Genomic DNA, 72,089 nt, shown 5'->3' on the forward strand with positions numbered 1-72,089 from the left:
AGAGTTAGGCTAAACATTACAACTTAATCATGCCAAGGGCGGTTGGCTGTTCTCTAGGTCGGTGATTTCTTTCCTTGTGCCGCTTGTGTTTTGGTCTGTTCTCCCCATCTGTTCTCCTTTTACGTTCATGGCATCGACCTCACAGGGCCCCTCTGCAGCGTACTCAGCGTCCAGAGAGTCCACCGAAAGGGCTTGGTTTGTCCTGGCTGCCAATCCTCATAGAGCAGGCATGCCCCCCCCCCGCCCCCCGTAACTTCTCTGTCCTGAATTCCTCGGGGAGCAGCATTTACAGCCTGAATCTGCTCACAGTGAGTGGGGAGGTGTAGCTGCTGGGTGGCCTGGTGCCCTTAAACATTATGCAGTGGAGTCTGGAGCGAATGGAGTGCCAGTTCCTGCTTAAAGAGAGCACGCGTGAGGCTTCAGGCACTCTGCTCCCTGCTGATGGGTATTAGTATTTACAAGGAACACATTCAGGAAGGCAGGTGATAGTGCAGGCAGGCACACTTAGACTTGAATTGTGGCTCTAGTTACCAGTGATGGGACCGGACCGTGCACAGATCACTCCCAGGGTTCAGACCTCACGCGCAAAGTGGCAATTATGCTAACTGCCTTAGAGGGGAATTGGGAAGATACCGCATGTGAAGTGTAAGCCAGATTAAAAAAAAGTGAAAATTTTTTTCTGTCTTTAAAGTTCTTTTTTTTTAATAATTTACAAGATACTAACAATTTCTTTTTTTTAAATTTTATTTGTTTATTTTTAGAGAGGGAAGGGAGGGAGAAAGAGAGAGAGAGAAACATCAATGTGCGGTTGCTGGGGGCCTTGGCCTGAAACCCAGGCATGTGCCCTGACTGGGAATCGAACCTGTGACACTTTGGTTTGCAGCCCGTGCTCAATCCACTGAGCTACGCCAGCCAGGGCTGTCTTTAAAGTTCTGTTGAATAATTTCTGCAGGTGTTTGACCTTCCCCAAACTGTCTTATCTTTGGATACTTTTGTCTCCCCTTTTCTCCCCTTTTCACCCTAAGGGCACCCCCACATTTCCCCTTCTCCTCTCTGCCCCCAGCTCATCGCTTGCAGACTGCTGGGACAGTCACTAAGTCCACCTGCCTCCTGTGGCTGTGCTGCTCACGTTTGCTCCTGGACGGTCTGTTTCCTTTAGCAAAGCCCCTTTAGGGCGAAAAAGCACTGACTTCCCAGTCCTCCCAGGAAGTGTTCCCAGGAAGACCCAGCCCTCCACCCTCCAATTTTGTAATTCTAGTGTTTAGGTCTTTATCCACTTTTTTGAAGTTTAATGTTTGCTTATACAGAAGATAAAGGTCTTGGGTTTTTAAAATTCTGTTATTCCTCATGAATTATTCCAAGCACCCTTTGTGAAAAAGACTACTCTTCACCATTGAATTGCCTTGGGGAAGTTGTTAAAAAATTATTTGACCTTCAGTATGAGGTTCATTTTTGGCCTCTCTTAGTATCTAAGTCATTCTTTCTGTCATTGTCACACTGTCTTGATTTACAGTAAGTTTTGAAATTGGGGAGTGTGGCACAATGGTCGTGTTGATGGGGATAACCTTTCATTTTAGCTGAGGAATGTAATAGAGAGGAAGAGATAAACTGGAAGTTAATACACTTGGCAAGCCCTTGATATACTCTGGGTGATCAGCCATAAATCTCTCCGAGAGCTGGCTTACAAAGGGTGTTTAGTGCAGACTATTGACTATTGTCTAATCACTAGGACGGTATGAGCAGATGCCTGACCTCATCATATTTTCAAAACTGCCTAATAGTTTCCAAAAAGCTGTGTGCTGGGTGTTGGAACAACCATTTCAAAGAGAAGCAATAAACCTCAAGCTGGTTTTCAATATCTCAGGAGAAGCACGCTGGACCTTAAGTTCACATAAAATTAACACCTCTGTTGTCTTTCACAGCCAGACCAGAGGGAGGTTACTGTTCAGGTTTGCTTTGTAGCTGCGTTCATCAAGCAGGGAGAAGACCCTCCTTAGCAGCAGGAAAAAGCCGGTCTGTAATGGCATTCAGGTTTTCAGAGCTTTACATCAAATAAAACTTGTTTTCTCTTTATTGCTGCTCCTACTTTACAACTCCATAAAATAATCTAGCAGAACATTCTCAAACATCGGTGACCTATGAAATTCCCTAGGTGCCCACAGCACGCTCTCAAGGGTCACAGGCCACTGGGATATGATGGAAAATTCCTGAGAGGGTGCAGTGCCTGGACCCATTTCTGGGGACTTCCTGTCCATGCCTGCCTGTGACTCCGTTTCCTCCTCTCTCAAAAGGGTACGAGCCTATTAGCCATTATTATTAACATGACTAATAGATGGTACATCTGTTATCTTTGTATATTTTTCAGAGCTCAATAAAATGGAATAAAATAAATCATAAGTAAACCAAATAAAGTTACATTCTTTGGTCAAATGCTCATTCCACTCCCCATCCCCCCCCCCCCCCAAAAAAAAACCCCACCTGAATCCTAAGGAAGTAAACCAAGGATCCAGAACTGAAAAAGGCCAGTCCTGCCTGCCAGCCTTGCCCCTTGCAGAAATGTTTTAAAGCACAGGCAACTTCTGTCCACTTGAGCTGTAGTTCGGAAATGGGAAAGGGAAAACAGGCCAAGTCATTCCAATCCTCAGCTGCCGAAGCCAGTGGCTGCCTTTGCCAGGCGTCTTCTGGCCTTGGTGGTTGCTCCAGCTGGAGCTGAGATGTTCCCATCCGAACAACTGCAGGTGGTTATATAATCAGCCACACACATTTGTAGCACTGTAAAGAGAAGTCTAGTAACAAAGCCATCTTTGCTGCGTCTCTGTTAGATGCTATAATGGACTGGAAAAGGGTCTGTCCTTAAAATAAAGGGATCAAAATGCTTTTGTCTCTTAAATCTTCTGGAGTTGCTTATTTAGGGAGAGTCACTGCTGGATGCTAAATGATTGGAACAGCAGAAACAAGTGGGCTTGCAGTTCATCCGCACCCTCTGCTGTCCACTGAGCCTTCCCCGAGCCCTCCGGAAGCCTCGCCAGCCCCGGGCCCACTCCGGAGGGGCCGCTTTTCAGGAGAACCTCGTGCCCTTCTGCCTTGAACTGAGGATCATGGTCTGACTGACTTCTCATCCCTCCAGGCCACGTGGATACACATTTGTATCTTTCACTCTTACCAACAATGGAAATAACTTCCATCACATGCCACTCCCATAAAAGACATGCACACTATTTTAAAAGTAAATATATGTTTGTTTCGAAAGGAGTGCCAAACACATCTGGGAAGATAGGGTCTCAGCTCAGCAGACAATGAGGTCCTGATAAACCCCCTGCTAAGTTTTCTACACAGGTGTTAAGTTTTACTGTGCGGACCAGAGAGAGAACTTGGAAGCCAGACCTCGATGAGCAGGTGACTTGTCAGGTGTTAGGGTGGGGAAGGTGATCATTGGACCCTCCATCTGCTGTTCACGACCTTACTTTTTATTTTGTTCAGAGTCAGTCGAGGAAGGGAGGTGTCGGGTGCTCACTGAGAATTTCCAGTAATGCTGATCTCATTTCCCTGATACCAGTGACTTCTACTGTTTCAGTTTAGGTCATTTTAAAAGTTTTGGCTCACCTGGAAAACTGCCATTCAAAAGGATTCTTAGTCTTTATTTGATAGTCACGTTCTTCTCACAATAAATGGCTCTTCCAGTCCCTAGCTAGCCAAACACTGGCTGGGCTGGCCTCAGTAATGGAAGGGCAGTGCTGACCGCTGGCTGGGGCCCTGGGAATGGCACCGGGAGGTGTGCACACGGGATTTCACATGAGGCTTCCACTGAAAGTTTTAAAAGAGTAACACAGTGCAGTCCTCAGGTTGTTGTGATGTCTTCCTATTGGCTCTTAGGACTGAGAACCACACTCCTTACTCAGACAGAGGGCGGGTCTGACGTGCCACTCAGGGCACTGGTGGATTCAGACCTCAGGCCCCTGAGCGCTTCGCCTGTGTGTTAGCTGCAAGCACACTCTGGGAACCACTGTCCCCGCGACGGTTTTGCAACTCAGCTGGCAGGGCGAGATCATGGGTTTCTCTATTTAGCATCGGGGCTCTCCAGGCACCAGGACTTGGATTTCTTTTAGTTTGACTTAAAAAAACCTTACCATTATAAAAATGGTGGTGAGGGTGAGACACTTTCTTTTTTTATTAAAGGCTTTATTATTTATTTTTAGAGAGGGGAGGAGAGGGGAGGGAGAGAGAGAGTGAGAGGCACTGATGTGTGAGAGAAACGTGGACTGATAGCCTCTCACACACACACCTCGGTTGGGGATCACATCAGCAGCCCAGGCATGTGCCCTGACCGGGAATCCAATGGCGACCAACATAATTGGTCCAATTATCCAAAATAATTGGTTTTATTTTGTAATGGTTGCTCTAGGGTTTACAATATGCAGCTTTCCCTTACCATGGTCTATCTTCATGTAACACAATACATTTCACAGACACTGTATAGGAATTATAACGACACTTCAGTTTCATTCTCCCATCTTTTGTAACATTACCACACATTTTACTTGTACATATACTTTGAGCCCCACACTAACTTGTTATTGCTTTTGTGTGAATCCACCAATTATATCTTAAATATGTTGAAAACTGAGAAATTATCTTTTATTTTTATTTATTTTAATTTTTATTTATTTATTTTTAGAGAGAGAAGGGAGGGAGATAGAGAGAGAGAGAGAGAGAGAGAGAGAGAGAGAGAGAGAGAGAAACATCAATGTGCAGTTGCTGGGGGTCATGGCCTGCAACCCAGGCATGTACCCTGACTGGGAATCGAACCTGTGACACTTTGGTTTGCAGCCCGCGCTCAATCCACTGAGCTACACCAGCCAGGGCGAGAAATTATCTTTTATATTTATTTATGAGCTCCTATTTCTTTGTGTGAATCCAAATTCACATCCAATGTCATTTCTCTTCTGCGTAAAGCATTTACCATGACCATGTCTTGAAACGTAAGTCTGTTGGTGATGCAAGCCATCATCTTTTGTTCATCTGACAAGTGTACTTTTTTGCTTTCCTTTTCAAAAGATATTTTCAATGGATATTGAAGTTGAGGCGGAAGAAGAGATGTTTTGCTGACCCTCAGTTGACATGCAGTGTGAGTAGAGATATTGTTTTAAACCACTAGTATTTTGCAGTTATTTGTAACTGGGGCATAACCTAGCCTACACGGTTGACCTATTTGCTGGTAGAAGAGAAAACTCCTGCTATAGACCCCTTACTCATTTTTTTTTGTCTTTGTGCTCAAAGCCTTCCTTAATGGAAAACATACAAACTATCTTTCTGGTGTCTGTTTCCTGAATTCATTCGGAAATACTGAACAAAGGCCCAGAGTTTAAAGCTGACATTGGCAGCGCTCTTGGGTTTTCCCCCATCCTTTCTTCTTAGGTGTTTCTTCTCGTTTATGTGGAAAGACTAAAACTCCAGCCACGCCAGGCTAATCTCTGTTTGTCATCCACACTGTGCATTTTCTTCCATTTGTGTGCAGCACAGCAATTCAGAGCAAGCTCTTGAATTAGACAAATCGGGCTCGAATTCTAGTTTCAGCTGCCACTAACTGTACGACCTCAGGCAAGTCACTTACTCTTTCAGAGACGGTTTCTTGTTCTGGGAACAGGAGATACACTATCTTCCTTGCAGTATTGGGGGGAAGATTAGTGAGAAAATGTTTGAAAAGTGTTTCGTACAACACTTGACTTATTATAGGCCCTCAAAACTTGGAAGTTTAGCTATGTCTTTATGCATTTCTTCTAGATGGAACCACCTATCAGGGACCCTAGCTCAGTCCTTTTGTCAGGCTACCTGTGTGTTTCTTCTTCCAGCCCATCATTCCTTCTTCATCTGTAGCAGCTACATACCATTTCTTATTTTCTGAAATCCTGAAGTAATTACTGGTACATCTTCTAGACCACATATTATGATCTGACATATACCTTAATGTTTTAAATGTATTAGCATGTAGTACTTTTAGCATGTATTAGCTTTTAGCTTCTTGAAGGTAGAATCCATGTCTGTTTTTTAAATTTCGTATATCTCACAACAACCCATACCGAGATGTACAGCTGAGTGAGGTATCTACTATCGAGGTGAACTCAATAAAGATATTTTTGAATGAGTGATGAATGGAAATTTACCACATTTGCCCTGATTCACACCACAGCCATAGCTCCATTCTCTAGGCCCCGAGTTTCTGCTGATATTTCATTTATGGAAAGAGAGACAATGAGAAGGAGGAAAACTGTGGAGCCCCTACTGAGCTAGGGACATTGCCAACATTGTCTACCTGATTTTCATTTTCGCTATTTGAGACGGGTGTTTGCTAGGCCGTGCATCCAGGTAGCTGACAGAGCTGGGTGTGTTGACTTCTTGGAGACATGCTGTTTTCATGACCTGACAGTTGTTTTTGAGTCAGGCGTTGTGACAATGTTCACAACTTTTTCGCAAGCCAACTCATTTCTTGTTCTGACTCTATTAAGTAGGACGGGGGCATTTTAAAATACGTTGTTCTTGGACTGATTTCTTCTTTCAGACCCCGGCAGAGCTTTGGAGTTTGAGACAGAGACACTCAGAGCAAGGGCTCATGGCAGATCAATACTAAATTGGAATAAAGCGGTCCTGAAATGGCCTTGAGAATTGATTGAAAAGTCAGTTTTCATCTAGACAAACTCCACTCTGGAACCCCAGGAAGAAGCCCAACAGAGTGGTGGTGTATCTAAGGAAGAGAATTTCTTCTGGAGTCCCTGAGAGTAAAGAACAGCTACATTTGAGGGGACTGGAGACAGTGTCATTGTATGTGTGTGGAGCAGGGGACAGAGGGCTCCTCCAGAGGTGTCACCACCTTCCCCGTCAATTCATCTCTAGATCGCTAATGGCTGCATTTGGAATTTGCTGAGCAAATGGGGTGAGGAAGGGCGGTGGGAGGTTCTGAGAGGTGGAGCTGTGGGAAAGGGCATTGCTAACTTATTATCCATGGCCTGAAAATGTTGTTCATTTATTTTAATACCTGGCCACCTTTCGGGCTTGTCCCAGCCAAAAGTAGCTCTACCCAGGATGCTCATTGGAGAGGAATGTGTGATTTTCTTTGGATCTAATTCAACCTGAACCTTGCACACAAGGCCCTGTGATGCTCGGGTCAGGATTCACAAACTGCCTTTGCCATTTCTCGTTTGCCTCTCACCCTTGCTTCGTGCTGTGAATGGGCTCATGTTAATGCGGATTTGACCTCAGTTCCTGTACAAACAGGCAAACTTCTTTCACATTTGACATTACTGAGCCATATATGAATAAGCTCCTTATTTCTCTTATCCTTATTTCTCATCACCTTGTGGGTACTTTTATGTAGCAATTAAAAAAATCAAACCTCTTGGGCTAGTTAATTATGCAATTATCTTCCTCACCTGATTTCTTGACTATTCCTAATCATATCCCATAAGGTCATACTAGATAGTTAGGTAGACAGACACACACACATACAGACTAATATGTCTCTAGTATGTATCTAGATACATACTAAATAGGTAGATAGACAGATATGTATACACATACACTATATATCTGTGATATGTATGTATACATATCTGTGATGTACATATCTCAATAAATATTTGTTGAATTACTTTGAATTCATGCAAAAACCCCCCACTTATCCAGTCTAATGATAATAACCAATTCTTATCCAGCACTTCCTATGCCATAAAGCCTCTAAGAGATTTTCATACATTAACTCTTAATCCTCACACCAATCCTCTAGGGTTAATACTATTATTTCCATCTCCATTCTCTAGATGATGCACCAGAGGCACCAAGGAGTCGAGTAAACTGTCCAGGGTCACACTAATCTCACCCAAGAAGTCTGTCTCTGGAGTCCATGCTCTTTATTCTATGTTTCTTTCCCACTTACACTAATGCAAGGGCCAGCAAGTTAGTCACATGCAGCCAAACCCTTTCTTTAGAATCTGGTAAAACTGCTGCCTATAGGAACTCACATCTACACAAACATTCACATTTCATTCATTCATTCATTTGTTTTTGCATTGAGTGAATATTTGTTGAGTGTTTACCAACGTGTTTGAGTATGCTAAGTAGTTGGGATAGGTAGTGTGTGTGCGCATACGTGTGGGCTCGTGTGTCAGGGGAAGCATATGTACTTTCTTTGTCCCTGAGTCATTAACTTATAGTTTATTTAGGGAAATTACAAATCTTGTTTTGGGCCTATCCCTGATTGTTCCTCTGGTATTTTAGGAAAAGGAAAAGTTGAGGCAAGAGGGGAGGAGGGAACCATGAATGACAGGTGTCAGAAAATCCACTTATATTGTTGCCTCGAGGGTGGCAATCTGTTGCCATGACAACTTCTCTTCTCGTGTAATTGGTTAATAACCCCTGGAGTTGTTTGCCACGTGTGTTTCATAACCTATCCCCAGCCATCGCTGATTAGACCAGAGAAAGTCACGTGATCCGAGGTAAATCATTGTACCAGTGCATAGACACAGAGGTGTCAGTGTATTAAATTCTTACCTGGGAGTCACGTGGAGCTGAGCCTTGGGTATGGGGCCATGTCCCAATCAGAGAAGATAGCTGGTTCCAGGGGAGGCAGAATTCAAAGAGACCACCTGTCGATTGAGAGACAGAAAGAAGAGCTGAAATTTTCAGCTTCCCAGCTCCAGCCCTGTGAGATCTGTCTGTGTTCACGTGTTAGGCTTTCTGTGAGTGTCCACGTTACATCCTCCCGAGAAAGACCCCAGGCACTTTTGAAACAGCCTCAGTGTATTTCTTTTATCTACCACATAGTGACCCTTGGCTTGAACACACAGTGACTCCTCTCCCCTTCAGGGAGGACACTTGGAAGACAAGTCTTTGTAGCCCAAGAATATTATGGTGATGGTTCTGTATTGTCATTGGCTGCAGGGGTCACCAGGTCTCCACTTCTCTGCTGTAAAGATACAGATGATCCCACAATCTTTGCTTCCTTTTTACTCCTGAGCTCTGCATGGTGATATTTGAAAATGTCCCTGAACAATGGAAGTGGTGCTGGGAAGGGCCAAGCCTTGATGCTGAGCTCTAACGAGTGTGGTTTCAGCTAAGGGATGGGACATGCCAATTTTGCTCCCTGGCTATCGGGATGCTGCTGGTTGGGATGTGTCTCAGTTCTGCCCAGAACAATGTGTTGAGTAGTTCCCAGAATCAATGTAAACAATGGGTAAATCAACATAAACAACTAAAATAGGTTCTAATAGAGGGTGAAATAGAAAACATAAAAATAATGGAAGATGGATTATGGGAATTTCTCTACCCCTTTAAGTACCCGTGGATGCACAGGAACGTGGAGTGGTTGTTGGGTTGCTTATCTGCCAGGCTGCCCCCAATTTTCTCATGTCTAAAGTAAGGGAATAGAAAACAGATTAGATGATCTATAATGGCCCTCCCAGCTCTGTGATGACTATGAGTGGAGTGACAGCCAACATAGCAAAGTCCACAGTTTATTCAAAGCGATGGTATGCAACCAATCTTCTGGGGAATATTTACATGGTATCTGCTCAAGGGGGCCAGTCCATCACAGTGCATACATTTTTTGTTATGGGTTAAGTGATAGAGAGTTTAGTTCGTGTTCTTAAAAAAATAAAAAAAACTCTTACTCTGTCATTCCTTGGATGAATTTTTTAGGAAAATGAAATTTCCACTGTAAGTGCAGGCAAAGGTGGGGACCTGCCAAGAGAAATTAAGATCAAAGTCTGCAGGGGCGGAGGGGTGTGAAGGTTTAAATTGATGAAGAAATAAGTCTAAAGTTCTTAGCCTAGTGCTTTTCATGTTGAAGGTGCTTGGTACAGGCAAGATCTTTTCCTTCTGTTTGCACCCTCTATCCCTGCTCTTTCATCTTTAGTTTTCCAAGACTCCTTGCACCATAAGATCCATATAATCACACGTGGGTGGTCTAAACTGCCTCCCTAGGAAACTAGTAAAACTCATTCCTAGCTGACTTAAAGTCATTCCTAGTGCCAAAGGAAGACAGTGGAAGAGGGTAAAGAGACACCTTGGGTTGAAATAATTCAACCACTCTCAGAAGAAGGATTCATTATGGATAAATGCTTGTGGACTGACTACAAAAATGCAATGCACATACAGATATTTTGAGGACAAGAGGGAACACTGGCTGGGTGAAATGAAGGTGAAAGCCAGTCCAAAGTCCACACTAAGATGAAGCGATGACACTACTCAGTTAATTAAGGGCTCTCCTTACAGTAGAGTCAACCTCATGTTGTATGTTTAGAAATCCAGTAACTAGTACAACAATGAGTTGTCTAGGACCAGATAACTAAAAATTGCTTCATGAGAACTATGTGTTTAGCATATCATTCAAAAAATGCAGAAAGATAACTTCTGCTTTTCAGAGAATAATCTGGTTTCAGCAGGGGGTGGGGAGAAGGTAGAGAGGCGCCTATCTTAGGAGCCAATGGACACTGAGGAATGAAGAGAGAATGTTTGTGTGGCTCTAACCTACTTTCCCTCCGTGGCAACAATTAGCTTGATATCCTGCAGCCATCACTTTTCTCTCTCAATAAAATTAAACAGGAAACGGGCTCTCAGGACACTGACAACTCAACTTGTCAAGACCTCATCTTGGTCATGGACTAGAGTTTGATGTTTCCAGAGAGCGGAGGTTGTACTGGTGGTGCTGCGTGAACGGGAAGTCACAAAAGCGAACACCACACCGAAGGCACATTGCTTTTCTATGCAGAGAGTTTTACCTTCTCCCCATTTCCACCCTCTCAATCCTATTTAATGCTTAAAAAACCTTGCAAGGCAGGAATTCGTTTCATCATTTTTATTTTATTCTATTTTTTTGCCTTATAGCACTAGTTTATTTTTTCTTTACTTTTATCACTGACACTATTACAGATGTCCCCCTTTCTCCCCACTTTGCTCACCTCCACCCAACCCCCGCCCCCTTTTCCCTCTGGCCGTCACCACACTGTTGTCTGTGTCCATGGGTTCTGCGTATATGTTCTTTGGCTAATAATGCCTTCCTCTTCTTTCATTCAGTCCTTCCCACCCTCTCCCCATCTGACAGCTGTCAGTCTGTTCCATGTTTCCATGCCTCTGTTTCTATTTTGAGAGGAAGCAACTGAGGCTTGGAATTTAAATGATTTTCCCAAGTGATCTGACAAGGTAGGGACTTAAAATTTCCACAGCCAAATTTAGTTTTCTTTTCCCCCCACACCTGCCTCTATTGATTACAACTTCTCCAAGGGCTCTAAATCTTACTTACTGTGAAAATCATTATATTAAGAAAACTTAGTTGGTCCTGCACTCAGCTGCTATTTTCGTGTTCCGTTACCAGGTGAAATAGTTCTGCAATGTCCTATTTCAGTAGTTTTCTAACTTTAGGATACTAAAGGGTCACTGCATAGCTTTTTAAAATGCAAAGTACTGGATCCCATCTCCAGAAATTTTGACACACTAGGTCTGGGGAAGAGTCAGGGATTCTGCATTTTAAACCTTTGAAATATCTTGAACACTTAAGATGGTGTAAGCTTGAAGTGCACGACATGTTTATTTGGGATATTCATAGAGTACAATGTGAGTGTCCCTGTAGCATTAGCTAGCACCTCCGTCACATCACATAATTATCCTCTTTTTTTGAGGTGGGAATAATGAACATCCTGTCTCTTAGCAAGTTTGATCTTTATAATACTTGCAAGTCTGTCCCCTTAAATAAGCTCTCTCCATATGATCCAGCAATTCCACTTCTGGGCCTATATCCAAAGAAAATAAAAACAAGTTCTCAAAGAGATATCTGTACTCTCATGTTTATAGGGAAGCATTATTCACAATAGCCAAGATACGGAAACAACCTAAATGTCCTCAATGGATGAATGGATAAAGAAGACACACAATGGAATGTTATTCAACCTTGAGAATGAAAGTCTGCCAGGTGTGACAACATGGGTGGACCCCGAGCACATTATGCTAAGTGAGATTAAGTCAGACCGAGAAAGATAAATACTTATGATATCACTCATATATGGGAGCTCAAAAAAGAGAGTCAAATTCATAAAGACAGAGAGTACAATGGTAATTACCAGGGCCTCAGGCCTGGGGGGAGAGGAGGAAAACTTTTAAGGAAATCTGCATTTTTAAAAAAGATTTTATTTATTTATTTTTAGAGAAGGAAGAGAGAAAGAGAGAGAGAGAGAGATGGACATCAATGTGCGGTTGCTGGGAGCCATGGCCAGCAACCTAGGCATGTGCCCTGACTGGGAATCGAACCTGTGATGAGTGGTTCGCAGCCCGAGCTCAATCCACTGAGCTATGCCAGCCAGGGCCAGAAATCTGCATTTTAATCAGCAGCCTAAGTGATTCTGCAGAGGAGCCTCAGGGTGGAGGACCACACTGTGAAAACAGCTCCAGTGACTTTTCTAGTTCATGCTACAGTAACAAAAGGAGACTAGATAATTTGGTTTTCATTTGTTTTTGTCTCTGAATTTATGTTTTATTATCTCTCAGTATTTCCAGAAGGCTCCTCCTGGCATTATGACTCTGTCATTGATTTCTGCAGCCTTTTCATCAGCATGAGTGATCAAAGTTTGCCTTGTCTTGTTTGCCCTGCGTCATCCTATCACGTCCGGTTCGGATTTCCTGGGGTGTGGTGAGACAGACCAGGGCAACTTTTATCCTAGCTTGAGCAGTTTTGAGCCTGGTATATTGTGCCTAACATTTTAGGGTTATAAAATATAATTTATTATTGCTCTTCCATCAACCTTAGCTGTGTGGCTCTAGTAATTCTGGTAACCCTCATCTCCAGGCCTTGGTTTCCAAGCCATTTGTGTCATAGACTTGTCATGGAAATTAAATAAGATCAAGTATGTTGATTTCGTGAGCAGCAAACACTATGGAAATGCCTGTTGATTTCAGTGGTATTGGCTCCCTACCATCACCGGTGACTTTTTCAGAAGGTGGGTGTGGCTGAAACAAAAGGGGGTTGCAGAAACTGGCTTTGTCCTCAGCCCCAAGCCCAGTTTCCATGTGCACAAGTCCTGGAAGTGGATGATTTTAAGACAGATGAGAGGAGAGATACTGGAACCCAGCGTGGCATCCATTCCCTAAACCTGCCATGCTGATTTATGCCTGGTCCTTAAGTAGAGGGCAGGCAGCATGTTCCAGAGGAAAAGAGTGTCTGTCCAGAGTTTCCAAGGGGGACAGTCTCATCCGGGCATCCACGTTAGTGTGGGTGCATCGGCACAGGGGAGGCTGTGGAGAGCACAGCACACTTGGCTCCTTCGTGGTCTGTGACTCTGGGCACGACAGAACCACCCTGGCAAGAGAAGCAGCAGTTGGCTCCAGAAGCTGGAACCAGAGGAAGTAGCAGCAGAGCTGCCTCCCTGAAAAGACTCGTGGGCAGAGGAAGATTGTGGGAGGGGCTGAAGGGAAAGGGTGGTCAGCACGTGTGAGTCGCTGCTCCGGACCCTGAGACGTAACTGGGGAGGTGGGGGAGAGATGCAGAGGGTTTGGTTGCTCGACTCGTGTAGATGGCGACTCTTCAGGCTCAGTCCTCGATTCCACTTTTTCCTTGCTCTAAACTCTTTTCCAAGTAGATCTCCTATATACTGAGGGGACTCCAAAATACATACCTGTACCTGCAGCCTGTCATCCAGGCTCCTAAGAGCTTCCCTTGATGCATTTGGGCACTTTGAGCTCAGTATGTGCCCCAAAGCACCGTTAGTCAACTCTGCAGCCGATTTACTCTTGTAATTCCTCAGGTCAGTTTATGGCTGCAGGACCATTCAGCTGCACCAGTGAGCTCCCCCTCTCCCTATTCTTAGTCACTCCATCATCACAAACTGCCAAGTTTACTTACTCCTAAGTGTTCACGGCTCAGTCTGCATCTCGCCGTCCCTCAGCCGCTGCTATGGTCACTGCTCCCGTAACCTTCAACCTGCTATTGGGGTCTCACATCCTCTTTCGCCTTCTCACATCCTAGCTTGAATAGTTGCCATGAAGGCTCTTTTAAAAGAGGCAAATCTAATTGCCTCATTGCTGAACTCAGAACACTGCGATGCTTCTGTATTGTTCTTAACATGGAGACTATACTCCTGAACGCGGCTGGTGCAGCCGGGCTGGAAGGGGCCACACCACCTCCTTACTCTTTCCCCCGCCCTGTCCGCTCCTGCCTGCAAGGTCTTTCTTCAGTTCCTTGGAGGAGCCCCAGCTCACTCGCACCTCAGGGGCTTTGCATCTGTGGTCTTGTTGGTGAGGGAGACTCTTTTCTCTCCTTTTCATCTAGTTAACACCTTCATGTGCCAATCAGAGAATTCTGGTGAGATATTAAAACCAAAACCAAACCCCTTCTCTAGGCTATATTCCATTAAGACCTTATACTTCCCTCTCATTGCTACATACCACATTTATCTAGATATTTCTCTATGGTGGTGAACACACAATACAATATACAGATGATGTGCCATAGAATTGTGCATGTGAAACCTATATAACTGTATTAGCCAATGTCACCCCAATTAATTCAGTAAAAACAAAAATATATAAATAAATAGATAAAGTGAGGGAGGGCCTGTGCTTACAGCATTTACTTTTACGTCACCAATGCCTAGCACAGGTGACACAATACCTAGCAGGTACCCGATATTTATGCACTCAGTGACTGAATAACTATGGAATCCAGAGACAACCTCATTCCCAGTGTGTCACAGAATTGTCACTCCCAGAGGGATTCTGCCCAGTGGCTGTCAAACCTCCATGTTCATGGCCAGACTGACACGTGCCAGGCATCTGGGATTGTTAACTCGACAGCCACATTTCTCTCTTTCCTCTAAATGTAATTACTGGTTGCTAAATATTCAAACGTGCATTCAAAAAGCAGCTCATTGCATGATGTTAAGGAAGAAATGACTATTTCTAATTGCTTCTAGTAGTTAATTACTTTTAATTATTAGTCTAAATAAAAATTACTGCTTCTGAGTAGGTTACGGGCACAGTTGGAGCGTTCAAAAATGCAATTTTCACAGTTGTTTACACCAGAACACATTTACTGAATGGAGCACCATAATTGCCCCCACATAGCTGGTAGCAAGACATTTTTTTTGATAAATTCAATCAAAATATATCATTTGTTTGTCAGCTTATTTCAGAGATCAAGCATTGAAAGGAAACAACCATGCTTGACTTTTTCAGTTTCTTCAGGGGGTAACAATATGTTAAAATTAGGATTTTTGTTTTGCTTGGTTGAATAAGAACCAAATTAGAATTTCTTTTGTTATTTAAAACAATAAGAAAAATAATCAGGCCTCTAACAGTGTTAAAAATTGGTTATACAACCAGCATACTACTCATGGGAAGAAGAAATTGTGCCTACTTAATTGGAAATTGTAAGAAATAGTGAAAACTCCAGAACTATTTTATTGAGTTATAACATATCAAAAGTACACAAATCTTAAGTGTAGAAATTTAAGTCTTCCAAACCCTGGGCTTGAATCTGTCACCTCACTAACCAGTTTGTTGGGTCAGTGACAGAAGTGGATAACCTATGGCAAGCTGTAGGCTGACATTTTAACATCTCCTAGTATTTGCTACAACCCCATATCATCCCTCCTTTGTTCCCATGGTGACCTGTGACCCTCCCCTGTGTGCTGGCCAGACTTTTCCGATGTCTCCAAGATCCTTATCTTCTGGGATGCCCTTTTGTAATCTGCCCCCCTTGAGTGTGGGTGGGACCTGTGTCTTGCTTCTAACCAACCACACAGTCTGACATGATGGGATATCCATGATGACACGGATGTGATTATGTGACTAATAACAATAAGATTGCGCAGCCCACCTTGCTGGAGCCTCTGTCTCCCTCGCTGGTGTTGAAGAAGCAAGCTGCCATGTTGGGAACTCCCAGGTGGAGAGAAGCTACAAACAGCTTTAGGAGTTGAGGGTGGTCCTCAGGTGACAGTCAGCGAGTCACTGAAGTTCTCAGTCCTGTAGCTACAAGGAACTCAGTTGGACCAACAGCCTACCTACTCTTGGAAATAGATCCTTCCCAGTCGGGCCTCAGGTGAGACAGCAGCATCCGTGGCTGCATCCTTGAGGGCACCTACGCAGGTCCCCCAGCAGAGCTGGGCTTGGGCGCCTGGCCTGCAGACACTGTGAGGTAGCAAACGTGTGTTGCTCTAGGCTGACACTCTGTGGTGGGATTTAGAAGTGCCTCCATTCCCTCTTCCCACTGACAGGGATCAGTAGAGGATCCTAAAAGACCGATCTCTATACCCAAATTACTAAAAGCTGCCAGCCCTATGGCTCTTAAATGCTCATCTAAGGTACAGTCCAGTACACAGAACATAGAACTTGGGACAGAGGACCTATCAGGCCGAATCGTGTGAAATGGCCATTTCAGTAAATGACGTGGAATGTCAAAATGTTCGCACATTCAAGCTCTTCTTGAGTCTTCCACTAATAGCAATTTAGCATAAACTCACTTCATTTCATTTTCCCTCCGTTTCTCACCTATCAGATCAGAAATAATGATAAGTAAGAAGTGTTAGCATTTTACCTACTTTGTTTCACTCCGTCCTCACGATTGCCCGTGGCAGGTATTAACGGCTCCATTTTTCAGATGAGGAAGCTGAAGCTTGGAGAGGCAGCGTGACTCACATACAGTCATGCAGTGCTGCGGCTGGGATTCAGGGGTGGCTAAGTCAGCTCGAGAGTTTGTTGCTTTTGCATTCACTGTGCTACAATTCTTCCCTTGCAGCAACACTATAAGGAGATAAAAAGAGGAAGGATTTACAGTCAGACAGATCCAAGTTTGGATTCTAGTTTTAGTCTTGCACATCTTTAGAAAAGTTACTTTACCTTTCTGGCCTCAACCTGCTTGTCTGAAATATATGGACAATAGTAGCTACCTCATAAGCTCCTTTTGATAATCAATTGAGATAACACTGCAAGCAAAGACCGTAGTAAACATTCAAAAAATCATCCTAGCTGTACTTCAATCAATATTGTGAGGCCCAAAATGGGTTTAAATAAATGAAAGCACTTTTGAACTAGAAAGCTTGATTTAGTTTGTAACATTTACTGCAAGTGTGTAGTCCTGAGATATTTAGACAATGAAGACCTACTTCTTGTAAAATTAGTTTGAGTCACAATAATGACCAACAAATCATGTAATCAGTCCAAGAGAATTGGCCAAAGAAAGACAAAGGATAGAGCATTGGGCTGTAATCAGAGCAGGTGAACACTGTAAGCAAAAATAAGTTTTTGTTCTGGTTAAGTCCCAGACGGGAACAAACATCCTGGGACTTCCTAATGGCCATGAACACAGGGACCCTCCATTTCTTTTCCCCTCTCACTTTGTAGTTAGTTGGTAGACAAAGCTTGTCAGACAAATAATCTGGAGGGAGAAGGGCTATGACTAGAGGGGTGACATTACCTGACTTCAGTTTTAAAATAACACTCTGCATTTCAGGCTGAGAATAGACTGCAGGGGCCAAAGTCGGGAACAAAGAGCAGAGGGTTAGTATAACTGTCTAGGAAAGCAAGGGGCTAATGTGGCAAAGCAGAGGCAGTGAGAATTGTTGGGATTCAGATTTACTTTAAAGGTAGAACCAGAGGATTTCCTGGTTGGTTGGATAGGGGGAGGAAGAGGGAGAGAGAGAAAGAGAGAGCAAGACACACACACACACACAGATTAGTTTTGGTCTGAGCCACTGGAAGGACCACGTTCCTACATACTGAATAGGGAAAACTACTGGAAAGCTGAGTCAAAGAGGAAGACAAGGAGTTCAAGTTTATGCATGTTAAATTGTAGATGTCTGGTAGGGCTCAGGTAGAGGCATTGAACAGTAGAAAAGGTGAGTATGGATCTCAGGGGAAGAAGGCCCCGGCTGGAGGTATCCACTTGGAAGTTGTCACGCATAGACAGAGGGTGTGTGACGTCAGGAGACAGGATGAGGTCTCTGAGAGATGTGATACGGGAGTGGTGGCGCTGGCTTGGAGTAGGGAGGTGGAGAGGAATGGAGGTGATGGGAGGAAGGGCTGGTGTGGGGGCGTTAATCAGGAATTTGATTTTTGATCCATGCCATTGAGACGGCAGCAGTAAAAGTCAACAGAGCAGGGCAGGTATGAGGGAGCAGAAATGAATGGTCGGAGGCTCCATAAAGCAGTTCAACGGTCACAGTGCACTCTCCTTTCGGTTTGGAGGGAAGTTCAAGGTTTCCCTCTCTTTGCCAAGTCTGCACGTGCCTCCACGTAGCCTGTGGCAAAGCACATCCTTTCCCTCTGACCCCCCCAGCAAGTTTACAATGTTCCAACTTGAGACTCAGGTAAGTGAAGCTCAAAGAAAGCCAGGAGAGCCCTTCCCTGCTTGGTTTCAGGGTTCCTTTCCCGTTTCATTTTCTTGCACTCGGAGGATTGACGAGGGAATCTCTGTCTGCAGCTGACCCAGCTCTGGGCCAACTCTGCTGTGTTCTCAAGGGCTACAGCATTTAAGGGGTCAACCAGGGGGTCAGAAACTACGGTCCTGGGGCTGAAGCTGGCTCACGGCTTGCTTTTATAAATGAAGTTTTCTTGGAACGCAGTCATATCCATTCATTTCTGGCTGCTTTCATGCTGTAACAGCAGAGTTGAGTACTTGCAACAGAGAACATAGTGACCCACAACCTAAAATATTTATTATCTAGCCCTTTACAGAAGGAGTTTGCCAGCCTCTAAACTAAACATCACTAGTACAACTGAATTGAAGCTGTTACCCTAAAATATTTCCCTGAGTTGTATACATATACATACAGAAGCAAAATGGTTATTTGATTTCACATTCAAACTCCAAACTCAAGGGCAACAGAAGAGATAAGTCACAGGGGTAAAAATTCACTGAGTTCCAAGTATTTTCGAGGGAAGGAAAGTTGCAGCAGTACTTTTTGGGAATGAGATTTATTTGTGCGGGTGCTTCTTTTGAAAACCTGCCCCCGCCCCACCTTAATGTGTATGCCTGTGTTCCTATAAAAGTCCCGGTCTTCTACAGTTTGTTGGCATGATCAAGCAAGGACACTTCTTGGGAATATCCATGTTGGAGATGCGGTGCATTTGTGCTAGGTGGCTAGGTATTGGAAGTGCTACGGAACCTTAATAAGAGCTGAAATAACATATTGGACTCCGTACGTGTGTGTACGTGTGTGTTGTGAGTGTTTGTGTGGCAGAGCACAGAGAAAAACTGGGGAACAGTTGGGTTAAGGCGAAACCCAGCTGGCTCAACTATTTTGGGATTTGGAGGCATCTAATACATGCAAACTTTGGAAAACATTATATGACAATTTGTTGGAACACGAATCAAAAGGAAAAGTCATAGTGGGGTGTCATCTTCAAAATATAGAATTACTGTCATCATCACAGATGACTCCAGTGTGGGTGACCCCTATAGCAAATCTAGCCTGCGGGTCATCCTGCGTCCTCTGTAGTTGTGCACAAGCGCAGACACACCCTGGCACTTGTCATTACTTGGAACTGCTTGATATGTGCATTATCGATAGTAATTAGTCCCCGCTGTTTTTGCCTTGGGGCCGGTGAACTCCCTGACTTGGGAAGTATTCAAACAGAAGTTGGGAAGTTCTTTATCAAAGATGCCATAGAGGTCACTCAACCATTGCCTGGCATCTAGTTGGTGCTAAAAAAATACTGGCTCAATGATAAAATATGGAAAGTTAGATTAGATAACTTTTTTTATAAGATTAGATAACTTTTAAATTTGTTCACACCAACCCTCCAATCCTAAGCCTGGTGAACTCTTTTATAGCATTTTGAATGTGACAAAGACCATGGCAATTCAGCAACTTCCTTTCCTTTTTTGGGCACCAGGAGGCATTTCTCAGCCTCCCCTGCACTCTAAGAGACTTCTGGTTCTAGCTTTTTTCCCTGGCTGTCAGGAGTCCACTGTTAAAGTTCTCTGTGTCGCAAGATGGAAAGAGCCCAGATCCCTGAGTTGCTTCTTGGAGGGGAGCAGCCCAGCAGGGCGGCCCACTTGCTCTGGACTTTGACATGAGTACAAAATAAACCTTTTCGTTTGTTAATAACACTCCGATCAGGGATTGTTGGTTGCAGCGATTCGTGTTTGTTTTCCCAGCTGATGCATTTGTATGACATGGCCAAATTCGACAAAAATGACTGAATTCAGGAAAAGTAACACTGTAGGCTGAAAAATTACTTCCTACAGCCACACGCACAGACACAGAAACATAATGCTGGGCAAAACCACATTTACATAATGTAAATCACATGAGTACATAGCATACGATGCCATTTATATAAAGCTTAAGTACAAGCAAAACTAAGCAACGTATTGTTTAGTAGTGCAAACGTGGTAAAGTTGGAAAAACAAAGCACAATGCAGGATGGTGTTGAGCTGGGGTAGGGCGGATGGAGGAATGCTGGTAGGGAGGGCAACATAGGATACAAAATTTTGGCATGTTCTAGTTCTTAAACCTGGTTGGAAGCACATTGGTGTTTATTTAATTATCTTTTATAATCTAAATATTAATGTGCATCATTTTGTATATATGAAAACTACTATGACGGAGTCACATCTTATGCACTTCTAATATTTAATTCAATCATACATGCATCTGAATATTCAATTATACATAATTACTTAACACAATCTCCAGTTGTGGTTGACACAAATATACTTGATGATGTGCTGTGCATTATTGCACACACTGCACACTTACAGACACTTATTCCTACGGAAGACCGCATACACAAAACCTTGTGTCTGGGTGATTTAATGCATTTTCAAAGACAATTTTGACTAAATGTACGTGTTTAATTGCTCGCATTGGAACCGAAAGCTTTCATAAGATGCCACTTTGTTGTATGATATTGATCACACTAGGTGAGCGTTTCCCAAACTGGGCTCCCCAGGGGCCGACGGGTTCATAAGTCGGTTTTCGAATTTGCACTCTTAGGAGTAATGAATTGTTCGTTGGCTCGCAGTAAGGGCACTTAAGCCAACAGGTTATTTGTAAACACCTCAGGTTAGTTACAGAGCTTACATATTTCATGCTGATTAGAAGTACTGGTTAGCAATTTGTCTGTCTTTGATTAATTAAACATGGGAGAAACCAATTTGTTACTAGTCTCAGCTTGGAAGACAACATTTATCAAAGCACAAGGCTCATGGGAAGAAATTAGTAAAATGAATTCCTGCTGGTGAAAAGGTTTAGAATGAGTGCTCTATATTAATGCAAGTTTATTTTGTGTTCATCTGTGAACTCATTCATTTATTCTGCCAGTATTTTCCGAGTGTCAGTTCAGTGTCAGACAGCACTGAGATAGAGGATAGAGTGGTGAACTCATCCAACATTCTCGCCGTCCAGGCTGAAGGTTGGGTCTCTCCTGAAATCCTTACATTGAAACCCTGAATCCCAGTGTGGCCGTATTTGGAGATTTATTTCTAAGGAAGTAATTAAGGTTAAATAACCTGCTAGGATTAGTGTCTTCATAAGAAAAGACACAAGTGCTTGCTCTCTCTGTCTTCCCATGCCCACGCTGAGGAAAGGCCGCTGGAAGACACGGCAGAAACATGTCTGTCTGTAAGCCAAGGAGACAGCTCTCACCAGACACCAAACGGGTGCCTCCAGAGCTTCTGTTGTTGAAGTCACCCAGCCTGTGGTATTTTGCTATGGCAGCTGGAGCAGGCTAATGTAACTGCTTTTATAGAAATAACAGCATGGTGGCAGCTCTCAGCGTCAGTAGTTAGTTTTGCCAGCAGAGGGAAGGGCTCTGCCACACATGCTGGGAGGCATCTAAACATAACGGTCCAAAACACCGAGCATGGGGTTTGGCAGATCTCGATCTAATTTCCTTCCTGGTCATTTAGTACCTTGAGAGCTTTGGGCCAGAGACTTAATTCTTAAGCCTTAGTGTTCCCTTATGTAAAATGGGATGGTGTATCTGTCTTACAGGGTCGCTGTGAGCAGTAGATGAGCATGTGAAATACCGGATGCAGACCCGGCATGTAGCAAAGCCTATGTGTATTACCGACCTCAGCTGTCAGTTCACACATCTCATGTCATCCTCCCAACCAGCCCATCAGGCGGGTGTTGGCCATTTCTTCAGTTTGGAAACAAGAACAGAGCTGCTGGAACTGGGACCCAGGTGTGCCCACCACCGACGCCTGCATTATCTCCACTGACTCACGGTTCCTCTTGCATCTAAATTGAGAAAGCCCTGGGGGTGGGGGGGGGGGACATTTATCTTTTATGCTGAAAGATCTGATAGAGTAACCAGGTCAGTGATTCTCAGCTGTCCTGGGTAGGGGCGATGAAGGCACCCTGGGGAGTACGTCACAGTCCCTAGGAGATGGGGACAGCCAAGTTTGAAAAAGCATATCATTTCTTTGATTTGCTTTTTATGAAAAAAACAAAACAAAACAAAACAATGCGATATATTAGCATTGGCTTTATCCACTTCATAATTTAATTTGAAATGTTGGATTAGGAAAGAAAAGAAGGTTTCTGTTTATACAAAGAGAATATGGGTAACAAGTAGATTGAGACTGTTCTCCTGGGGTTTCCTCAAGGGCAGGTCCCTGCCTTGGGCCTCTTTCTGGTTCCTGGGTGTAGCCCCGGGGCTTACAGGAGGCATTTATGAAGCTGAAGTGGGGCTTGAAAACACACGACTTTAGAATAGCAGACAGAGCCGCGTGCTAATGAAGATGCCTGCTGGACTTGTGCGTGTGTCTGTGGCATTGGGTATGAGCAACTAGCTGCCTACGATATTCTAGTCAGTCTGCTCCCGAGTGAGTGGTAACGAGGTACATTTCTGTTAATTACTATAACCAATTAGTTGAATTCTGAGTGAACCTCTTCAGGGCAAAATCACTGGTTCCCATTGTTCACAATGAGCTACTGAATTACACCTCATGCGCAGGTCAGTTCATGACTTACAGGGAGGAGACCATGAACGCTCCTGGAAACATGTGCCAGTTCCCTGAGGGGTGGAGGCAGGAAGCAAGTGGGTGTGCAGGGCACGAGGTCTCTACTTTGGGGAGAAGGAAAATGGCAGGAGCAAGACCACTTCCGCCATGGAGACTTGAGGAGTCCAGGCCTGCTCCCCTGAATCTGTTACCTTGCAGGTGGGTGCAGAAGGCCTCAGAGGCTAATGCGGGCAGTGCAGGTATTGCTTGCAAGGGCACGGTGGTGCCTTTGGAAGCTACACACCTGGGATGAGATATTAAATCTCCTAAGACTTGAAAGTGTCCACATGGCCATTTTCTAGATGAGGAAACTGAGACCCAGAGAGGAAAAATGATGTGTTCAAAGTCACAGCAGCTACTTTGGCACAGGAACTTGAACCCAGACTCTGAATTCCTACCTAGCCCAGTGCTCTTCCTTCTTTGTCATCAATTATTTAGTTCCCAGGAAAACCTGTCAGAGCACCCAGAAAACTTATGACCTAACTATCATTCTCTCATTCTGTACCTGCTGGCAGCCAGACAGGAAATCAGAACTATGCCAGGTAATCAATTGTTTAGCACTTGTCTCAACATCGCCTTCTCAAGGGGGATAAGAATAATAGCTATTATTTCATAATGTTTATTATGTGCCTGGCACTGTCTTAAGTAGTCTGAATTCATCAACTCTCGTAAGAACTCCGTGAGACAGTTTCTATTATTACCCTCAGTTTACAACAAAGGAAATGAAGTTCAGAGGTGATACAACTTGCCCCAGGTCATACGGCTAGCAAATGGTCAAACCAGGATTCCGACTCTGGCAAATATGGCTGGAAAACTGATGCCTTCACCCTGTACTACATTCCTCTCCATATACTTATTTTAGGAACATACCATATCCCATTTTTCACTCACTCTATACCTCGCATCCCCCTAATGAGACCTTGCAGGTGTTTCTTGTAAATTATAGAAATAAGTTGAGTCGATAGAGGTAGTTCACTTCTTAAGCGAACTCTGTGAATTACCTGCAAGATAAAAAATTCCACCTCAGCAGGGATGTGCATACTTTCGTGAAATCTGTGGTCAATGGGGAGGAATAGGGGCAGAAGGAGAAAAGATTCTCCATTTCCTGTTGAGTTCCAGTCTTGTTCCTGAGGTCTTTGCTGAGCTGTCATCTGTGGGAATTTTTTACCTGGGTTCACAATGTCATTATCATTATGGTCAGTACTGAGCTCATGCCTCCCTGCATTCAACACCACTTCCAACATTTTCCCATCACTTTTCCAGTGCATAATAGTGTCAGTATCTAGCACTCCTATGTCAGCTTCTGGCTCGTTTACATCTTCAACTAATGAACTTTTAGTGTCATCCAGGAAGTTTGGCATGATTCTATTCTTACCACTGATTAAATCATTTTGAAGTCTTTATCCGCAGGTTCATTTTCAAATACCCCTCTAGTGTAAAGCCTATTTGGCAATGTTGATGTTTCAACATTGTTCCAAGCGTTAACTGCTGTAGAAATGGCAAATGAGCTCCGTTAGCCTGTCTTGGATTTCTAGGTCTTTGTTAACTGCAGCAAGAATTTAGCTAAAGGAAAACATGAGGTGGCGGGGAATTTATGCTTGCCCTCCATGGAGTGTGAAATTTCTTGACCAGCACGGCTGCCCTCTCATAGATGTACAATCACGGTGAAAATTAAATGCCCAAAGTGTCATTTTTCCTGGGAAGTTTAGGCTGGGGGTGTATGGAGTACTCTTCAGGAGCATTAAAACTCTACAGTTTTTTCTAGCCTAGGTTGCCTGTAATGAACTCAAGTCATGGGAGCAAAATGTGTGTGGGTTCAGTGAGAATCCTACCTACACTGCTCACCTACCTGCTCACCTACACTTTCCTGTTTGCACAATAATGACAGGTAAGGTGCATACATCACCTAAAGTTCTTGGAAGCTGGCCCTTTCTGTCCTGTAGAATTGTCTGCTCAATCTCTCCTATAGAATTGACACATCTAAAAACAGTCACCCCGGACTTAGTGACAAACCCATGAGGGTTCCCTTGTCAGCCATAGCTAAGGTTTTTTCTAAAAACAGCACCAGGAAAGAGCTTGTCCATTAGCATTAAAAAGATTACGGTTTTTATCAGATATAATCTTAGCAAATTTTTGCTTGTAATTCTCAGCTGCCTCATGAGCAACAGAAGCTATGTCACCACAGATTTTCAAATGTTTTACAGCATGACACTTGCTAAGTTTCCGCAACTTTCTGAATATTCATACTCACCTTCAGTATCTACTTCTTCATGGAACAGCCTGGCTGGTTTTAGGGTAGCAAGCAAGTCAGTGGCATAAAATTATAGTTTTCAAGTCTAATGAATCCTAATTCTAGATCTTTACATTTTCCTCCAGGCAATGTTTCACTCATTTTTCTTTAATTCTTTGCTGTCATTGTCACTGTAAAACATAAACAAATTGTATTTCAGCTTCAGTCAATTGCACCTGGTGGTGGTTCCTACAGCATAGTGAATGGTAAATGATCTCACAGAAACACCGTAATTTCTACACTCATTCCCCTTTCTTTGCTATGGATAAAAATAACACTTCTCTTTATTATTCATTGAGGTTTCTTTACCTTTTTTTTAAAGTTTCAGAGTGCAGTTAAAAAGCCACAAAAAACCCAACCAAAAATTCAACAGAAAATATTAGCTGGCAGTGGAGGCTCATGTGACCAATAGAAGTGATGAGAAAAACTGGCACCAAATGTCAGTGCAGGTCTTATTTTGGCACCAAACTTGCAAATGACAATAACAACACATTTAGTTTTCAAGGCTTTTTGGATTCTTGAATTGTGGGTGAGGGACTATGAACCATATTTTTATTTGAAAAATGTGGAAAATTGAGGGTGGGCAGGAATGATCTGGCTTGGACATTTGTAAGAATTGCTCGTTCCAGTTCCATTTAGACAGACTAAATGTTGAGTACTCACACAACTGGTTCATTAAGTGGTGTGACCTGGGCGAGTGTCCATGTTTCGTGTATCTATTTTTTCAGTGGCAAAATGGAAATACTAATTCCCACCTTGAGAATTACCAAGAGAACTGAAATCACATAACTTAGTTCAGTGTATAATCTGGTTATTAACAGATGTAACGAATGCCCTCTTTGCTGGGCTCTCCTGGTCCAGCACCATCCTTCCACACACAGGCGTCGGTGAGAACTGTCTAAATACACTGACGCAAACAATGAAGTCAGATGAACAGCTGAATGAACTTTCAGGCACTCAGAGCCAAGACTTTTAGTCTCAGGAGCCACACTTTTGGAGAGAATAGTATTTTTTTCTAGGTTACAATCTTGGATTTGAGTATCAACATCAAAGAGCCCCAGGGACTCATGAAGCATCAATTTTAATGCCATAAATAACAGCAAAGCGATGAATAAAGAATGGTATAAGAATAGGTTTCCTTGCCTTAATACATATGCCAAAGGAGTAGCTCAAAGGCAGGTGAGAAAGTTGAACCACGGCGATACTCCCAAGGGGATGGTGAGCCCCATCCCTGCACTGAATCTGTTTCTGTCAGGGGAGAAGGACAGAAGTCAACCTTGGGTAGGTTTTGAAGACCCCGAAAACAGATGAGACTTGTGTGTGAATAACCCATGACATATACAGGAGACCTACAAAGTTCTCGAGAATTTTATACCATCAGAAACTCTGTTGCCTCTTTCACCCGGAAATGAAGGGGTTGAGAAGTACCAACTGGATGTCAAGTACAGCATAGGGAATATAGTCAATAATACTGGAATAACTGTGTGTGGTGCCAGGTGGGTACTGGAAATATCAGGGGGAGCATTTTGTAAAGTATGTGACGGTCTAACCGCTATGCTGTATACCTGACGCCAATACCAAATAATATTGAAAGTAAACTGTAACTGAAAAATAAACAAGAAAAAGGACTTAAGAAATGAAACTTTGCCAAAAGAGAAAAATACATTTCTTATTTAAAAACTATTTATTTATACTCTTCATTAAAATGGCACATCACTCCAAGTTTTATTAAAAACGTTTAATAAAAAGAATCATTGGCAGCTTAGACTGAAGGGGAGTGCTAAACCAAAGAAGGCAGTCAGCCTTCAACTTCTTACTGGCAGCAAGTGAACAAGTCAGCACTGCCTTCTATAAACAAGTAAGAATAACTCAAGGGATGAAACCTCAAGCCCAGAGGGCGGAGCCGTGAGCCCAAGGGGCGGAGCCGTGAGTCCAGAGGGCGGAGCCACACTCCCCAGAGGATTAGTCACCTGCCTCCAAACCTCATGGAATGTTCCTGGCTGCGTTTCAGAATTGCTTGACTCCTTTTTCCCATTCACGTTCTTCCCTTTTTGAGCAGAAATGCCTATAACTGTCATTTTACGTCTTTCCAGCATTGCGTTTGGGAGCAGATAATTTGCTTCGTGCGTTTCACAGGCCCACAGATGGAGAGGAATTGTAGCTCAGGGTGGATTACACCCAGAGCTTTCCCTTTACTTAGATGATTTAGACACGGAAATTTGGGGCTTTGGAGCTGATCTGATTTATGTGAGATTTCGAATTTTGAATTAATCCTGTAATGGGTTGAGATTTTAGGGGAACTGGAGTGGGGTGAATATATTTCCCACGTGGGACAATCTTTTCAGCCAAAGGCAGACTGTGAGTAGGATGATTAATCTGCTCAAAGATGTTTGCCTCCTGGTTCTCAAAGCCAGTGACTGTGTTACCTTACATGGCAGAGGTGAGTCACGTGCCAGTGTGATTAAATTAGTGATGTAAAGATTGAAAGATTACCCCAGATTACCCTGGGGGGTCCAATATAACCACATGGATCTTTAAAAACAGAGACCATTTTACAGCCGGGAACAGAAAACGAGATAGGATGATCAGGCGGGGTCAGAGAGATGCTCTGAGGCGAGTTTGGAAGATGAAGGAAGGGGTCCATAAGCCAGGGGATGATGGCAGTCTCTAGAAGATGGAAAAGGAAAAAAAAAATCCAGAAATTCCCCTGGGGCATCCAGAAAGAAACACCTCGATTTTAACCCATTGAGACCCATTTAGGACTTCTGACTTCTAGAACTGTAAGATAATAGATACACGTTGTTTGAAACCCCTCAATTTGTGGGCATTTGTTAGGGCAGCAATAAAAAAATGGATGCAGGCATAGCGAGGTATTTCTCATGTGGCTCTTACTGGGACAGAGGTACAAGCCATCACTAAAGATGTTTGGAGCGGGGAGAGATCCAATCAGACTCCATGGAATAAGTGGCCCCTGAGCTGGGCACCAGTCACAACCGATGAGAGCACTTTCCAGAGTAAACAGACTCAGCGGCCTGGGCGGATGCGCAGGGTGCAGTGAGGAGTTTTGAGGCCACCTGGGTATCATCCATGAAAAGAACTGGACTCTGTCTGCCTGCTGCTCTGAGACCCTTTTAGTTACTATGCCTCTGGGCCTAGCAACCTCGAAATATGTTGCAGTCAGACTTCTTAAATCACACTGCTTATTATCATTGCTCCTAGGAGGCTCAGTAATTTTTAGGCACACAGCAGAGACCCGCGTGAAATATTGGTCCCTGGGATGTCATTCTTGGTTTTCGTGTCTTTGTCAGCTTCCTGAGTGACCATGAGCAAATCATTGTCAACCACCTCCTGGGTTTCACTTTCTTCTTCAAGGAGATAACTGCACCCTAGTCTCCTCTGACTTTTTGGCGGGGAGGGGGTGTGCAGCACTCTTACATCTTTGCCATATTCAACTTCCCAGCTCTTAGCAGTGTGGGAGGATGAATTAATAACTTTCTGCAGAGTGATTCTCGGACTTATTTAGGAGACCGAGCATCTGGAAGACATGGCACTCTTTGAAAGAACATCATGAAATACTGATATATTTAATGGTGGGATATGCGACAGGAACGGTTTTACTTCCAGACAATCTGACTGTCTGCGTGGGACGGAGAAACCACAACCTGAGTGCACATGTCCATGAAAAGAGCAAGCTGTGGGTCTAAACACAATCAGCTGTTCCTGAGCTTTTTCTGGTGATGTTTGTCTGCGGCCCGTTCTCTTGTTTCCTCGTCTGCCAGTACTTTAGGGAGCAGATGTCCACAGATTAAGAATCTGGGAAGAAAACTTGAAATTGGTAAAAAAATGTGATCTTAAACTCATTTCTTTTCCCTGTTCATTGGGAAAAATTGCCATTATTTTGTTTGATGGCAGAGCACCTCCACCAAGCTTTCAATGCCTGGCATCCGGTACGAGTATGTTTGAGAATTCCCATGACCGAATACACAGTGAGATTCCCGAGGGAGAATGCTGGCAAACCTATTTAAGTTGTTACTGTCTCTTCTTACTATTTTATAATAACAGCTAATATTTACTGATCACTTACTGTTTCTCAGATGCTGTGCTAAGCCCTGAGTACATATTGGGATACTATTATTATTCTCCCAGTCTTACAGATGGAATAGTGAATTCCACAAAGATTATGTGCGCAAGGTCACAAAGCTGATAAGCAGAAGAGCCCATAGTCAAACCCAGAACCTGATTTCAGAGCCTGATTGGAAAGCCTTGGACCACTGCTCTGCTCAGTAACCCTAAATCTCATTTCCTGCTCCATGAAGCCCCTCCCTGCACCACCCTGTATCCCGGGATGCTCTAACCTCTCCCATCCTGAGATGCTGACAACACCCGTTTGGCACTCCCTCAAGGTCGATCCACTGGCGGCGGCTGGAGGCCCAAGCCCTGTGTGGCCGTGTGGGGCACGCCGGGAGCTGGGCAGCGGTGCAGAGGAGCAGATGGAGAACTGCTCTTGGCTCTAGGGGGTCCCTCTCACTCTCGGCCTGGCTGGCTCCATTTCAGTTCAAATGGCAACTTTGCAGAGAGATAATCCCTGATCATTTCACATGCCAATGACTCTCTCCTCGGATGCCATTCGGTTTCATTTCTCCCCCAGCACGGACCCTTACCAGAAAGTACTCCTTCATTTACTCCTGTATTGTCTGGTCCCTTTTCCCCAAGAATAACAGCCCCAGGAGGGCAGGGTTATTACCTACTTCACTCAGATCTGCACTGTCTGTGCCCAGAACAATGCTTGGCAGAGAAAATGTGCTCAAGTGTTTGCTAAAATACGTGAATGAATACACTGAAATGTTTTTGAAATGTTTTATTCATTAAGTAAATGAGTATTGTTTTTGTGCTGAACATTGTTCTCAGTGTTAGGAATACAGTGGTGAGTCTTGTAGAGTGAATCACTTAAAAAATGGACTCTGGTTATAGTTTCAAACTGCCAACAACCTGACCATTTGGTTGTAATTAGAATGGTCCTATGTCCCAGTTTGCCTTGGACTATGCTTTTGTCCTGACATGAGTATAAATAGTACCCCTTTTACTCTCCAAAGTGTCCTGCTGTGGGTGATAAATGATACATTCACCATAGTTAAATCTGATGCCTCAAAGCTATTAAAATTAGCATATAGGCAAGCAACAGACAGAGTAAAACCATGGTATAAGTTAGCCAAACAGTGGAAGTCACTGCTGTGTGTAGTATTCATTTCGTGACTTGCAAGCAATGGCAAAACAACTGAGACTGGCCGAAGCAAAAACGCAAAGAAGAATGGACTGATTTACATAGCTGAAGATCCTGTTTCAGGCATAGTAGGATCCAGTCCTCCAACTCCAAGTAGTTCCCCCCTGTGTGAACAGCTCCGGGCTCACCCTTCCTACTATCAAATGGCAGCAACAGCCCCTGCCTCCCCCCACCTCAGTTCCAGTCCAGCAGAGGAGATCCAGGGCCCGCCCGGGAGCGCCCGTACCAGTCTGCGATTGACTGACTGGGCCAGCTTGGGGCGTGTGCTCCTTCCCTTCTCCCAAGCAAAGGTGGTGAGCTGATTGGCTAAAGCATGGGCTATGCTTTTCATCCTCATAGCTGAACGTGGAGCCCTGCCCAGACCACGTGTCCAGAGACTGAAGGAATAGTAGGTCTGTCCAAAAATCAAGGGCTTTTCCAGAAGGAAAGAGAATGCATTTAAGGTATGGGTAGGGAACTGCAATGTGGGTGCCTGCATGTTTGTGGGTGGCTACATGTGCACACATGTGCACACATGTGCATATGATTCCGGGCTGAGCAGCTATGTTACTGAGCAACAGCTTCACATTTTATGTCTACGCAATCTCTTTCTCAGGTTCTTGTTTTATTTATTTATTTATTTATTTATTCTTTAGAGAGGGAAGGGAGGGAGATAGAGAGAGAGAGAGAAACATCAGTGTGCGGTTGCTGGGGGTTATGGCCTGCAACCCAGGCATGTGCCCTGACTGGGAATCGAACCTGCGACACTTTGGTTCGCAGCCCACGCTCAATCCACTGAGCTATGCCAGCCAGGGCAAGTTCTTGTTTTATAGGCCCAAATCAAGCTTTAATTTTTTCATCACATCACCATCTCATACTGGCATCCCCACAGTACATGGCAAGCCTTCATATACATTGGCTCACTCACTCATGGGACTTCTGGGTGTAGATGTTCAAATTGTGCACAGCACAAGAGACTTCAATGTTAAGTTGTGCAATAGGGTGACCTCATGTAATCCTCACAGAAATCCTCTTAGATGAGGTAAATGGGGGTCAGAGAAGTTAATTGTTTTGCTCAACGTCATCTTCTAAATCCTGTGCTCTTTCATTTAGAGAACCTGGTCAACTCAAAGGAGTTATCATCTTTAATCTGGGAAAGAACTAATCATGCTTTACCGTTAAATACTTGCCATGCATTTAAATAAACACTTTTACCGAAGCCTTGGAAATTAAAATAGTCTCATTTTTGTTTCACATTTAGACACATTAAGTAAAAACAGATTTAAAAAATCAGTGAACCATCTGTAGTGTTTATATCCTTAAGGGCAGAAGAAGTCCATAGACATAATTCATTCTGTAAAGAAGTATGCAAGGCACCAGAATTTCTAAAAATTTCCTGGGTCTTTTTGTTCACAATCTTAAACCCTTTAATAGTTTCCAAATTAAACTTGAGAATTTAGAGTGTGGTTCTTGAATTTGAATTTTAATGCTGTTAATAATCACTGTGGGTGCTTGTTAAATATACAAATTCCCGGCTTCCACTCCAAGAGATTCTGATTCAATTAGTATCTGGAATCTACATTTTTAACCAAGCATCCTCATGACTATGATGTGGTATTTTTCCGTGAACATCCTTTGAAAGTAGAAGTTTGGAAATACAGTTTTCCAGCAAAAATGATGCAAAGCATCCTTCTTTTCTGCATCATTTAATATTCATTGAATACTAGGTACCTATAGTGGTCATAGTCCTAAGAATGCATCATTTTTTGGTATTCACACTGACAATGGTTTGGAAGAAGTTACCCCTTTTAACAGCAGACAAATATGCAAAAGACAGGGGTTTGAAAGGCTCCAGACTCCAGGGAAGGTATTTGAATGCAATGTGTCTTTCTGAGATTTCCATTAGGGTGAAAGAGGTAAGGTGGAGCTCAGAAAGCCGGTCTCTCATCTTTATATAGAAGTGACAGTGCAAGAGATACTCAGGTTAATGTCAGCCAACAAGAGGTGAGATGTTCGGGTACATCAATAATGCATGCCTCTGCTTTCTTACATCCCTATCAGATCAAGAGGAAGCACATCCTCCCTCTAAAGATGTTGCGAGAGAATGGAAAAAACAAATATAAAATTGCTGCTACAGCTTGGGAAAAAGATAGTAAAGGAATATTTATTTTGTGTCTCTTCTGTGACATCTGGGGAAACTGAGGCTCGGGTAGATTAAGTGGCTCTCTCAAGATCACATAGCTCGCATTTTTAGTTATCTCATACTGCTAACAAGCCACGCTAGAACTTAGGGATTTAAAACAGCAATTTATTATTACATGTCAGGGTTCTAGGGGTAGCCCGGGCTCAGCTGGGTGCTTCTTACTTGGGACCTCTCACACGGCGGCAGCTGGGGCTGGAGCCATCAGAAGAATCAGCTGGGCTAGATGCCCAAGATGTCTTTCTACTTGCATGTCTGGTGTCTTGGCATTCTTTGGCCTTTTTCTGTTCCTACATCACATCTTGTCTTATACTTTTTACAGCATAGTGGATGCAAGGTAGTCTTACTTCTTAGGTTCTAGTTAGCTTCTGAGGTGGCAGAAAGAAGAAGCTCTCAGGAAAGGTAAGTTTACACATGAGACTGGCAGAGCATCATTTCCACAGTATCCTGTTGGTCAAAGCTGCCATGGGCTTTCTCAAATTCAAGGGGATAGAGAAATATAGTCGCCTTCTTGATGGGGGAGTGTCAAGGTCCCATGGCAGAGAAGCAGGTGAGAAGGAAAACATGGGTGCAGCCATGTTTAGGGGAGTTTACCTTGCATGCGGGAAAGATGTGGATCAGTGTAGGCCGGAGCGAAAACAGGTATTTAGTCTCCAAAGAGGGTGCTCTGATGGGTCACTACTGGTCAATAGTCTCATTCCACTCTCATCCCTCTGTCTGTGCTCCTGACTCAAGGCCTTTCTTTAGTTCTTCCTATCCCCCATGTCTGTAAGTTCCTCATGTCGATGTCTTTGCTTTCTGGCCCTCCTCCAACCCGCTGTGACTCCTTAACTTCTACTCATCCTTCAGGTTCCCACTCAGACGCCCTTCCCTGACCCCTCCAGGCTGGGTCAGCTCCTTTTCATAAGCCCTCATGGGAACGTTTCCTCTCAGCCAAAACTCGTTCCAGAGTTGTAATTATACATTCAACGATGTGACTTTTTGATTGACCTTTGTCTCCCTTAAATTGTAAGAAAGTGTGGATTTTGTATAATTCAATTTCACTCCCAAGCTCAGTGACTCCCTTACAGATAGGGGTAGCCAATACGTTTTTGTTGAACAAACAAAGACTGTTGAAATAAATTTCAGGTTCCTAGGGTAGTCACATGGAAAAACAGTACTCACCTGGATATGACAGTTCTAATCACAGTTAATGAAGATTAATCTCTCAGTTTATGGTTAAAGCCATGGAAGAAAAAGGGCAGGGAATGAAGATCAATTATAGCATGCTATCCTATTATACAAATATGATGCATCTTTATACCAACCCTGTCAGATTTAGATACAACTATTCCTATTTTATTTCATTTATTTTTTAAAAAAGATTTCATTTATTTATTCTAGACAGAGGGCAAGGGAGGGAGAAAGAGAGGGAGAGAAACATCAATATGTGGTTGCTTCTTACTTGCCCCCCACCGAGGACCTGACCTGACCCTCAACCCAGGCATGTGCACTGACTAGGAATCAAACTGGTGACCCCTTGGTTTGCAGACTGGCGCCCAACACACTGAGCCAGCCAGGGCACAGTTATTCCTATTTTACAGTTGAGGAAGCCAACTGGTAAGTGAGGGAGGGGAAATTGACTAATATTAATTACAGGTGATAGAGTCAAATTATATATATAATTATATATGTGTATATATAATGTAATAATCATATCTATATAATAATCAAATATGTACACATACATGTAGCTGGTCCATTTTAATTATATATACGCATACATCTATTGCTTTAAGAACTTATAAAATTGCTTTGCTAAAAATTATGAAATTCCCTTTGCTAAAATAGGAACAGTGACACCAGGAGAGTTGAAGGGAAGGACAAAGGAAATGAATCAAGTGAAGATACACACTATCTGGAAATAGCATGGGCATCCTGTGTGTTAGCACAGTAAGTGGGCCTACAAAAATCTCTTGGCTTATTTCATAAATGAAATAAAGAATGTAAATGCATGCAAATAAAGTCATGAGCTGTGACTAAATGGGGAAATCTGAGAGAGGAGCATGAGATCATGTTTTATTTCTCACACCCAGCCACCAAACCAGCGTGGCAACCAAGAGACACATTTAAAGGGCCTCATGATTTCCAGTACAAAGAATACCCCCTAAAACCCCACACAATACAGGATATGAGAGTGAGGCAAGGTAACCAAAATTAGCACACTGACTAGCTCCTTCATCTGTGACACCATTGTGACAGATGTCTTTCTTCTCTTTTGAAAATCACAAGTAGGTATTACTTTGCTATAGACTAGGGGTGTCAGGGTAGCTTATCATTTCAAAGGAATAAAAGTCAGTAGAGTTTTTTTTTTACTTACCACTATTGAATATTGTCTACATGAAGTGTAGTAAATGGCTATGTAATTACTCTGTGACTTTGTACTTTATAGGTCAGTTGTTTACAAACTTGACTTATAAAGAAGTAGAGTAACTACCCACTTATATGGAAAACGACGTTCTCAGTAAACTCTCTCAGAAAACTCCAATTCAGAAGACAGATGGAAGAGGAGCTGTTCTGGTTAAAGCAGGGTTGGAGACCCTGGGGCACTGTTAGCTTAGCTCTCCTTCCTTCTTTCACTCCAGGGTGGTGTATGTGGCCGTTCCTCTTAGGGCTCCATGAAACTCAATTGGAGCACCACCTCTGAAGATCAGTAAGCTGGGCTTCTTAATCCTCAGCTACTTTTATTTATCTGGTAACATAGACCATCTGGATGATTCTTTGTCCCTTTTTCCTCTGCATAGACAGAGCTGATCAGATGATTCAGGAGACCAGTAGAGTATTTACTCTGTGGTCTGCTGGTCACTCCCACTTTCCTACTTTTTATTGACTGGGTTGCAAACAAGAAGTGTGAACAAATTAGACACACACACACACACACACACACGCCCCTAATTTTTCCCATGGTGTTCTCTTTGCCTTGGAATGTTTTCCATTGTCTCCGAATAAACTAGAGACCATTCTTCAGGGCTCAGCCTGATAGTGCTTTGTGTGTAGCTTTTTCTCATGCCTCCTGGAGAAATAACTAACTACACCAGTCCCCCTTATCCATGGTTTTGTTTTCTACAGTTTCAGTTATTTGCTGTCAACTACAGTCCAAAAATACTAGATAACAATTCTAGAAATAAACAATTTATGCATTTTAAATTGAACATTTCTCCAAGTAACAGGATGAAATCCTGGGATTCCCACTCTGTCCTGCCCAGGGCAGGAATCATCCCTCGTCCAGTGTATCCTCACTGTGGATGCTACCTGCTGTTAGTCACTTGGTAGCTGTCTCTGTTATCAGATCAGCTGTCATAGTATCACGGTGCTTGTGTTCAAGTCACCCTTATTTTACTCAGTACCTTCCCCTAAATGCGAGAGTAGTGATGCTGGCGATGCGGGTATGCCAAAGAGAAATCACAAAGTGCTTCCTTTAAGTGAAAAGATGAAAGTTCTTAACTTAAAAGAAACTAAAAGTGTGCTAAGGTGGGTGGCTACGATCTACAGTAAGAACACATTTTCTAGACATAAAATTGTGAAGAAGGAAAAAGAAATTTATGCCAGTTTTGATCTTTCTTCTGACATATCATCAGAAAGCCAATGTGGGTGTCCGCTACTTTCTGAAAGTTACACGACTTCACTTTTGCAAACTCATTTTTGCTAACCAAAAGAGATCCGAAGAGGATTTTCAATTTTATGACAAAGTCATTACCATACTAATGTCGTTCTTTTGTTAGGTCAGCCCTGGCTCACTCCTGCTGTTCTGGGACAGTTTTGAGGAGGGGTCCCGTTCACTCTCAAAAGTGGTTGCAGTGTGGAGGATGCATCCCACGGCTACTCTATGTAGTATATATTCTTTAGTGAAGTGTCCATTCAAATCTTTTCACTATCTATTATGTTGTCTGTTTTTCCTTATATATAAGATAGGGAAAAGTAGGTGTACAGCTGTGAGTACATGAAACACAGAGATGATCCTTGTATCATTCTTCATGAATTATTGTATTCTTTTCCATGTGAACAATTGTAAACCTACATTTGCCCCACCCTTAACCATTTGAGTTCTTTGTGGGTTCCATTTTATGTAAATGTATTCTACTCTGAGGCTTGACAGGGAATGTCTTCATTTTTAAATTTTATTTTATGTCTCACATTTAACCAACTCACTTACTTTTGAGGTCAAATAATAAACATAATCTGAATGGCTTGCTCTTTTCATACAGGATATGGCCATGCCCTAGATGCTGAAATCCGGCTCAGTCACTGGTGCGTACGGGATGGGGGACAGTCAGAGCCTCATGGTATAAAGCGTGCGTGCCCACCGCCGTTGCCTGGGCAGGGCTGGCACAAGGCGACTGCCTTCGGGAGAAGTACACGTGAAGGGCAGACCGGGGTCTCTCTACTGCCTCTGCCATTCCGCTGGTGGCCAATCTGTGTTCAGGGCCCTTATCTCCAAAGAGAAAGGAGGAGCTTATTGTTCCGTATGCTTAAAAGGACTGAGTGGCATGTGTCCTGTAAAAGCACACAGCCCCTCACAGGGAAGATCATGGATGTTCAATACATGCGTGTCTCATCCTTCTTCCTTCTTTTTCCCTCTTTCTCCTTGTTTTCCTTCCTCCCCTTCTCCTCTTCTTTATTCCCTTTGTCCTCTCTCCTTCCTTCTGTGTGTGACGTGAAGGAAATAGGAGACCTGATCTCTTTGCCTTGGACCTACAAGCTTGCTGGAGACACACAATTTAATGCACATACACCATACACCCCACAAAAGAGTATATCATTAAGCACAAAAGAGAGGGGCATGGGCTATCACAGGCTTATCAAAGTTCAAGGTAAGGAGTGAAGATATTCTCCCTGAAAAGCACTGGGAGTGAATTTTGCTCAAGCACAATTGAAGAGAGCACGCTAATCAAATCTCTAATACCGCAGCTTGATGGAAGGCATTTAGTTATGCTTGAAGCAAGTGCTTTGAAATTTCAGTTGTTCATCCATTAGAGACAGACATCCTCAATTTCAGGAGTAAAAACAAGTAGCACATTATTACCCTTCAATCTTTTCTTCCCTCTCTTTGTTATGCTCTGGGAAAACCAAGCCAGTAAATGACATGTCATCCTAATTGATTTTAATTAGTGCTCCACAAAAGAAACCAGATAAAAGATCACCCTGTGAGCATGTACCCAGGTGAGATCTTTGAGCGCTGTTGAGTTGGGGGTTTCTAGGGTATCTATTGCAAATAAAGATGGATTACAACGGCTTTGATGAAAACAGTGATGCCTTTCACTATATTATATATTCATTAAGCACTCTCTTAAATCATTTGGGAAGTGAGTGATTGTTATCTATGAACAAATGAAGGACAAATGGCTTATTTTGTTTTTCATCATAATATTAGAGTGAAATTATGAATAGGAGCTCTCTAAGTTCTTCTTCATCTGGAAAATTTGTACTGATTTCTTAAGATTCATAAAAAGTTTGACTTTTTCCTTAAGGCTTTTGCCCATTTATCCCAGAAAAATTAAATACTCTAATCTCTGCCTTGGCCATTTAGCTAATACTATGGAGTTCCTAGTCTGTGCCAGGCATGATGTCGGACACTGCGTATGGGACTGTGAAAAATAGAGTCACAATTCCTACCTGAAGGCACGGAGCTTATTCAGTTATAGTCATTACTATATTGTTTAAAAAATGACCTGTTTACAGAAACTTTTCTCACCCTGCTGTGGAAACTTTTGAAGGTGGAAATTCGACTATGCATATCTGTATCCACTTCATCCAGTGAGGTGCTGTCGCTCAGTAAACATTTATTGAGGCCTTCTGAACTGATCTGGGCAGCGCTCCAGCCAGCTGTTTTGTGTTACCCAGTAGAACACTCCTCTTGCTTTTTCTCCTCTCCTCTGAACTTAAAGCCATTCTATTTTCAGTTTTGGTGTAGGAAGGCAAATGAGCAGAATGCATGCACTCACCTGTCACCTTAGGTAGATTGACAGCCATTGTCTAGAGTTGCGTGGGGGAATGATTCTACAGTCTCTATACAATATAGGGGAAAGAGTGCTATGATTGATTAGTGATGTCTGCCAAGTGCAGTGGCCAGGACAGAGGTAGCATGCATGCTGTGTATCTGTCATCTCTGCTTCAGCCTTGAGATCCAAACTTGAGAAGGAGACAAGGGAATATGGTTCAACTATAGGTTTGCAGCTAGCACAGAGGAGAACAAGCACAACTAACCACATTCACTCTTATGTGTCTTGAGTGAGGTCATTGGCAATAATCAAGTCAAAAATCTTGGACTTAATGTGCATTATTGAACATTCATAGGGATAAATTCAAGTGATAGTATCCCTCTTGTGTGTCAATATATCCTGTCCCAGTAACTTTAAAGTTCTCAAATTGTCTCACCTTCCTCAAGGGACGAAGTGACTGTAATGCTTACCCCTGCTCCCACTCCACTCAGGCAGGCCAGTTACGGCACAGGGACGTGACATTGTAACTGCCCAGCCTGTGAGGTTCAGGGTGCAAGTCAGGCTGTCTGAATTCACCTTGAGTTTTACCCTTTGCCTCCTGTGTACCTTGAAACAAACCAGTGTATTGTTCTGCATCTTCATTTTATCCTCCATAGATTGAGGAGGCTGCACGAAATGATTTAGAAACTTCTTCTCAAATTTAATATTCTGTGTTTAAGTCCAGACTAAAACCAGCCAGGATTATTCTACTGAAGACCCACCCTTTGGACCATTGCTACTCTGAGGCGGCTCTTCATCGCTAGGATCAGGGCAGGATGAAGACATCGCAGCAGCTGTATTGGTCACTAGGGAAGGGGGACGTTCTTGAGCACAGGACCCGTGTCTAGCGTATCTTCATCTCTCTGTGCTCAGCAGACATGTTACATAAACGAAGCAAAACGTTAGTCAAGGAGGATCCTGGAGGGATTCATCAGCACCAGTTTCGGGCAAGTGTCACTTGTGTCATTAGCGTCAGCCTGGGACCTGATGACAGCAACTGGATCTGCCGTCCAGGTCACACAAAATCTGCTGCCCTGGACATGGACTGGTTGTGGGTTGTGGTTATTGTTGTTTTAAATAAAAAACAGGAAAAGGATCCTTGCTTCTATGGGAAAACCTTAATAAATGTGCTGGATTGCCCTGGTGTCTCTTGTGTTCTTCCTGACTAGGTATTCACAGCATGAACATAATGAGAATGTTTGGAGGGAGCGAATGGGGAAAACAAAGGTAGGAGATTAAATAGCAGCCCTTCCTCTTCTCTTACTTTTTTTCCCCAATTCCTTTTCTGTTCTATCTTCAGCACAGCCCAGGCAAGAATGTGTTCGGAATTCTAAATACCTAGACAGAGATCTTAATTTTCAACCTGACAGGTATGAGACATGAGACTGTATGTAGGATTCATTCTTAATCACCTCCTGATGGGGCACTTGGCTCCGTCTCGCTCCCCTTGCACCCAGAACGGTGCTCTTCATCACCACAAGGGGGACTCTGATGATTCTCCTTTGTCTGCAGCGGAGGCGGGGGGGGGGGGTGGGGGGGGGGGTGGGGGGGGGGGTGGATTTTAGTTGTGAATTACAGATCCCCAGGTTTATGCATCAGAAAGTCAGAGATAAGTGGTGTGTGGGAAGGGCCTGGGGTTTGTATTTTTACAAAGTTTCCCCTTTTACTTTGGATGACACTTGGGTTTAGGATTCACTGGTGTATTAAACAAGGTCCATATTCCTTATTTAAGGCCCTTTGTGATATTCCCTCCAACTCCCCTTCTCCTTTCCAGCCGGTGGCCGGCCATTCCTCTAGCGCCCTTCCTGCCCTCACACCCCGCTCTCCAAAGTGACATGCTCTGTGCACCTCCAAGCTTTTGCTTATGCTGCATCCTACAAGGGCTCCTACAAGGGTGCGTCCTTATGCTACAAGGGGTTTGCCCAGATATCTGGCTGGGGAACTTAACATCCTTTCTGGGCCCCTTAACCTGAACCTCCCATCCTTGAGTTTCCTGGTAACCATCCATCTAACTGCAGAATTAATTGATCTCTCTTCTGTGTTCCCATAATATGCTGCACATTTGTCACTAGTTTAGCTGCAGTGACATATTTTCTGCTCTTAAACTTGGCACCAACAGCTGAATAGTGGGATAGAGTATTTTAAATAGAACAGAATATTTAAAATTATTTTTATGCTTAATTTGTAAAGCAAGATAAAAATAACCCATGTTCAGTCAAACAATACAGAAATGAGCTTACAGTAAAACAAACGACAACAACAAAAACTCCCATTCCCCTGTCCTTGTTCTAGTCTCAATTGCCCGAGGCAATAGTTTAAGAAATCATTTTTTTTTTTTACCAGACGATGCAAAATTTAGCAGAATCGAAGCAGGGAGAGGGCAGAAAGCAGCTCTTTTTTCCTTTTTCTGTTCTCTGGACACCCATTACCTCCCTCCAGAGGTAAATACTATTACTAGTTTCTTCTGTAGGCCTCCTGGAATAGTCTACGAGTTTCCAAGTGCATATTCAAACACCCACACACACCCACACACAGATGGATTCATACTATATTACTGTAAACACATTATACATTGCTTTTATTACTTAACAATATATCTTGAAGATTTATTCCATATTTGTATGTAGAGTAACTTCTCATTCGCTTGTTGGCTGTAAATTATTTCATTGCTATTAGCAGTACAATAATTTATTTAACAAATTCTCTACTGATGGAATTTTAGGTCACTGCCTAACTTTTGCTACTACAAATAATTCTGCGGTATACATATATCATTTTTTTTTCAAGTGCAAGAATACCTGTAGGATAAATTTCAAGGAGTGAAATTGCTGGGTGTACATTTTTATGTGTAATAGATATTTCCAAGTGACTCTTCATAGAGCATATATAACCTTTTAATCCCACTGCAAATGCACTTGTCAAACTATTGTGTTATTAGGTGTTTGTTTTTTTTTTTTACTTTTTGTCAGTCTGATATTTAGGGAGTGGTATTAATCATACAGCGATGTCTGCATTTCTCACTAAATGGGAATATGCATATTTTTTATGGTTGAGTGCCAGTTACAGTTTCATTCCTCAAAGCTTCTTTTTCCTTTTTGTGATATATTTTTAAAATATTAATAAAAATTGTCAATTGTTTCCCATTGTGGCCTCTGGAATTTATACCTTACTTAGAAAGATATTTACCTTAAAAATGCAGAAATTATTTTAAAAAATTACCTCCAAAATTTCAAAATTATTTTCCTCTAGAACATTTATGATTGCATAATATATTTTGATATTTTGTCTATCTGAAATCTACTTTTTTTGTGAATAACTAAGTTGGAATTAAATATAATTTTGCTTTTTTCACCACTTGGCTATCCAGTTTAATCCATGTTTTCTCAACTTGTATGTAAAGCCACCTGTATCACTTATGCATTGGGGTTTAATACCCATTGGTTCTGTTCTCCATCTTGTTCTAATGTTTTTATAATCTGTGTGGCAATAGAATGCTATTTTAATTTTTGTGGTCTTTATAAAATATTTCAGTGTCTGCTTTGAGCAGCTCCTACTTCATTACTTTTAATTTTTAGAATGTACTGAAAATCTGTCTTTGCATAGAGACTCTAGAGCCTGAGTGCCTATTTGAAATTTGTGGTAATGTGAATTTATACATTTTTATCTGGATTGCATTAAATTTATACATCAAGTGGGAAAAATTAATGTATTCATTATATCTTCTCTTTATAGTGAGAACACATCATACTTTTTCTTGGTTTTAGTTTTTTGTGTGTGTATGTCCTTAGGAATGTTTTCAAGTTTCTCCTTACAGATATTAAAGACTTTTCATTAAGCGTATTCCTAAGAACTTGAGAACTTACTCTCATTGCATTACTGAATCTTTATACCATTTTTTAAGTTTACAAATAATATTAAGTACATATTATGTGGTGGCACAGTGCTGAGCACCTAACACACAAAGGCTTAGTAGGGAGAGTCTTTTGACTGTACTTATTTCCTCATGGGCTGGTGGGTTCGTAGTCCCAGGCTGTGGACTCTCTGATGCTGCCCTGAGTGACCAGATTGTGCGAAATTCCTGCTGCACAGAGCACACAGGTAGGCTCACTCCCCGCTGTGCGCTCTGTTGTGTCTGCTGAGTTCATCTGAAAGGGAGAATTCCCACGTCCTTCACTTTGCATCTGTAGGGCTTCTCCCCAGTGTATTTGCGCTCGTGGACTTGGAGGTGGTAATACTTTGAACATGATTTCTCACAGTCCTCGTATGTGCAAGTGCAGGCCTTCAAATGTCAAGGTTCTTCTGGAACTGACACCTCTGGGTCTGGAGTTTTGACTTTCGCTTTTCTAGGGATTGTACTTTGCTCAAATGGAAACTTGAAAAGTACAGGAATCCGGGATATGGCAATGATGACAATCAACATGGCATTGTATAGCTTCCATAGAGTGTGGCCATCAGTGAAGATTACCATCTGGTCCTCCTTAATGGTCACTGTCTAACCCCCATAGACCATCTGATCAACATTGTATGTTGTCATGTGGCTCTCAGTGAAGATCTGGTCATCAGTGAAGGTCATTGTATAGCTCCCTTTAAGAGCTGTCATCTGGCCTCCATAGCAGGTCTGGTCATCAATGCGGTTCTTCTTCTGGATCCCATAGAGGATCTGGTCTCCTCTGAAGGTCATGTGGCTTCCATCGCAGGTCTGGACCCCACGAAGGTCACCTGGCCTCCCCAGAGGGTTCACCACTGAGGATTTTCACCTGGCTACTTTCACTGGAGATTGTCATGTTGTCTGCGGTGACCAGTTGTCTTTTGGCAATCCACAAATGATGACTTTGGGTTGTCAGTGACATCTGTCATCCCGGAAGTTGCTGTGGGTTTTCCCTGATCAAAGGAGATCATCTTCTGGTCCATGGAAAAAAGTCTTATTTAGGTCTCCAAGGGGCATGTCAAGGGCTTTACCAGGGAGTATTGTTGAATTCGGGTCAAGGATTGTCCCCAGGGATGTTAGAACATGCAGAAACCATCACTGTGGGCTTCAGGAGAGTCATCCCCTGGTTCTGAATGGACTCATGCTGACTGTCCCCAACATGGGCAGAGGCATATGGAGCTCTGACTCTGGTGCAGGTGGGGTTCTTGCTGCATGTGTCTCGGAGAGGTCCTGGAGAAACACCTGTTGTTATGGTGCTAAATCTGATTACAGTTTTTATCTACCATTACAGTTTTCATGGCCATATTTTCCTGGCGAGTGATCTTTGCCATTTAGCTTACTATCATTCATTCTTCTTTTTTTATGTAGTAACTATTGCATGTTGGGAAGGGTGACTTTTTTTTAATAAATACTCAATTTTTAAATGTGGTAGGTTTCTGTAGACTGGTTCTCTCTGCATGTGGGGAGAGGCCATAGCATTTAGCCAGGAGAACAAAGATTACCTTGGTTCTATGACACTAGCTTGTGTGTATAGTGAATGCTTTCAGCCTATGCTGATCCATGGCAAACAAACAAAAAAAAGCCACCTACAGAGTGGCGTCCAACTCCAGAGCCTCCTCCAAACTGCTTCCTGTCACCTGCTTCTTTGTAGTGACAAAAGGACTCAGGGATACGCCCTTTGTCAGTTCCTGTACCTCCATTCCCATTGTTATAAAAAAAGGGCAGTTATTTTGGCCTCAGGATATGCCAATTACCTTTATAATTGTATTCAGCCATCTCTGCCTGAAATTCAAAACCACAGGCATTCATTCCAGGCATTTTTCTGAAACCTGAACTTCACTGCGGGAGGCAACTCTCTCACACATAGGAGGCTCGATTATTATTGTTGTTATTTCTGTTTTACAAAAAGGAACAGAAGCTCAAAGAAATTAAAGTGACACATCCCAAACCACTTAATTAGTGCTTGGTAGAACTGGAATGTAAAGCCAAGTGTGTGATTCAGAAGGAACTTCTGTCCCCTATACCATGCACCTTTACCATTAAGTCCAGGATTTCATTTTATATGTGTTGGTGTATTCTCTAACTGATGCTGGCGTGAATCTCTTGTGCCTACAAGCTACCACATTGATTTCAAAAAACAATTTCTAAGAGCACCATGTGCTTAATAAATACTTGCTTTGCTTATGTTACAAGGTTAAACAAAGCAAGGGCATGCAGTTGATGAAGCCATTTGGATTTGGGAAAAAATTGTGATAAAATTAAGTCTTATCAAGTCCCTTCTTGATTTTATTATAAGAACATCCTCCCCCAAAGAGCATTCCAATTCTGTTTGAAAATGGCCTGTGTTATATGCTCTTAACTTCAGGGTGGCAGGCTCCTCTCTGTTTTCTATCGTTTTGTAGTAGTGGCCTTGGTTGTTCCTGAGGAGATCTTATACTTAGATTTTTGTGGGGCAAGACATCCCACAGACCTCACTGACTTCTCTTTGAAATGCTAGTTATGCCAAGTTAGAGCTATTCATGCCCCAGAGAAGAATGAGAGGGTCCCCTAGTGAGCTGACTCTTTTGCTCTGTCGAGAAGCGGGAATTACAGAAGGAAAAAGTGCTGGACCGGTGCACTCTTTGCTCCAAGACATTAAAATGACATACAGGCTTCAAGATTTGTTTCCGGATTTATATTTGTACCTTTTCATCCTTGGCCTTGGGTTCTGCAGAAAGACTGATGATGCCAAAGAAGAGCAATTTCCTCTGATTCATTTAGGGTTAGGGTTAAATTTATTGGGGAAGTTTATGTGTTACTTACCTGAGAGCCATTTGATTTCCTTGGCCACTCTCAAGGGAACACGAAATCTCTCAGAGGCCAAAATCAAAACCAGTAGCCTGTAAAATTCATGGAAAATGGTTTTTAAGAAAAATACCCTCAACCCCTTTAGCACATCAATTACTGCCCCATGTTTTTTTTTCCAAGCCTTGCTCACATTCTGACCTAGTTTAAGATTTTGACTTACATTTTATAGTCATCTCCTTTGCTTTATATTCTACACAAACATTTTCTGGGATGAACTGTTTCTTCACACTTTAAGTTTTTAGATGCTGCATAAAACCCACAGAGTTAGAGCACCATAATTGTTTATCATCTTTCTATGACCAGATTTTAAGGTTTCTCCCCCTCAAAATTAATGGCACAATACATAGCTCCATACATTTCCTTTTTTTGTTAAAATATTTCTTTAAAATACATTATTTAGAGTACGATTTCTTAGCCAAAGAATATGGATATGCCTTTTCAAATTGCTTAAAAAAGAATCTTCTATTTAGACTTCCCAAGAATGGAATGGACCCTTTGCTTCCATATCCTCAGTAGTCACCCGTCCTAGGAATGTCCAATCAGAGGCCCTTTGATCAGTTTTACTGCTACGCCCGTAGCCCGGCTACTTCAGGTTCGTCTCTGGCCTGGGCTATGCCAGTAGCTTCCTGGCTGGTGCCCCGTTGCTTCCACTCTTTCATTTCCTAAAACCTTTTCTTTATAGATCTACTAAAACACCGTAGAATAATAACAAATAAATATTTGGTCTTTGTTCCCTATTTCTGGCACACACAGCTCCTAAAACTCTGGGAATCTCTGAGTGAGGAGTGTCATTTGTATGTTAAAGGCTGGTGACTGGGTACTTTAGTCAGCTTCAAGAGGGGCGCTGGTCACCAGAAAGATCAAGACTTGATTAAAGGATTGGAACTTTCACCCCGATCTTCCACCTTTGAGGATTAATCAGTGGCTAGTGATTCAATCAGTTGAGTCTTTGAATTGAAACCTCATAAAAACCCTACACAGAGGGGTTCAGAGCTTGCAGCTGGTGAGCACACAGAGGTGTTGAGGGGATGGCACGCCCTACAGAGAGGCTCCCTGCCTCTTCCCCCATACCTGGCCCTGTGCACCTCTTCCATCTGGCCGTATTCACAAAGTGTCTCGATCCTCATATGCTCTGATATCCCCCCTTTTTTAAAAAATGTGTTTGAGCCCTGGCTGGAGTAGCTCAGTGGATTGAGTGCGGGCTGCGAACCAAAGTGTCACAGGTTTGATTCCCAGCCAGGGTACATGCCTGGGTTGCAGGCCATGACCCCCAGCAACCGCACATTGATGTTTCTCTCTCTCTCTCTCTCTCTCCCTCCCACCCCTCTCTAAAAATAAATAAATAAAATCTTTAAAAAACCATAACTATAAAAAATGTGTTTGTTGAGCTTACTATAGCAAAGTGCCACCTGTATAAGGGGAAAGTACTCATTCCCATGAAATCTCAGACTCTGAAAAATGACAAATTTTTCTGCTCAATTCTTTATGAGAACACAAGCTTAGTTAGGCAGGTCCCATGTCTGTTCTATGCAGTGTCAGACAGTAATGCTTAGCTAGAGTCCAGAACAATGCCCGGCACATACATGGTTCTTCAATGAACCCTTATTGTTAGGAGTGGTGATACCAGATCGGCATCAGTCAGGATTTAGAGCACACACAACAGGATTTACTCACTCCAGTCAATTTAAGGAAATTAAGAAGTTCTTGAAGGATATCGTGTGTCTTGCACAACCTCTGGGGAGGTCAGAAAAGAATGATCGGAGTCCATATTGGTGGAAAATATTCCAGTGGCCCTCCCCGGCTGTTCTCACTGAGACCTGACTGCTGAGACCCATCCAGTGGACCCAGGTGCCATATCTTCCATGGATGATGCTGCACAGGAAGCGAAGCCTCCAGGGTGTCCTCCATGGCCGCCTCAGGATGCTGCCTGTCATCTGTGATGGGTTTGGTGTGTCACTTTCTTCCCTCACTCTCCTTCAAACCACACTGTCATCCAGATGCATGTGACAGAAGGAGCCTAGGTTAGTTTGAGCTTGCTACGGGGGAGGCAGGAAATGTAAGTGTGTGGCCTCTTCTTCAATGCAGAGGAATTCCAAAGGTAAGACCTCCTCCGCACACCAAGCCAAGGAACCTGAAAATGTCCACTACTGGGTCAAGCTATTCATCAGGGACTGTCAACTGTTACAGTGGCAGAAGGTTACGTTAAGGTGGGGGGAGATGGGAAAAGATGTCGACGGGGGGAAAAGGCCCTGCATGCTGCACTGAGCCAGACCTGAGGAGTCACAATGTCTGCTCTCATGTCCATAAGTGTCCCGAGGCCGCTCTGGCTTCTCTGTTATAATATTGATAGCAGAGGAACCATGGCTACTAGCAGGGAGGTGATTACAATGGTCATAGCAACACATTGACCCTCTCAAATTATTAGGAATTGAGCATATTTTGTAGTAGTTACAGAGGTGTGATAGTAACCACGTTGAGAGACACTTTGTAAGAGGAGTAAAAAGCAAGGAATCTGATGGGTGCAAAATCAGTTCACATGTGCCCTTGTAAGAATGCCATCGACGTCAGTGTTTGAAATTGTCTAGCTTAAATGAAATTAGTTGAAATTAATTGGAGTATTTTGATGAAAGGTCTTGGTGTTTCATTTGATCCGTGTGGTTTTGAACTGATGGAGTTTGGAAGGAAATTGAATCTCAAAGGGATGTGTTAATAGGTGCAGAGCCACATGAAGCTGATGGGAATAAGATTGCCAAAAATCACTTCAGAAACACATTGGTAGCTTTCCTGCAGCTCCCTTTGATAGCCTTGTGAAAAACACACATTCTCCAACACATAATGAGATGGGAACACGCCTGGGTTTCAGGTTAACCGTCAATTTGCTGATTCACGGTGCAAGGCTCCTCTGAGTCAGGACTCTTGTTTTCTATAGGAGGAGAGCAGGAAGGTGACAAAGGTACATTTGTAAACTGGATGCTGGCCCACGAAGAGGCTCAATTAGTTTTTTTTATATTGCTCGTGATCCTGAAGAAGAAGGAAAATTTAATCACATATCAATAGTCATTGATCAAATCTTGTGTGTTGAGCATGGTTTAAAAATCCATTGATTTGAGCCACAGGTATTTATTGGGTCTTTACTAGAGGCAGATACTGTGCTAAGGGCTGGACACATACTGGTGAACAAAACCCGGCCCCGTCCTAGCGACCAGTCACCCACCACGTCCTTTCCCTGCACCAGCCCCTGGAGTCAACCACTTCTCGAAGCCTTGGAGAATGATGTTTGGAAATCAAGAGCTGCTCATTGGTTATTAAGATGTCATTGCTTGGACTCCTCTAAGTGGACAGAGTTACATCTACTTCTATATCTAGCTGCATTTGTGTATTTAAAAACCGTGTGTTGGCCCTGGCTGGCGTAGCTCAGTGGATTGAGCTCAGGCTGCAAACCAAAGTGTCGTAGGTTCGATTCCCAGTCAGGGTGCATGCCTAGGTTGCAGGTCATGACCCCTAGCAACCGCACATTGATGTTTCTCTCTCTCTCTATCTCCCTCCCTTCCCTCTCTAAAAATAAACTTAAAAAATCTTAAAAAAACACAAAAAACCAAAGACAACTCTTAAAACAAACAAACAAACAAACAAACAAACAAACAAAAAACCGTGTGTTTATCCTGATACATCCAGTTCCAGTGGAACAGCACAGGATTCACGAGAGTTTTCCCTCTTCCCTTATTTATAACTCCTTTCTCCAGCAGTAACCACCTTGGCTCTCTGTATCTATGATATATTAACTTATTTGCTCAACCCCAGAATACACAGAAGTAGTTGCAAAATGGCCAGACATACCCATGTGAAAATGGACCTACTAACTAGAGTACAATATTTGTGCATGGTTCTTTTTGTGTTCAGTTTTAGAATATATAGTCAATACTTACTGTTTTCAATTGTATTTAATTCAATCAATATTCCTATTTTAAAAACTCACTAACTAAAATATAATATTTTTGTACAGTTCTTTTTTGTTTTTGCACTGTAGACTTAAAATACATAGCTGGTGGTTGCCAGATGGGAGGAGGTTTGGGGAATCGAGTGAAAAAGGTGAGGGGATTAAGAAGTACAAATTGGTAGTTACAAAATAGTCATGGGGATGTAAAGCATGACACAGGAAATATAATAAAAAAATACTGTGACAACTACGTATGGTAACAGGTGAGTACCAGAAACATCACAGGGAACACTTTGTGAAGTATATGATTATATAACCACGATACCGTATACCTGAAACCAACACAAAATAATATGGAAAGTAAACTGTAATTTAAAAATAAAAGTAAACACAACAAAGAAATGAAATATCAAATTATTGCTCAGCATGCAGACATTAAAAACGCATAAGAAGATAACAGCGACACATTTTATGTTATAGAACATAAACTACATGTTATATAGAGAACATGAACTATATGTTATAGTTATGAGAAAATTATAAACTCCCAGGAAATAAAAGTTACCAAGAGTGGTAAAAAAGTGTATGGTCAATACTTATTTTCTTAAGATCAGGTTGAATCTAAACACAAGCCGGGTTGGCTGGCAGTAAATTCAATCACCGCCATTAAGGGGCCTTTTATCTTTAATTCCAAGGGTCCTGCAGAGGCCTCAGGGGTCTTACGAAGAGCGAAAACCTCTGGGGAGAGCTCCCAGGCTTTGAACCATACTGATGAGCACTTTTCAGGACCACACTGTTTCTTGATGTTCACAGCTCTGCTCCTTTTATGGACACCTGACGCTTTCCTGAGTCTGGGGATCCTGGTACCCATGACCTTGCTTCTCGAGATGTAGCATGCAGCCATTAGCTGCAGAGGTGCTTCTGTCTGTAGATCTCCCAGAAGTTCATATTATTGCCAGGCTTGAGGCCCTCCCCATTCCATCTTACTGTTTTCCTAAGAGGAACAGGTATGGCATTTTGTTCTTCTAGGCTCAGAGCATTTGGGGTGTGGTTCATTGCTGCTCAAATGGATATTTGTGTAGCCCCCCTGTTTTTAGCCCTAGTGCACACGACCAGCTTCGGTTGCACCTTTTGTGGCCAAGGCCAGAGCCTTTGCAATGTTCTGTAAAGGTGTTGCTCCTGGACGTCGGGCAGCCCTCTCCAAACGCATTACAGGTCACAGCACCCCAGGGCCCTTTCATCTCCTTAGGCCATCTGCTTTCCACCTTCCTGAATACTTTGGAAACCTCTTACTGTTTGAGGGCTCTATTCCCATTCCCTTGTCCTGGGATGAGTCCATTCTCATTATCTTGGTAGGCATGTATTACCTTGTTACATTCCTTTACTGCAATTTCATTGATAACCATTAAATCAGTGGGTTCAGTCTGCCATCTTAAGAATAGGATTTCTGTGTTCTGCTGGGTTCAGATGGAGCATGAACCAAACAGTATCATACAGTTTGGCTACTTTATAGCTGGACTTTCAAGTAATTTTCCTTTCTTGAACTCTCTTTCAAAGGTATTTGGGCAACTGTTTTTTAAAACCCTCTCAAGATTCTCAGAAATGAAGAGGGTTGCTTCTTGGTTTTACCCACTGTTGGGCAAGAACTCAGCTTTTCCCAGTCTGCTATCAAGGGTATTGCTCAATCACTCATTTTCCTTTCTAGCTTCCAAATGGTGATGCTGTTATTGTGTGTTCTCTTTTCCCTGTGTGTCCATGGTTTGTTTTGTCTGGTTGTGTCTCATCCATTTACAGCTTTAAATAAGATTCTTAGAAAGGGCAGAGATGAATGTATACATTTAGAGATTTTCAAAAGAGATATACCAGAGACCTGTGGAAAGGATCTAGCTAGAAATGAGTCACCCCTGTAACAACAAAAAGCAGAGCAGAGCTATCTACTCAGTCATTTAATAAATAAAAAACATATATTATTAAAAATATTTTGAAATAACATGTACACAAAAGCAGTCCGTTAAGAAATATTATTTCTCTTTCTTAGAGTGAAAAAAAAAACAAAGTGAGTATTTGCCACTGACTTGCTTGCTGACCCTAGAACCAGCCAGGCTATTCCATGAAGAAGTAAACACTGAAGGTGAGTATGAATATTCAGAAAGTTGGATGCAGAAACTTAGCAAATGTCATGGTATAAAAATATTTGATAATCTGTGGTGGAAAAGCTTCCGTTGATCATGAAGCAGCTGAGATTTACGTATATACATTTGCTAAGATTACGTCGGATGAAAACTTAATCCTTAACAAATTTGCAAATGCCGATGACACAACTCCGTACGGGTGATGTTTCTAGAAAAACCATAGCTGTGGGTGACGAGAGAAACGGGGTGTTTTGACACTGAGCCCAGGGGGACTGTTTTTATTTTTATTTTAAAATTACTTTTATTTTTCAATTACAATTGACACATAGTATTATATGAGTTTCAGGTGTACACCCCAGTGATTAAACATTATGTGACTTACTATGGGACAGGATGACTGTTTTCGGATGGGTCGGTTCTCCAGGAAAAATTAAGGCATCAGTGATTGGGAAGAGCCAACTTCCAAGGAGTTTAACTGATGTGTGTAATTTACCTGTCGTTACTGTGCAAACAGGAAAGTGTAGGTGAGCAGATAGGTGCCTTCTGACCGAATCCATACACACTTGGTGTTCGTGGATGGAGTTCATGGCAAGTAACTTGGAGAAAAATCTGTAGAGTGCTCTTGTTCCAGAGGAGTACTCCATACGTCCTGACCTAAACTTCTTGAGGAAAATAATGTTGTTGGTGTTTAATTTTCCCCTCAGTATCACGTCTGTAATGCAGCTTTCTTGGTCAAGACATTTTACACTCCATGGAGGGCAAGCATAAATCCCACCCCTCTTTTGTCTTATCCTTTGATTGAATGCTTGCTGAGGTTAACAGATGCCTAGGAATCCCCAGTATACTAAAAGAGTTGAGTCTTAGGGATATCATTTCCACTGTAATTAATGCTTAGAATAATGTTGATACAAAATGCAAATGCTATCGGTCTTGACAATGTAAACCCAAACTATAGAATTGGAGTGGAACTTGGCAGGGGTGCAGGGGCGAAAAAGGCAAAGAAAGGGCAAGGTTGCTAATATGTTGTCTTAAAAGTTGCTTTATGGCTACTAATATTTGATGAATAAAAAACAAAGGATCAAAGATAGTGTTTAAACATAAAAATTAATACTTAGAAAAAATAGTTATATAAGTATATTGGGGGAAAGGGAAAATGGGGTAGTGTGACTTGATACTTAATTGTCTGTAAATGGTTTACTTGGAATTAAATGTACATTATAAGAAGAATCAAAGGTACTGAAGGACTATAATAAAATGCAATAGCCCCCAGCCCATGCCCCCTCACTCCCAGGGTCCTCACTAAAAAGACTGCTTTTAACCTTGAGCAACTATATGCATAGTTAGTTCTTTTGATGGTGATTTAAATTTCTAATTAAAATTAGTTTTAAAAATTGAAAAATTGGAAGATTGTTCAGTCTTAAGGGAAAAGGGAGATACTAACACCATTTTACATATGAACTGTTTTATTTTACAGCATAGATTTACGTCCTTTATTTCCTTGGTCCTCACAAAGATGTTGTGAGTTGGACAGCCTTCACATCACCAGACCCTTTCAAGGGTAGGGAAGCCGAATATAGTGAAGGTGACTAAATTGCTCAACGTCACGTGGAGATGAAAGTGCAGATGTCACGGTCAGAGCCTGAATCGCACATCTTCCAGTCTTGTTCTTACATCTGTATACCAATGGTTCCCAAACGGTGGCCCAGAAAGACACTTTTGGTAAATTCCTGAGAATCTTGCTTTGACCTTGAAGTCCCTGAGCTGTGTAGCTTTAAGGAGAAGTAGATTAAGAAAGAACTCTAGTCCCCTTCTTGAAGCTCTTGTGATCTCCCTCTACTTTTAACCTCTGGGGTCTTGAAAATATCCCAGATGGTGTGATGAAGTTTAACCTTCACTTTTCTAAGAATCACCCTGTCATTTTGGAGACAGCCTTTCAGAGATGACTTTTGCAAAGTATGAATGTCCCCGTGACACTAGGATATACTGTAGTAAACATGATGTGAATGTGGTCTTGCTCTGTCTGAGAATCTGTTATTGTACTGCACTCAGCTTTTCCCTTACAGGAAGTGCTTTACGGCTTCTCTTTGGCACACTCAAATTGCCAGTGTCAGGACTTTTTAACCTTGGGACTATTATTAAGTGAAATAAAGGTGACTTAAACACAAGAACTGTGCTACTGTGACAGTCAATTTGATAACTAAGACAACTACCAGGTGACTAGGGAGTGGGTGGGAGGGGGGGCATATATAGCATGAATGAATCACGTTCCAGGCAGGTGAAGTGGGGTAGCATGAGATTTCATCACACCACACAGAACAGTGTGACATTTAAAAACTTATGAATTGTTTATTTTTGGAATTTTCCATTTAATATTTTGAGACCAAAGGTGACCACAGGTGACCACAGATAACTGAAACCATGGAAAGTGAAACCAGGAATAATGAAGGGGAGTGCTGTATCTAGCAACATTCATGGTAGAAGAGGGATAATCAAAAAATAGTGACAAAGGAATGAATGAGTAAGCCATTTCATCTCACGTTCAATCTCATATGAGCACATACTGAATGATAATAGTCTTCAGATTGCTGGCAGAGAGGATCTCAGACCTGCACCCTCCCCTGAAGTAGTACATACAAGCTCTATAGAGGTAGGGTTGCTATAGGGTTGAGAGTTAATGCCATATCACCCTAGCTGAGACTTCACTGCTTAAAGTGGAATGGCGAGTGGGTCATTGCTGCAGTTTTCAACCTTTACTCTTCCCTAGGTCCATGTAACTGAGCCCATTGGGGTTCGTAGGGTATTAGGAGGATCAGTAACAATTGTCTGGCTGCTGTGATCTGACTTAGGGGTCCTCTTCTACCTAAGTCACCCTCTATGTGCACTGTTTGCTAAACTTAGGGCCTTGGCTTTCACTCCAATGACGCTGTTGGGATTGGATCCCTTTCCTCATGCTTTTTAGACATGGCAGGATTCTTGACATCTTGCCTACATAAGTTTTGTCAGGACCTCTCCTCAGAACCCTTATTTCTCCATTGCTGGTTTTGGTCACATTCTGAAACAGACATGCTATCTGGGGGTCATAGTTACCTACCCAGCTTGGAATATTCCCTGTGGAATATTGTCCTTATCCCACTCATTGGATAGGTCCTTGAAGTATATATTCCAACAATTACTTGATTTGCAACTACGTTCAGGTGACTTCTGCACATGGGTTGACCAGATGGTCCCCTGCCCCGACTAGGGATGGCCCAGTAGCTGGTCAGTTCCCCCATGGAACTCCTCTTCAGGTCCAGCTCCCTCCTGGTCTCTGGTTTACACTGGCAATATCCCATCCAGACTCACCACAGAGGCTTTTGGAATACTGACCCATTGTTCTGACTTTTGAAGAGGGCTAGAAACCGACAGCCTGCTAAGATTCCAAATGAACACAAACCTCCATAGGTCCACGTTCAGGTCTGAACCATTTCAGCAGAATGTGGATGTAACTGCTACTCATCACTAATTATCCTCCACTCCCAATTTCTCATGACCCCATGCTCTGTGCAATGCATAAGGCTCTGCCTCAGGGGGCCGGCGATGCAGGTTTCCTGGGCTGGTGCTGTGATGTGACTACTGTGAGCTGTAGTGTATTGTCACATTCAGACACTCCTGCCTCCCCGATCTTGGAGTCAGCTCCTCCCTGTTCACTTTCATGACATGGCTAATTCAGGCTCCTCTAGAATGGCTGATTATAAAAGCCTCCGAACTGCTCTCTGGTCTGTGGTGTCCTCCCCTCTAACCCACCCTGAATATCACCTTGAATAACCACCAGTCTCACAATGGTACTACTGGCCAGAAACGTTGTGTAATGCAGCAGAAAGGGGTGTGACTGGGAATTTGACAGGCCTGCATTTGACCCCCAGCTCTGCCAGCTCCTGGCAAGCACTCTGAGCCAAGCCATCTCATTTCTCTCAACTTTAGCTTCCTCACTTATAAAATAAGGGTAATAACAACACTTACCTTGACAGGTTGTTGTGAGGATTCAATGGGGGTCACACCTGTGAAGTCTTTAGCTACAGTAAGCACTCAAAAATGTTGTGTTCTTTCTCTTATCGTTCATGCCAGGCATGCTGTTTTAGCTGTGTTTCTCTTAAAAATAGCCCCTGAGTCAAGGATTAGAGTGAAAGTAGTTCATTTGGGAATGAATCCCAGAGAGCACTGCTAGGGATGGAGACTGAGATAAGGAAAAGATTAAAAGTATTAAAGGGTATGGCAATGTGCAGGTTGTGTTAAATTCAGTAGAACCCACCTCAGACCTGTCCCACTGAGGGTCAAGGAAGCTGGAGCATTTGTCCATCAACTTGAAAGCTTCATTTGTTAAGCTTGGCTCCTAGGAGTTAATTCCCCTGTACTAGGTTGTGCTGTGAGCTGCCTAAGCATGTCCCCTGCTGGAGAATACCCTCAGGCAGAGACGGTATAGGAGGCCTGCCTGTGGTTACCCTCAGGAAGATCTAAGGGTTTGTCCAAGGCATTGGCAGTCAGAAATAGGACATCGATACTAGGTCAGGGTGAGGCTCCCAAGTAAAGAAGAAAAATGCTGGTCCCTCAGTCCCTTAACTTCTGGAGCCATGGGTAGGCTGGCAGGGTCAGACATACACATAGGAGCTTCGTGAGAGAAACACAGTGTTTGCAGGCACGCGGAGTCCCTTGGTCAGCCTGCACCTGGGGTTGGATGTGGAAACCTCTGAAGTCCTCTCTGGCCTATGATAATCTTCCCTCTACTCCAGACTTGACCTAATTAGAATGTGTACCTGCTAGAAACCCCCTCACCTCTTTCCACCTCTGGTTAATCCATTCTTGTCTCACCCACAGCACTAGAAGGCCCAGTAGCACCAGACCCAGCTGTGGCCCCAAGACAGTTCAGGCTTATCGTGCTTTCTGGCCTTGTCCCTGTCTCCTTCCTGCTAATCCTTAAAAACAGAGACTACCCCTGCCCCCACTCGGGGCACAGCTGTGTCTGCCAGGACCTGGCTTGTTGTCGTGACTTCATTCCTCTTGCCTCCCCTTTCATCCCGCAGCTTCCGGTATAACCTTTGTGTCATCTCTCTGCTACACGTGCCCTATTTGTTTTCCTTGTTTCTGTTCTAGGCAGCTTCCTTCTCATACCCGCCTCATCTCCCTTGATCCTTTTACTTTCCGACTTGTTCACCTTCCATACCAAAGCAAAGGTTCTGGTTTATTTCTCCTTAATATGTTCAGTTGACAAGTTACAAGAGTCCTACTTTCCCCTGCTGATGACTTTGTCAAATACAGCCCAGCAATTCACTTCATTGTAGCAAGTATGCTTTGGGAGGGTGCTGTGTGCCCAGTCCTGGCTGTGTGGGACTTATGCAAAATATCAGATGTAAGCTAGGCCTTGTAGAATTAAGACTCTGGTGGATAAAGTACCCAGTTGTGAAGCAGTTAAAAAACTGAATGATATAAATTCATACATGTGTCGTAGACTATGCTTTAAGTTCTAGAGTAGCTTGGGAGCAGAGAACAATTTGGATTAAAGGAGGGGGGAAGGCTTTATGAGAAAAAACTAGTCACTTATATTGGGGCTCCCTAAGAACACACTCAGGATTGATGATTCCCTAGAAGGGCTCACAGATCAAAAAGGCAACCTATTACATATTACAGCTTCCGTGGAGAGACTGAGATTAAAATGAGCAAAAGAAAGAGGCACATAGCATGGAATCCATCAGCAGGTGCCAGATTCTAGTTGTCCTCTCTCGGCGGAGTCACGGAGAACTCACTTCAGTCTCTGAGCAATGATGGGTGACGTGTATGGAATATTGTCACTCCGGGGAGATCAACCAAGATGTGGCATCCAGAGCTTTTATTGGAGGGCCAGCCACATAGGCATGGAACAACTGTGCAAATGACCTCAGCAGTTCAGACTCCACCCCCCTAAAAGTCAAATCGATACACTATAGTTCCAAGTCCCAGGCAGACCAAAAACAGGCGTGCAACCTGAGTCGGCTTGTTAGCATAAACTGTCCACTGCAGCCCAAGGCCACAGCAGTGGGTATTCCGGGGGCTCAGAGATCATTGCCCAGGAGCTGGTTGAAGGTCAGTCTTGAAGATCTTTTGAAATGTGCAGTTTGGATGCCCCAGGCCTGATGACTTAACCCTTTACTGAACACCACTCCTCCTTCTACCTTAAACCATACCACAAATCTGTAGAGACGTAGAAGGGCAGGAAAGGATGTTGGAGACAACCTGGAGGTTAGTCTACATCCTGTTGTTTCATAGTTGTGGAAAGTGAGACTCAGAAAGGAAGTCATCTTCAATGGGAAGCCTTCGTGGATGCTCTCCAGAAAGATGCATTACTTTTGCCCTAAGAGCTCAATAGAACTTAAACACAACGATCATTTATTGAATGCTTCTAGGCACTAAGAACTGGACTAAGTGGTTTTGTAGCTGTGCTTGTGGGTCTTTACATTCAAGTCATGTATCTTCCACTAGATGGGGACCTCCTTGAAGGTAGAATCTGTGATTTATCCATCTAGGTACTCTCAGTGCCTAACACAGTGCCTGGCACATAGTAGGTATTCAAGAAGTACTAATGGAATGCATGCATGCATGAATGAATACTTCGCCTTGCAATAGGAGGTGAAGGATGTCAGAAGCCAGAACTAGAATCCAGGTTTCCTCTTGCACACTTCCTCTGAGCAATGTTGAGAAAACCAGACTAGGAAGGATAACAGTTGTGCCAAAGCCAATACCTTCTAGAGAACAGGGGCTCTCTATAGATGATCTCTATTGGCGCATCCACAGATATACAACAAATGGAAAGAAATGAAATCATAAGTCATCAGCACTAGAAATAATATTATGAAATACCAGTTATTTGTAATGAAAATGGCTTGAATTTCCCCAGAGATGCCATGGTTTTTCCTACCTGTGTGTCTTTGCTTACAGAGCCCCTGGGGCCCGGGGGAATCCCGTGGCTGTACCCATACTCTTCTGCCTAGCCCCTGAGTTAGCTGGGATATTGTCCACTAGACAGGGGTTCTCACCAGGGTTTACACCCCCCAACATATGCATGGACAGAATGCAGGGGGTCTAAAGATGGGGGGATTATCTTTATTTTCATTAACTTTTAACAGAATTTGATCATTTCTTTTAATGATGAATGTAGCTAATAAATCCTACTAGTGATAGCAGTATTTGTGATTTAGCTACCAAAGAAAGCACAGGTAGTTTCATACCCAGTTACAGTTGTTGCAAGTATCTCAAAATATTGACTATGTTCTTCACTATTTGATAACTGCGGTAGTTATTAGGTCCACCCCTTGTAAAGGGTTCATAAGTTTCACCAGATCACCAAAATGTCCATGACCAAAAATAGGTTATGACAGCCTAACTCTCTTGGTCATAGTCTCTTGTTAGGGTGCCTATGCATGTCTCTACCAGAGAACTCTCCCCCGTTCTGTAATACTCCATCTGTCTCTCACCAGCTAGACTGTGAGCACTCTACAGAAGACACTGGATCCTATTTGTTTGAACGTCCCCAGCATTTAGCACTGTGGTCAGAGCTTGGCAGTTGGTCAATAATGCTTGCTGAACATGCTGCTAAATTAGCGAGTAAGTGAATGAACAGAAGGGCTTTTCTGTAAGCATGCCTCGAGTCATACTTACAATCGCATTTTTTCTTTGCTCAAAGCGCATGTCTTGGGGAGGCCACACGATTACTCCCATTGGCCTTCTCTCAATCAGGCTATTTCTAAGACCCCTCCGTGGGCAGTCACCTTTCTGACCAGGTTCTAATAGCACTGCTACGTAATTCAGCCAACAAAATTAAAGTTAGACTAGAGCCGTGACCCACCTTGACTCACTCAGTTTTTGGTTCAAGTTCAGCTCTGAGTGATTTTTGATATTTTCTAATATATAATAAACATCAAACAATAAATCCTCTTTGTGAGCATCAAGGTCTAATTACTGTCACAAAAAAGGATGGATTTCGTGCTCTAAAAAGAATTCCAAAAGAGGGATGCCCAAACTGATTTCGTTACGGCAACGTTGTAAGAATAAGTTTATAGTTTCTCAAAGGGACCACTTTAAGTTAGCCAAGAACTGGGATAAGTTCTAACGTGTGGATTAAAAAATGACTTGTTTTTCTGACTGCATTTCTATCTTGTAGAAGTTTCAACAGTCCCCTCCTGTTTAATAGATAAACCCTAAGTTGTATTTAGGGCTGGAGGCCAAGACTTCCCCAAATACACAATAGTTATTTATTGGGATGTTTCCTTTTTGAAAAGGAAATGTTGAGGGTCTAATGCTTGGACTGAAGTAGTCTATTTGGTGTTTTGCTGTTGTTCAGTACATTTCGAAGACCCTCGATATAGATTCAGGGATTTTCATAATCACAAACTCCCCCCAAAATGAGCACTGCACAGGCTCGTATTAAAGATTCTTTCGACTAATAAGTATTTCTTTAAGTCACATGGCAGTCTGGACTTGATGCACCTGTGGAGAATTCCAAGGATCTGTTAATGATGCTGCTCCATTAAGAACACCTAGTTTTACTTCCTCCAGTGCTCCGGGGACGAAAGCCACAGACAAATCTTTCTTGCAATGCTGCTTGTCACTTCCGCCGCGGGGGCAACAGACAACACGAATGCCAGCGGGAACTCAAGGCCCCACGAAGGTGAACAGGAAGGAGAGTTCCCCTTGTTTTTCACTCGCCCTGGACAGATCAATCATAAAGATCTGTCCATTGGAGATTATTAGAGATAAATAAATATTGTAAAATCTGTTCCTGGTGAGCTACCTAGCCGTAAAGGAAACAACATAGCTTTATTTGGTTTCCGATCCAATAAGCTGCATTTTAATCATCCTGCACAGCAGATAGTTCAAAGGAGAAGAAAGACATTATAAGGAAGAAAGACTTCAAGACAATTTGGGATGCCTCAAAATCTTATTGTGCATATAAACTCCTGGGCTGTGCATGTATTAATTTGGGTTTTCTTATTTATATAATGAGTTGACAAGCTGATAGGTCCCAGGGGCCACCAGAATCCAGGTCTGTTAATTATCCAACATAATTACGGCAAGAAACATCTGTGCTTTCCCCTGACCCACTCCAGCAGAAAGGTGAATTTACACAGTAGGTAGGAGATATTATTGTTACTTTAAACATGTATAATGTTCCACTTCTTATTTAAGTTAATTAAAAATGATATTCAAAGCATTTATGCTTTTTAAATTGTTTTTAAAAATGTTTAAGTGTTCAATTCAATGATTCAACAGTGACATGCTAACTACGTGCTCGGCATAGTTCTAAATGCAGAGGACAGAATTTGAAAACTGTTTGGGTCTTTTATTTCGGGTATAGCCTAGTACAGTGGGTGTAACTAAGTATGTTTTAATGTACCAAGTACAATATATGAGGTATAAAAAATGCTGCATGATATGTCAGAAAGATAAATGTCTGCTTTATTCTGCAAAATTATATCCTCCTTCCCTTCTATATCAGTCACCTCTCCATCTGTACTTGTTTTTCCAGCTTATAACAGAAAAACAAAACAGAGAATCACTGTCACCTAGAAGTCAGCAGGCATCATGCAACCGTGGGCTATAAGCACAAGGGTGAAAGCCAAGTACACTTAGAAGGGAGGAGCCATCAGACAGTAGGAGTCTAGGGTCTTGATGGCATCTGTGAACAGCTGCATTAGTCCTGGGTTGCCTTTTCTGGACCCTTACTTATACGATGAAAATGAATCCCTATTTGTATAAGCCATTGTTAGTACAGGTTAATTTGTTTAATCATTTTTTAACTAATACTGCTACTAAGTGGTGGAGCTGGGATTCAAACCTACGTCTCTTTGACTCTGAATCCCATGTTACTTCCATTTTTAATGTCCCCTTTTCATATCTAATAGTTTGTGATTCAAATTTATTCAACATGGACAAAGAGAAGGTGAAATGGCAGGGAAAAGAAGCAGTGCCAATTCTAGAGTTAGTGATACGCTGTGCCTGGTCTGCTCAAGTTTTTCCACGGACAGATGGAATGAATGGTGGTGGAATGATCAGAGAAGTCTTCATGGATAAGGCAGGCTACAAGCTAGTTCTCAACGAATGGGCAGAAAATTTGGATGCTGACAGAGGAAGGCACAGATTGGCGTCCCCTAGGGGAGAAAGGAGACTTTAGGATCATTGGTAAAGGGAAATCATGTGAACATTTTTCTCTCTCATCCTCCTCCCTTTATCTTCACGGTGTGTTCATTTGTAAACATGAACTTGAAAACCATTCCTTATTCTTTGGCAAAGAGTTGAGAAGCCTTTCATCATAACTGATAACAGTCATCAAGTAGGGACAGGTGGAAGAGGGAAGTCATGTGCCATGTGGCAACAAGAGCACCACTGATATAAGACAGGTAGTGGCATCAGCTTGAGCTGGGTACGTCGCCAGTAGGTAACTCTTGATTTCTCAAATGCACTCGGTAAAGCCCCCTCGTCCCTATACCATGGTGCCATACTGCTGTCAGGAAGACCCACAGCAGAGCTAATGATCCAAGAAGGCTTTTGAAGAGCATCAAAACGCTTGGGTTTTAGAGGACATATCTTTCTAGTAGAGAGATGACTCGTGAACATGCTGAAGACTCCAGAAAACAAGACAGCATGACCTTGAGAGGGCCATATGTTCATATGAATATAGTTCCCTTAATGGTAGCAAACAGTTGCTTGAAACTTAGGTATTATTTGGTCTTATTTGTGCACATAAGCACAAATAAGGGAACTGCTTTCCTCCTACTCTTTCCAGCACTCCCCAGCTGTAGAGCCCTGCTATTTATTGCCTTTGTTCTTATCCATATGTTTTCTATTCCTGATGTTTGTTACTTTTAATCAAATGGACTCCCCTGTCACCCACCCCTAAGTAGCTCAATCCACTCACAGGACTGTCAGTAACTTATGAGATAAGGTGAAAAATGGTCCTGGCAAACCCACCAAATTCTTCCACATTCCCCGGATGGTTCCTGAGTCAGGTCAACATCTCAGAATCGGGAATAGATAAGCCAGAATCAATCAGAACAAATATTAATATATCAATTGGCACACTCAGGGTCATAAGACAAAGGACCCTTGGCTCTTGACACTTGCTTGGCACAGTCACTCTGGAAAAGGGAGAAATCAATCCACCCAGACACAAAAAGGGAGAGAAGTACAAAAGGTTGCAGAGAAGCTGAGTGAGGAATTCTGACTTTCCCCTTGCCCTCCCCCACCCTTGCACACCCCACACTTATAGCCATCAGCCTTGTGAGAAGATTGTCTTGCAATATTCCCACACCACCAAGCGATTCTCCAACAACAGCTGGATGTTCTACAATTTAATTCAATGTAACACTATGTACGTGGAGATAGCATCAGATTTCATAAGGTAAGGGTTCAACGCAAGGAGACTTCATCCCCTCCCTTACTTCAGACACCATCACATGCCCCAGTTGTTAGCTATGCTTCTGATGCATAAATTGGAGGTTCACAAGAGCCCCTCCTTGGATCTGATTAATTTGCTAGAGAAGTTCACAAAACTCAGAGAAACATTTTACTTACTAGATTACTGTTGTATTATGAAAAGGATCTGTCAGGAGCAGCCCCACGGAAGGATGCACAGGGCAAGGAAAATGGGAAGGCACATGGGTCTTCCATGCCACTCTGCCAGAATTCTGTGTGTTTCACCAACAAGGAAACTCTCAGAACCCTGTCATTTTGGGTTTTTATGGAGGCTTCATCACATAGGCATGCCCAATTAAATTACTGACCATTTGGTGATTGTTTCAACCTCCAGATCCTCTCTGCTCCTGGGAGGTCAGGGGCATGCCTGGGAGGCTGGACCGGAAAGTTCCAGCCCTATAATTCCATGATCGGCTCCACTGACAACCAATCTCCCTCCTTAAGTGCTTTCCCAAAGTCACCTCATTACCATAACAAAAGATACCTTGATGGTTCTCAACACTTAGGAAATTCCACCTGGGGTTCTGTGTCACACAAAGGTAGCTTACTTGGGGCCCTTGGGCCAGGACAAACAACTCACAAAAATGTCCCTAGAGGAATGAATACACAGGACATATATGGATAAAGGGTAGGGATGAAGTGAAGGGAAAGGGATGCCAATTAATTGTCTGCAAGCCTCATGGAAACCTGTTCATCTGATGATTAAAAGTTAGATCACAAAAGACAATGCATTCCATGAAATGTGACCTTTCTGAAGAGTTTTAATCAGAGAAGAATATGAATTACCTTTGCATTTTTCAAAGTTATTTCTGGCACAGGAAGAAGAGGTAAAACCAGGTCTTTTCAACAGTTCACAGTAGACTTTTCTGTGATGTAATCCCTCAAGCAGCTCAGCTTCCTTCCCCTCCCTTTTTTCCAAAGACTACACTTTACTGAGCACACTCTAGGAAAAAGTCACTGTCGTTCCACCATTCGGCCAAGGAAAGTGAAAACCATTCTAGTCTTAAATCTTAGTCATTGTTTTGATGGCTGTAATACACAGAGCTGACATCTCTGTTGAGTTATCTGGTTTGACACCTCACTCACTAGCTTTTGGGATGTTTTAATTATCTCAAGGATGCCATTTGAATGCATGATCAGAGTCACAAACTCTTCAAAATCCAGAATGCTCATGTCATTTGTTACTCTTGACAAAGTGAGAGACCTGTGTACCCATTTTTGCACTGCTGTCAAATGTCTTGCTTTTCTCAGTTCTCCTTGTGGCCATTCTTCTTCCCAATTAACCTGAGTAATTTGATAATCTGCAAATCAGTCCTATGGGCTGCCGGCATCTTCTCCTTGATTATTAACCAATGTGCCAAATAGCCACGTCTCCCTTTACAATGCCAGAATAGTTTTATTTCCAGCTCTTAATCTTACATAGAGCCAGGGCAGGACTTTTTCTCTTGCTCAGATTTCCAAATAGAGAGTTTTCTGAGAAGCTCTTCGTGAAAGACTTGGTCAGAATCATCCAGATTAGAAAACTACAAACCATATCAGAAGGACAGGATTTTAGGTATGGTGTCTGAGATATGGGGGCGTTATGAGTTCAGACTGAAGTTGTCTGAGAGCATTAGTAAGGAACGGAACTCAGACATGACAATAAACAATAACATGAATAAATAAGTCGGCACCTACCACACAATGAGTATTAAATGTGTGTAGAGAAACCCATGGACATTTATTTATTTATTTATTTATTTAATTTATTTTTAGTTTTTTTATAGAGAGGGGAAGGGAAGGAGAGAAGGAGAGAAAATCAATGTGTGGTTGTGTCTCACACATCCCCTACTGGGGACCTGGCCCACAACCCAGACATGTGCCCTGACTGAGAATCAAACCAACAACCTTTTGGTTTGCAGGCTCGCACTCAGTCCACTGAGCTACACCTGCCAGGGAAACACCCATGGACATTTAGACTCTATTAGCTCATTTGATTCCCTGTGAAGACAAAAATCTTAACTCCACACCTTAAATGAGAAAACTGGGGCCCAGAGAGCTTATATAATAACTAAAAAATCAGGAATTTGAACCCAGATTTTTAGTAGCAAATTCTGATGTTGTGAGCATGAAAGGAATGTTGGCTGAAGGATGTAAAGGGAGAAGGATTTTCTTGAATAAATAGTTTAATTATTGAGAGCTTATCTGGTGGAAGCCTCAGGCATTTGCACTCAGGAGACAACCTCTAGCTTATAAATGGAAAGAAGAATGCAATTTTAGATGCTGGTGTTGATGTTTTCCACGACTGAACAATGTCACTGAGGAAACGCTCAAGACATACCTATTAGCTTCATGAACTGACAATGATTAGAAGATGCTAGTAACCAAGAGGACTGATTTGCAGATTACCAAATTATTCAAATTAATCAGGAAAAAGGATGGCCACAAGGGGAACTAAGAAAAGCAAGACATTCAATCAGTTTTAGCCTCCTTGTATTCTGCCCGTAAATAGAATGGATCAGCTGGGATTAGCAGTATCTCCTTCAGTGCAGAAATGCACATTTGTCCATGACTCTAGATCATCTGATGCCATCTCGTTGTGATAATAGCCATTCAAATACTACTTTTTGTAGTAATGGTTCAAAGTAAGGTTTTCCATTTGTATTTGTATTATGTTCTTAGACCTTCCCTCCCTGACTTACCCACCACTCTTTGAGGCATCTCGTAAGGGGTTGGCAAAGGATTAATTTATGTTTAGTACCTGTAATGTGCTAGGCATGTACTAGGCTCTTGACATACATTTTTTCATTTAATCACACACAAATCTTACAAAGTAGACATTCTGACTTTTCAGGTAAAGAAACTGATAATTGAAGAGGTTAAGGAACTTGTCAATAGTCTTGGAAGAGAGATTTGATCCCAGGTTTAGCTAACACTAAATCTATTGTATTGTACTGGTTCACCTAATCTAGTCTATCATTAACTTCTAGAAGGGTTTTACTAGGTTAAATATTATTACATTCTTTTCTTTCCTCAAGCCTCTCTGGGTCTCTCTTTTCTTCTGTCTCCTTCCCTCCTCCCTTTTCCCCTCTTCTTTTTCTTTTCTTTTTATGTTAAGTGAAAAGATGAAAGACTGAGTACTTTTGACAGAAGCTTTTTGGATCCCTTCACTTCTTTATTATACTTTCAGGCATCCTTTCAAATGAATATGTATTAAAATAGCAACTTGCACAAATGTCAGCTGATGTCATCTCTCTGCTATAACTTTTTCAAGGGAGATTGAATCTGATGAGTTTTTGTTCCAGTGTTTTGACCTGGGGATTAAGGTAACAAACAAGGGAAAAGATTTTGCCCAGTCCTCAAAATGGTCTTTGTCTCAGCCATAGGGCTTGAGCTTGACTTTGGGAGATAATGTCTGTTATTTAATTGGTAATGGCAAGACCTATAGGGGACTCTTACAAATCTTTTGTATAGAAAAAGAAGTAAAGACTCACAAAGATTAAGTCAGTTCCCTTGTTTCTAAAATGGGGACATTAATGACAATCACCTAGTAAGTGGTGTATTAAAAATTAATATTTGTATTTAGAATTGTTCTTAGCACATGAAAAGCATCATAGAGTATTTGAAAAATAAATGCAATTATTCATCTAAGGTCAGAGAGTTAGAAAGGCACCATGATTCTCTGAATAAGCATACCTGGGTTCCAATTCACTTGCATGCCTTTGGACAAATCATCTAACCTCTGGAGAGTGCAGCTGGCTCAAGCTTGGAAACAGGTGATGTTTTTGACCTCATAGCACTGTTCTGAGGGCTTAATGAATGAGCACCGGCAAAGTGTATGGCCCCTGTGATAGGGGCCCCTGCATGTGTGAGCTAGCATCAGACCCAGCAGTGACCTTCTCTCCTGACAAACTCAATGCCTTTTATGAATCTTGGGATGTTTACATGATTGCAAAAGCAGAGCTTTCATGTCTATAATAGAACTGTTTCCTCTAGGGTTTGAGGGTGGGATGTCTAACGTATGACTTGGAAAAGAAACACATTCTGCTCGTCTTCCTGTTGACATCATCATCAGTTGGCACACTGTCATTGTCCGAGCTTCACTTGTATTCTCTAGACATCATAAAGGGAGGTAGGTGGAAGTCTCTGTTTTCATCTGAAAGAAGACACTCTAAGCATAGTATTGCATAATGTCCTCCTGTTTCGATCCTTCGCTTTGCCTTGCTAGGACCTAGAGCCACTCAAGATCTCCACTCTGACTCTAACTCAGCCGTAAGTATGATGGGTGAATGACCTTGGGCTAAACACTTGCAATTTTTTTTGACATTTAGTAGCCTCTATTTCCTTGATTTACTTAAAAAAATCTGTTATTTTTTATTAGCTTTTAATCTCAGGACAGTTTTAGATTTAGAGAAAAATCATGAAGATAGCACCGAGTACCCACATATCCCTCACCCAGTTTTGCCAGTTATTACCATCTTCTATTATAACAGCGTATTTATCACAATTAACGAATGAATCAACCAAAGTTCTTACTTGATTCAGATTTCCTTTGTTGTTATCCAATGTCCTTTTTCCCGTTCATATGATACTATGATCCAGGATACTATGTTATACTTAGTCATTATGTCTTCCTAGGCTCCTTTAGGCTGTGACTGTTTTTCAGACTGTCCTGGACTTTGATGACCTTGGCAGTTTTGAGGACTACAGGTTGGGTATTTTGTAGAATGTTCCTTAAGTGGGAATTATCTGGTCTTTTCTCATGATCAGATGGGGGCAATGGGTTTCTGGGAGGAAGGCCGCAGAGGTGGCAAAGTGACATTTTTGTCACGCCATAGGAAGAGTGTGTACTATAGACATGACTTATCAATATAGAGGCTAACCTCATTTATTTGGCTGAGGGATTACCTGTCAAGTATCTTCACTGTGAAGTTACTCTTTTCATCTGCTGTCCAAACTGAGCCTTTTGGGAGGAAGTTGCTATGTGTAGCCTTTAATTCTTAAAGAGCGAAGAATTATGCTTCAACTGCTTAAAGGCAGAGTTTTGTCTTTTACTGCTCACCAGTATGAACTCTGACCTGGTCAAGAAACCTCATTGTCTACTATATTGGACATTTTGTTCAGATCCTACCTCTTGCCCTAGAACTTTTATTTTCCTGGTCCCTTTCATCCAGCGTTTCCTAATCTTGTCCTCAATATTTCCATCTTTGGACTCCTTTATTAAAAAAATGATTTTATTTATTTATTTTTAGAGTGGGAAAGGGAGGGAGAAAGAGGGGAAGAGAAACGTCAATGTGTGGTTGCTTATTGTGTGCCCTCTCCTGGGGACCTGGCCTGCAACCCAGGCATGTGCCCTGACTGGGAATCAAACTGGCAACCCTTTGGTTCACAGGCCAGCACTCAATCCACTGAGCTACACCAGCCAAGTCATCTTTGGACTCCTTTAAAGGTATGTACCCCTATGCAGCACTTGAATTAGCATCACTTTGTAGATTCTTAAAAAATAAGGCCTCTGTGTTTGCTGATTTAACATCTCATTTTATTACAGATAGGATGTGAAACATTTTCCTTGAATACATTGAACTTAATAAGATAAAACACAGTTAAACATAAGTCTACATGGATGATGAGAGTGGAACAAAGAAGAAATTAGGGTAAAAAAAAATAAGATGAAGCCAGAGGTGAGGTTATTGCATAATGCAGTGATAAAATTCTCTATTTTTTCTACTTGTATTTTGGAACTTCTGGTACATTGGTATAAAACTTTATAGTTTTCAAAATACCCTGCCATGCCTTATTTTGTTGTTTAAAGAGAATAATTGTATCATTATGTCAATGTTTTCATCTCTTTCCCCAGGGCAGAAAATCTAGATTCAAAGAGTGCTCAAAGTAGTAAATGACAGAAAAGAGAAAGGAATCTCAATGTATGAAAGTTCAGGGTCATTCCACATATACTCCATTTCACAGTAGGGTTAGGAAGGCTTTGTGAGGGAGGGGCCATATTTTGTAGTTGTTTTGTTTTACCATATTCTGCTAATTTGGTATTAGGCACCTGTCATGGCCAAATATATGCACATTGATTTGAAGACCATCTCATTTTGCACTGGAGTCTACAAACCATATGGCAAGGTGGGTTATTGAGAATGTAATGTAGCAGAATAGAAAGACTCAAACTTGTGTTTTGTTTTTGTTGTTTTGAGGAAGTAGCTGTTCACCTTTGGGGATAGAAGACTAACTCGTGCATTTTCCAGACTGATTTCATTTCCATAAAAGATCAAAATGCTATCTGATAATTCTTAGACCTAAACTACTTTATGCATATTAGTTCACCATTACATTTCCTTGTCAAAGAGAGAATATGGAGAAAGACAAGTGGACTGTGGTCCGAGGACTGACCATGAGGGTGATTTTACTCGGTTAGTTAGGAGGAGATAAGGGAGCTTCCATGAGATTAAGAAGAGTGCTTGGACTTCCAGGCCCCTTGAGTTAGAACTGCTCCCGGGAACACACAGGAAATGTCGAGGCCTTAAAAAGATCAGAGTTTAGGACCACAGCTTGGGAGCCAGTGTCTATGTGAGGGGTTGGTGATTTTGTGGCTTGTGCAAATGGGGAGAATCAATGCTATGTGACAGGTTGAGTGATGGTGATGACCATAAGTGGCCAGAAGTAAAGGTGCCTTCCTAAATTTTGAATAATCCCAAGAGCTTCTAGCATGTCCCAAGGTTGTACATATGACTGATCAGCATAGATAAGGGAGAGTTTGAAAGGACATAATTTGATTTGCAAACACAGAGAAATAGGATCTTTCTTGCAACTAACGTGCTGAGGAACAATCCATACTCATTACACCAGCTAAGTGCTAAATATGTCAAGTTCCACCTGCTGTTAAGAAATATGTTTTTGTCCCCTGAGTAGGCAACATGGAATTGTTTTTCATACCTACATGTCCCTTATGATATCCCAGAAAACTTGTTAAGGTGACAGAATTATGAATTCCATTACAGATGTATTGAATCAGAATATTGGTGCTAGAATGGGACATAGATATTTGTATTTTTCCTTTCCTGTCAGCCCTGCTCTGATCAGTAAATTGCTAGTTAAGAATTTCTGATCAGGTGGTAAAACGTGGGCTCTGGGTTCAGAAAAGTCAGAGTTTTAACTGAAGCTAAGGCACTAATTCTGGACAAGTTACCTAATTCTATGAACTCCAGAATCTTTTTTGTACGATGGGGATAGAAATATCTACCTTTTATGTATGTGGGGAGATTTAGTGGGATACCATATTCAAAATGTTTCCTTCAGTGCTTGGCATGTAATAGACGTTCAGTAAATATTAATCCATCTCTTGTCCATTTAAATGTTCTGTTTGACCCCAAGATGTCATTCCATTTAGGTAGCCAAGTGTTCTTGGAACTTCTGAGTTCGTTCATCTCTTTGGTGTCCAATCTAAATGTTCTCCTTCATCATCAGCCTGACCATTGGCTTCATGTGAGATTGTCCTAGATACTGACTGGCATGTAAGAACACTAAGAATGGCCTGTTGAGAGGACTGTGCCCTAATCTTTGCTCCACCAGGAACCACTGGAGTGAGCACAACCGAAGATGATGAAAAGATGGCTTTTTCTGTGCTTGAACCTTTGCTGACAACTTCATATAAAAAAGCCTCTTTTGTGTTTTCCAGAAATGAGGCTGTAGCTAGATTATGCCATTAATCAAGTTTAATCAGGAAGGAAGTACCTATTTTGATTGTTTTAACTTTTGGTTCAATGCTTACAGATAGGTTGGTTCAGTGTTCAAGGATAGACAGGCTGGTGGCTTTCTAAAATGGAAAGAATTTGGAGACAAAGTTAGCAGACCTGGGCTTGAGTTCTTCCTCTCTCCCTCCCTTCCTTCCTTTAACTATATGAATTTTGATAATTACAAATTACTACCCTTAACCTCACTTTGTCTTTTTAGAAAATGAAAATGGCAACTCCTGCCTTAACTGTCTTTCAAGGACTTTTATGAAGATTGCATGAGATAATGTCTCACTTTATAAATGAGGAATTCCTATGTGAGAATAAACACAGTGTTTATTTTTCATGTTTATGTCTTAGATGACTCAGGAGTGAGGATGTGTAAGGAAAGAAACATTTCTCCCTTTATTGATTGCCTGTTCATGCAATCATTTATCATTAAGCAAATATTAATTGAAAAACTATGATAGAGTATATGTTCTACTAAACCCTTGCATTTGCATTATTTCATTTAATTTTTACACGATCCCCAAAAGGTAGTTGTTATTATCTTCACTGAGAATTTGAGATCCAAAAACATGAGTAATTAGACCAAGATCACACAGCTGGTGGCAAAGTTGAGATGCTAGCCTGAATTTGCCCAACCATAATCAAGACCAGGAAGTACACAAACTCAAAGAGAATTGATTTTTAAAAAGGTGTTAAAACCTTGAGGTGTTTCAGATAGCTCAGCAAGATCCAGTATTGAAGAATAAAAGCTTTGTCCCTCTCATCACCTCTGCAAATTTTCCTCTGGTAAAATTAGACATTTATTAACCCTTTCCCTAAACTGGTAAAGTCATGCAGACCTAGTTTAGAACCTGTGTTTGACAAAATGATGACTTAGATTCTTCTGTTAGTTCTTAGATTCTTCTTAGATTCCTCAGCCCACCCACCAGTCACCAAGTAGAACAGGATGTGGAATGATTTGGTGAAGAAGGTGACAAAGACCCCTGAGGGACTGGGGCAGCTGCTAAGGATTCCATCAGTTTCTATCATTCTCAGAATGGCGGGGGAAGAAGCAGGATGTATCCCAGGATAATTGTAGCTTCATAACTAATTGTCACTGTAAGAACCTTAGGATGGTGAAATCGCACTGGTCAATTCGAAATTACAACATAGTTCCCAACCATGACCTGCATAATTCCAGAGCCCAGTGCCCCCTCTCTCTTCTCTTCTTTCTTTGGTCCTCTTCCTGTCTTGAGGTGGGATGAGGTGGGAGTGGGAGGTTCTCAAATGAACTCATGTCAATGTAGGCT

The 72,089-nt window shown here is 42.4% G+C and overlaps 1 long non-coding RNA gene across 1 annotated transcript; it reads right to left on the reverse strand.

Annotated features, from left to right (window-relative positions):
- Positions 1-16,639: 16,639 nt before the first annotated feature.
- LOC118501790 lies at positions 16,640-45,558 on the reverse strand. Its single transcript, XR_004904444.1, has 3 exons — positions 45,485-45,558; positions 25,239-25,408; positions 16,640-16,776 (listed from the first exon to the last, which is right to left on the reverse strand). It is a non-coding gene; the product is annotated as an uncharacterized LOC118501790 (long non-coding RNA).
- Between the last annotated feature and the right edge of the window lie 26,531 nt (positions 45,559-72,089).

This window comes from Phyllostomus discolor, chromosome 7 (assembly GCF_004126475.2).
Source record: "Phyllostomus discolor isolate MPI-MPIP mPhyDis1 chromosome 7, mPhyDis1.pri.v3, whole genome shotgun sequence".
Lineage (NCBI taxonomy): Eukaryota > Metazoa > Chordata > Mammalia > Chiroptera > Phyllostomidae > Phyllostomus > Phyllostomus discolor.